Raw genomic sequence first — 72089 nt, 5'->3', positions numbered from 1 at the left:
GTCATCACATAACATGTCGCGTCAGACACTACACTAGTAAATAATTTTTTTATTCCCTTTAAAAAATCATCGGGTGGAGACAGTGGGATATTCTGAAATAAATACAGTATCTTAGGAAGTGTCTTCATTTTTATAATGCTGATTCTACCAATCAAGGATAAAGGGAGGGATGTCCATCTATTAACTGACTCTTCTATTTCCAATCACGGAAAGTGTGAAAAACAAAAGAAAGACCAGGGCAAACACAACGACTTTGGTATCCATAAGTGCACCATTGTAACAAAAAATGAACACACAAAAAGAAGTTTAGAGTAGTCACTAAAAACTACTAAGTAAATTGAAAGAAGCTCAAACTGAGCAGGAGCTGCTGCAACTGCTGCCACTCGGGGGCAGCACAAGCGCAATCTAGAAATTTAAATATGACTCCAGTATTCATGAGATTGTTGAAGACCACTTTCTCAGTATCTAAAGGCCAAAATGCCCAGCTTTTACCTTTGAGAGCCTTTATTTATTAAAAATACAAAGGTGGCTAGAGAATGACTGAGACGTGTTTGGCCAAATATGGGTGTATGGAGGTACAGTCATGATCCCTTTGTCCCACTCAACAGGAAGTAACTTAAGTATTACTCAAAAGTTTCTCTGGTTGAACCAAGAAAAATCCAGGCCCTTAGACCTATACACCCTTCGACCATCTGTAGGTGCTGGTGCTGGACTGGCTTGTTAAGTGAATCCTTGGGGCTACACCGTGAAAATTAACCGGATGTTTTATTGTGTTTCTATGCACGACTTCCTGCCCCGCACGATCTGCTCTGTGCTGAATTGCTGCGTTGTGCTCCGGTGTCCGGCAAAAATAGAAGTCCTGCGTATCTGTTCCGGAGGGCTCCGGAGTGCCGGAGCTGAGACGGAGCCGGAACGCAGCACAACCGCAGCCGGTGGAAACACACACATTGACTAGAATGGAATCCTGTCGGCTCGGCTGCCGTGCCAGAGCGCAGACGCAGCCAACACGCATCTGGTGGAAATTGGCCGTTATAAATTGGCAGGTCAGAGGTTTTCATACGTCATTTCACCCCGTTAACATCATGGACGAGATATTAATCATGGCAGTGCACCGAGATGTCTTCCGGCGGAGCTACACCGCACCGCACAGCAAACGCAGCCGGTGGGTATTGATGGACGGCGGAGCACGCAGCGGATAACCAGCGCTGCCGTTCCGCAATGGACACGCATCCAGTGGAAATCCGGCGTTAGTCTTATACACCCTTTGACCATCTGTAGGTGTTGGTGCTGGATTGTCTTGTTAAGCGAATCCTTGGGGCTACATCCACCAAAGTTTATACACATTATCTAGGCCCACCAAGGACCATGTCCTGTGAATTGCAGTTACAGATTTTTTTTTTTTAATATATACAATGAAAGGATCATCTCCAATGACCTTTGACACTGACTGAGGCCTTCCCAGACCAGTTGCTCTTTTGACCTCATTTGGTCATCAAAGCAGGTGGAGGCCTGAAACTTGAACTAGGAGAAATAACTTAGAAATAAATTAGGGCCTCCAACTTCTAGAAACTGGTTTAGAAATGTTTAGTCAGTGATTCTGCACTATTGGTCAGATCTAACATTACAGTATAGACCCTTTATTTATTAAAAGTACAAAGGTGGCTCGAGAATAACTTTGACCTGTTTGGCCAAATATGGACCTCATTGGCAGATGGAAAGACTGAGAGGGTTCCAAACCACCACAGGCCTGGCCCACATGGAGAGCAGAATCAATGACAAAACATGTCCAAACCAGGTTCTAGACGTTGGAGGCTGCAAGTTATTTCTAAAGCTACTTCCAATATGGTAGTAGTAATCAACATGATTCCTCGATAGCATGATTTTACACATCTCAGGGATCTCCTAGTTCAAGCTTCAGGCCTCCATCTGCTTTGGTGACCACATGAGGTCAAAAGAGCAACTGGTCTGGAAAGGCCTCAGTCAAGGTCAAAGGGCATTGGATACCTTCCTCTCAGTATATACACTCACAAAAACAATTTCAATTTCTGCAATTCCTTTAACCTAAAATATACACTGGTTGTATTTGTTGTGGTTACTTTGGGGGCCCCAGAAGGAGCTTAGAGTTACATTTTTGTGTATGTCCTACAGCAGAGTGTCCTCTACAAGTCAGTAAAGAAACAAGGGCAAAATTTAACTTTTGGCCCCAAATTGTATGAAATGAGCTGAGACTTTCAGGCATTACATTCAGTTCAGCACATTCAAAGAATAATATCATTGAAGTTGCATTCCTAAAGCTACTTTTGGTTTTAGAGGAGCAAGCAACCTACTGCTACCAGAATATGATTTTACAAATCTCAAGAGTCTTCTAGTTCAGAAGACCTGAACAGACCTCCGTCTTTTTTGTGGGCCACAAAATTAGCTTTTTTTTTTGGCCCCTAGGGGCCTCCATGGCCACTTTTTTTCCTTTGTATAATGCAAAAAGATCCATTTTCTACAACACTGACCCTTGAAAATAAAAAAAACCCATCTATATAAGCTCTAAATGGCTACAAATGTAAACAGCAGACCATGAGAGATGTGTCAATCCTGATTCCTGAAGTCCCATACCTTCTGGATACTTTCCAGGACTAATATTTTCCAGGGGCATTTTGGGACTGTCAGGGGCCACTGGGACCCCTTGCAGACCACTCAGATGGCAAAAAAAAAAAAAAAATGTTAATTTTTTGGCCACTCAGGGTTGTTCAGTGGCTATTTGGGTACCTACCTTGCAGACCACTGAGAAGGCCATGAAATGCATCTGTATTTTGGCCCACCCAGAGTTTATCAGGGGTTTTTGGGGAGCATTGTAGACCACGAAATTGGTTACATGAAGCATTTTTATTCTGGGGGACATGCAGGTCACTGCGGGTCCCTAGAGTCACTCTGGCGGCCCATAGAAAGCATTGCAGACAACTCCAATGCATTTTAAATGAGTGGATCCTGTGGGCCCAAGATTCATATTGTTAGGGTCTAATAAAGATAAACTGGACGATACTGAGATATTGGCCTCCAGAGTCTTGATAAAGTGCCCCCTGGTGCCCAAAAATGCAACTACCATGAATAACTGCATACCTGGATACTGGCACTGCGATATTGGCTTACTGGCAAAATGGCCCCAATACACATGAATGGATGGCAGGCCCAACATAGCAAATGTTGTGAAAAACATTCAACTTGTAGGTAAAGCCAGGCAAAAAAGGCCAACTTCTCATGATAAAATCCTAACCCTAACCCTAACCCCCCAAAAAACTTGCTACTGGCCATTTTAAGCCAAAATTGACCAATAGGGGGCAGAAAGATTATATAGTAAACTCAAAGCAGTGATCATCAACTTGTGTACACAACTACCGACTTAACACATCTCGTTAAATCGAGGAATATTTCCTCCTTTTACAAACCCTTTTCTAACTAAAGAAGAAATGTAAAAGGAGATCAACAGTTGGGCGTAAGAGGTGATGCTACATCATGTAGTAACAGTACATGTCTGTGCTACACTATGTGAACACTCCCATAACTGTGACTGGTCAGACTGGTCATGCTGGAGCCCATGAAGACCTCTGCTCCTCACATCATAGGATGATCCAAAATCAGACTCATAAAATAATTCAGATTTAGTTTTAGTGCACTGAAAGTAAAATGTTATGAGATGGCGTATTTCAATTGCACCTTATTATTTAATGATGCACCTACGTAGGGAGTCTGCTGTGTCCAGCATCCGTCGTGGAGTGAAGACGAAGAATGACTGAACTGTTCCTTTAACATGCCTTGTACATTAAAATACATTGTTTTTATAATAAAGACACACAGCAATGTATAATGTATCCTCTTGAATTAATCATGTATGCCTTGTATTAGCATAACTAAAGATGACAATAGAAATATTTGTTTTTCAGTGCCTACGAGAAATGTGTAGTGGCTGCAGTTCATTTCTAGCTCACAGGTCATAACTGTATAAGATGAAGAAATGTTCCAACCTCTAGATAAGAGTTGAGGCAGGTTCGGGCTTCACTAAGAAAAGACCATTTTAAATATTTAATAGATAAAAATAAAAAAAGATTAATGTTTTTCATTCACCTTCTGGTTGTATCACGGTGGTTAAAGTGAGAAACCCTTTGACTTTAGTTCAGAAACATGTTGGTGGGTCAGAACCAAAATGCATTAACAAAATGTACTTTTATGTAATTAAAATCAAGAATGTCAATAAACTACTGTCATGCAGTCTATAGACTGATTTATTTTGCCTCAGTGTGTGTGTTTGTGAACATGTATGAAGTATGTTGTGGGGACACTTGTTTACACAGTCACTTGTGGGGACTTGCGTACTTGTGTACTTCCCTTTTCTGTCATTTTACACTTTTACTCCTTTGCATTTCAGATGGAAATACTTTACTTTTTAGTTCATGACAGTTACCTGAAAGCTGTGGTTAGTCTTAGTTTTCAGATTAGGATTTTTTAATGAAAAATATATCATGCACAGTATTAAGTAAAACAACCCAATGTTATATAAAGTAGTGAAGTATTCAGCAGCATTAAAATACTACGTACACTTGATGCATCAGTAGTAATAACTGGATAATTAAACACTGTTATGGGGATCATTCTGCCACATATGAAATATTTTACTTTTGACACATTTAAAACATTTTGCTGATGATATGTCTGCATTTTTTAAGGTAAAATTATGAATGCAGGATTTATTGTTTTTTCTTCTTTCACCACTGTTTATTGGCCACATGTGGGTGCTGTAGTTCAAAGATTTGAATTAACTACGGTCCTGAAAAATTGGATCACAGTTTTCAGTTCTCTCAAAAAACAACCACCTCTTGCAAAGCAGAAATACAGTTGGCATTTAGGAAACAATTGCAGCTGACTCAGCGTGTTTCATAATAACTCCTGACATTTTGGCAGTTCCAAAGAAACTGACAGTTTGGCTTTTTTAAAAGAAGATGGCATTTCTACATTAAAAATTAAAATGATTATATAAATATATACGTATATGTATACAAAACATCTTCTGCCTGTTGCTGTTGAAACAGCACTATGTGAATTTAAGTATATAGATAAAGGCTTACAATCCTGCGAGAGTTGTGTCTGTTGAGATGCTGATTGGGTTTGCAGCACATATTCATATAACATCCTGTTATGAAGACTGACTTACCCTAGGTGCACAACCTAATGCATTGACGGATTGGCTGACCGGAAGTCATTCATTCCAATGGAGGTGAAAATGACTGATAGTAACGGACTTTTGCGCAGCAATAAGCATAAGCTTTTTTTCCACTATTAAAAGTGATTGTTGACCATAGGTTGATTTCTATGCGGTTGATAATTAATCTATATTTTCAAATTTTGTGCTCATGTCCAAGGCAAGGCAAGGCAAGGCAAGTTTATTTGTAGAGCACAATTCGTACACAAAGTAATTCAAAGTGCTTTACAGAACAAGAAAATGCATTAAAATCACAATACAAAATAAAAACATAAATAATCATTATAAAATGAACTTTAAAAGAGGTCACAGATAGTGGAGTGTGTGTGTGTGAGTGCAGATAAGATCCTTTCAGTCATATGCACAGTGAAATAGAGCTGTTTTGAGCCTAGATTTGAACATTGTCAGAGTAGAGGCCTGTCTCACATCTTCAGAAAGACTGTTCCAGATTTTAGCTGCATAAAACTGGAATCCTGATTCCCCATGTTTAGTCCTGACTCTGGGCACCAGCAGGAGGCCGGTCCCTGAGGTCCTCAGAGTCCGAGATGGTTCATATGGCACAAACATGTCAGAGATGTACTTTGGTGCTAGGCCGTGGAGAGACTTGTACACAAGCAGAGCTGCTTTAAAGTCTATTCAGTCCATAGCCCATTTCACGCCTATATATCAGCTCTTTCAATAGTACACTACTCAACTCATCTCAGTTCAGTTGGTACAGTGACTTTGCTAACAGCTAGCCGCCCGCATCTGGCCAGGTCTGTCAACGAGGAAACCTCGTGGCGTTGTTCTGGGGGTGGGGAATGCGTTGGGGAAACACTCTGTTAAAACAGGAAAAATAGGTTGTGCACCCGGCGTAAAAACTACAATTCAAAGGGCTGCCACCACTCTTTATGTGCAGTTTTGTTTTGTCAATGTAAAAGTCTTGTAAACATTGATGGGAGGGGTGAACAGGGTTTGCTGTTTACAGTTAACATAAGGAATGGTGAAAATGCAGGAGAACTGAATATTAAAGCTGTGCTAAATTGTTGTCTCTCTCTCTTTTAGTGCCCCCACCTTCACATCTCTCTCCTTGGTCCCTTTCCTTGGTACCATCTATGCCAGTATAGCAGACCCCTGATGGTCTGAGAATGTATTTTCTTTCAGGGGTCAATATAGACAGATATACAGATCCAAGTTCATTTTCTGATCTGGAGCCCCTCTCTACACTGCCATCTGAAACTGCTAAAAGACACCACCACAAAAAGGATTCATATGAAATATAATAGTAATGTGATTTACCTCTGGTAAGGTCAAGGTTTGGTTTGTTTTTGGTATAAGAAAAGGTTTTGGTCTATGTTTAAAAACCATATGGTTAAACATGCAAAACAGATGCTGGCATTGACATATCATGAAATTTTAGGTTTATATGTTGAACTTATACACTTGCTTGTTTCCACATCCAGCAGTTAGAGAGCAACATGATCATTCATTTGGAGTGGTGTTTGTGTCCACCTGATGGATGTAAAGTCCAATAGTTGTAGTTCAGTAATTGGTCTTTACCAACTCTTGAGGGAAACATCTGTCTCTTTAGCTGACCAGTGTTCCACTATGTTCATCAGCTGGTCTTTGTCTGTCTGCTGTTTGGCACTGCATAGTGGGTTTTTACAGACTTTATCCTGAAAACATCTGCCTGCTGACAATAATGCTATGACAGAAGCGAGGGTCAAACTGAGCAGTGTTCTGAAAGCTCCTTGTGAAATAAATATCTGTTGATATGCTGACTGCGCCACACATGTACATGCAACATCCTGTTATGAACAGAGACTAAGAACCGCAATTCAAAGGGCTATGCACTTTTTTTTTTAAAATCAGTTTCAAAGAACTGGTGACACTTCTTGTAAATGCTGATGGGCAAGGTGAACAGGATTTCCTGTTTACAGTTAAGGGACATTAAAACTGCAGTAAGACTAGACATTCAAGTTGTGCTACATGATAAAGATAAAATTGGGCAATATAGGTGTGAATCACATTTTTGGTTTGAATTAAAACACAAGAAGTAAAAATGTAATGAGGAAAAAAAAGGCAAAATAAAGAGGGTCAAACACAGTTTAGCCAAATGCTGAAACAGTCTGCTGAGGTTGTTTTTTGACAAAGTTCAGGTTTAACTGTAGGTTCTGACTGCATCGGTGCCACTGACCTTAGAGCACAGCAAAATGAGGAGAAAACAGCAGCTGACTGCTGAAGAAGCAGACTAACTGTTTGCAGATTGAACATAAAAAATAAATCTATATTTGTCTTCAGAGTTTCTCTTTGTGTCTGAAAATATTTTATTTTTTTCTATTTTGCACTGAAGTTCAATCTTGTTTTCCCCATTCATTCATTCCTTTTTTGTATAATGTGTGAAATTTAATTTTAAAAACTTACATTTAAAACATTTTGATCATTTTGACATGAAGCAATTCCTACATCTATCCTTAGGTGTGTTTACTGATGCAGAGCATTGATGCAGCTTTTTTCTAAATTCCTGTTTAGATTTAATCTATGAGTCTTTCCACTGTAGCAGAACCTAAAACACTGTGCTCAATACACTTTGATGTCAGCAGGGTTTTATATGTGGTTTTTTGCACAAGGTCTTCACTTAAGGAACTGTTGCAGACAGACTTAGCGTTACTTCCTCAGCTCAACAGTAGAACTGCTCTTCACTTCTTAACTCAGCTATGGCCAGCAATTATGTCCAAAATGGTAAGTGAATAAACTGAAATCAAAATGTTGTTTATAGCTTGTATCTAAATATATATTTCTAGATGTATGGCATGTGACAGGCCAAAGTAATGCATTTCAATGGTAGCAAAGGGATGACTGCAAGATAAAAATGTTCATTCTGTTAGCAACAAAGGGCTTCAATTTCACTAACTAGTTTAATTGATTGCACATTATTGAAAAGTGATCACTCTATCTTCCATTCAAATAATGCAGCACAAAGTGCTATACAATAAGGGCAGTATAAGCACTGAGTGCTTCACATGAAAATAGACAGAATGAACATAAAGCAGAACTGAAGAACAGAATTGTAAAACTATAAATCATAAAATCAAGTTAGATTTTAAAAGAGCTGCAATAGCGTGAAGCATAAACAGGAAGTAAAAGCGTAAATGTAGTCTTGAGAAAAAAGCTTAGTGTGGCAGCTGGAGTTCTCTCAAACCCCGCAAATTACACATCAGAATTAAGCTTACAACCTTTAGGTTTTTGCTGTATGTGTTAATTTTCTCCCGTTAAGGAAAACAAATATTCTAAAAACTATTATTAAAAAATACCTTTTACCCTGTGTTTCAGTCAATATTCATCTGTTTAAGATGTAACATGATGTATGTATCAACCATAGGTTTCATGGAATTTTGACTTAGCGCCAACTCTCACCCTACCAAGTGTTTAAAAGTTATTTAAACAAACAGCAACAAGATGGTGGGGTTCAGACAGACAGAGAGAGAGAGAATTAATTGATTTAATTTGATGCATTGAAGGCAAAATAAATGCTGGTGAATATTCGGTTAGCAAATACAGCATTTTCCCAATTTGACGTGATTACCAGTATAAACCACACCTACTTTTGATACAACCAAATACAGATAAAGAAACAAATAATGATGTCTCTCAATTTGTCCAAATATTTGGAAAATTGTATTTTGATGCTTTAGCTACATTGTTCTTGAAATTTTCATGCCAATGAAGCTCTGTAAATTAGATGCTTTTTGGAAGAATGTTCTTCCTTTATATAAGTAACATTTGCTGTACTTCAGCCATGCTGTTTGCCATCGTTTGTTATTTGTTGTACCAGGTGATCATGGTCTTTGTGAGGTTACACTTACACAGACTCACACGACATCAAATTAGGTATGTACGTCTTGTTTTTCAAGGCCCATAACGTGGTCATGTGTCTAACTTGGCTAGTACTCAGTGCCTTTGTTTGTTGAATTGGTTAGGTTTAGGCATGAGGAGTGAGATTGGTCAGGGTTAGGCTAAGGGGACCCTAACCCTCACACCTGTCCATCCCCCCTGGTAAAAATCAGAAATCGCCAACTGACTGTAGGTAAGGTAAAAACTAAATATATATTAGATTTTTCAGACTACCTTGAGCCCATCCTCGGAAAAGGTTGCCCATATTGTAGTTGTACATTTTTATGAATACCTATGGCGTTGATATGTCTTACTGTTGTTTTTTTCAGCCATCCCATCAAAACCAATCACTTACAATAATGAGGAGCTCCGGATTGTGATGGTGGGGAAGACTGGAGCTGGGAAGAGCGCCACAGGAAACACCATCCTGGGAAAACAGTACTTTAAATCAGAGTTCTCCCCTATATCTTTGACTAAACACTGCGCCAAAGCCCTTGGTGAGGTGGATGGACAAATGATTGCTGTTATTGACACTCCAGGTCTGTTTGACACCAGGACTGATGAAGAGAAAACAAAAAAGGATATCATCCAGAGCATTTCTTTTGCTTCTCCTGGACCCCATGTCTTCCTGGTCGTCATCAAACTGGACAGATACACTGAGGAAGAAAAGAACACAGTGCAGAAGATTCAGAAAATCTTCGGCAAGGAAGCAGACAAATACAGCATGGTTCTCTTTACCCACGGTGACCTGCTCAAAGGGAAACCTATTGAGGAGTTCTTGAAGGACAGCGAAGACCTGCAGGAACTCGTGGCCAGATGTAACGGCCAGTACCACGTCTTCAATAACGACCTGGAGGATCATTCTCAGGTCAGCGAGCTGCTCGACAAGATCGGACATATAACAGAGAAGAACGGAGGAAGCCATTACACCACTGAAATGTTTCAGATGGTAGAGAAGGCGATAGAAGAAGAGAAACAACGAATCCTTAAAGAGAAAGAAGAGCAAATGCGCAAAGAGAGGGAGGAACTGAGGAAGAAACTAGAGGAAGAGTATGAGCAAAAAATGAGGGCTGAGACGGCTAACAGGAAGAATGAATTGTGGGCATATCGTGAAAGAGAACTGGAGAAGAAAATAAAAAAACTGGAAGACACGCAGAAAAGGTGGGCTAGATCACAAGCTGAGGAGAGTGATCAATTACTCGGAATATTATTTCAGATTTTTGTAACGTTCCTTTCTTGTTGTTTAAGTCTTCTGAGGTAGTGGACCTCTCCTTTAGGAACTTGCAATGGGCCCCATTTCATATGGGAGAGTGTATCATTGAAATGCAGTGTTGTACATGAGTACACTAAAAGAGCATGTTCATTCAATGTGCTCATATTTCTGGTGACCTGAACTTATCTGATTCTAACTAACGAACGAGCTCTGTGTTTTACAGCACCCAATGATTTTTGGGGTTTCGATATTGCACTGTGTCAAAGACTGTTTCCAGTCTATAGGGCCTATGTGTTTACCCCTACCTAAATCTGAACCAAACCACATCCCTTATCCTAACCACAGAGGGAGGTGCTACACATTCTGCACGGAGGGAAACACCAATTAATGGGGAAACAGACTTTGACACAACACCTGCATGGCTAGTGCAATTGGCAATTCAGACACCACAGTTACTGGTACTGTTGAAGCCAGTTCATTGAATACTTGAAGGCTTTCTATCAAAAATAAAATCAGTCCAGATTCTAACTGAAGGAATCGCAGATTTTTATAGCTAATGTGTTGAGTCTGAAAAACAAGTCTGAATGTCGGTCACATTGGCAATGAATTTGAAACGACACATGTGAAGTGGTCCTTTTTGTGAGGGGACTATGAACATGGCTCAAAACTCAAAATTGTAAACTATGAATGTGAACAAATTTATTTTAATCTGTGTGAACTGAACTTTGAGCTAGCTCTTGTAAAGTGTGAACTTGCACAACTTCACGTGTCTTGGCTTCCTATAATTTTTATTATATGTGAGTGACTTGGATTTGCTTGTGCTGAAAACTGATTCTTCTATAGCAATGATTTAATCATGTTGGCTTTGGATGAGAATTAAAACACTTTCAAAGTTATAATCCTTACGTTTTAATGCTACTGCAAACAGTCTTTAAGCACCTACTTTGTCAGAAATACAATTTTCTTTTAACTGACTTTGTATGCAATTTACTCCCTCTTCTTTCTTGTCACACAGTAACAGCTCAACGGCTGGTTCTTCATACTCCATTGTTATGAATGTTATCTGCAATCTTTAAAACGGAACTGCTGTCCAAAAAAATGCCCAAAATGCACACTGCCTTGTTTTCTATACAAATATTTGATGAATGCTGTCAGTGCTAGACACAGTGACAAACACATTGCTTTCCAGTGGCTGCTTCACAATAAAAGTCACTTTGAATGCTTTTAATATGAAGCAGCAGTAGTAGGAAATGCTCAGTTTACAGAAGTAGTAACTTAATGCAGTTTTTAAATGGGAACTTGATAAAATTCTGCATCTTTTCCAATAATTCTTCTGTGCCTGTGAAGGGAATTTGAATGACTACGTATGGCTCCACCACTAAAAATGAAAAGTCATTAAAAATGGAATTGTGTGGTCAAAAGAAAAACAGAAAATGTGTTTAATTTAGCATTGGTAATTTATAATAACTTTAATGCCAGCATTAGTTCCTGTTTCTTTAGGGTCTGTGGTACCAGGGATTCAAATTGTACATGAAATATGTCTTTGACTTTGTGGACATTGTGTCATCCTCAAAGACTTGTGTGTGGTTTTATGTCCTCTGCTTTATAATGTCAAATAAACAAAGCAAAAAATGTACGGGTGTTAATAATTGTACAAGATGATAAATGTTTAGTACTGTTACGAATTTTTAAGGGTATGCTGCTGGTGATCTTGAAATAAAGCTGATATTAAACGAGCAATGCTTTCTGAGAATCACTCAAATGTCTATAGTGTCTATAATGACTATCAATCAATGTGGGACTTGAATGTGTCCTGCAGTTAAATTTGACTTGAGTGTCACACAGGATCAGGTTTTTTTTTATTTTTTAGCTTCCTCCTTTGATATGATCCTATGAATCACATTAAACTCATTGTTCCGAAGTCTGTTCCGAAATCATCATGATGCCCTGTGGTTAAGGTCTGGTTAGGTTTAGGCACAAAAACCACTTGGTTAGGGTCAGGAAAAGATCATGGTGTGGGTTAAAATGAAAAAGAAAGTGACAAACACTTAAGCCGTGAGCCTGCTCTGCCTCAAGCCGGTCGTGGCGCACCATATGCCCGCCGCGAGCTGTTCAGCACCGCGGACAGTCGGACTAATGGGATGTCGAACCAATGGGCTGTTGGACCAATGACATGGACCCGGGCAGACGCACAAATGCTGAAGGGATTACATATCTCATCTGGCTTGGGAACACCTTAGGATCCCCCAGGAGGAGCTGGAAAGCATTCCCAGGAAGAGGGATGTCTAGAGTACCTTGCTCAGCCTGTTGCCTTGGCCCCATAAGTGGATGAAAATAGATGGATGGATGGATGGATGGATGGATGGATGGATGAACACTAAGTGCCATTCAGTACACAGCTTCTGAATACATAGATGGTATGTTTAGTAGGTACTAATCAATTATTTACTTGGGCTTTCAGTTAAAAAAAGAACCTGCAGTAGATGAACTATACACACCTGGGTTTCACTTTGCTCTGATGTCAGCACCGTGATATGGGTGTGGTTTTGTGAATGAAGGCTTTGTATGGAGAGGTGTGGTTGCAAACACTAAAATCTTCACTACAGCAGCACATCTACTCTGCCCTCTACAACTCAAACATGGCCAGTGATGCCAAAGAAGCCAAACATGGTAAGTACATGAATTCTCCAACATTTCAGCCGAGTCTTCTCTCTACGTTTCTCATTTTTTCCCATCTATGTTCACAGCTGAATAGTTATGATCACCTTTGTGTTAGAAGTGGAGGAGACGGTGTGTTTTCAGGGAACAACTGGGAGGAATGTGAATGGAATCTAGTTTGATCAACAGCCAGGACAGATGACGTCATAGTTTCACAAATCAGTTATAGGGCCTCTTGTCATCCACACATCCTCTCCACGTGTTTTTGTTAATTCCAGGAAATGTAGCTACACTGACATCAGTTTTTACTAATTTCTCTGTAGCCTTTCAATGATTTTGTTTACTAATGACATTTTTTTTAATGACTTGTCTCACTCAACCTTCATTTCTAAAATATGGACAAGCACAGCTCTTCCAACCTTTTTTTGTTTGAGTGTGAATCCCCATGACCTTATCATCAGACAAGAACTATATTGTTTCACACTGGAATTACATGCCACGCTAATAATTTATGTATGATCATTGCCAGTGTTTTCACAGTTCTCACTTTCTACAGTCGAAAATGTTTTAGTTGATTTAGTCAACTAAAATACTTGGCTAAAAGTAGAGTCCACATCCTTACTTTCCAGCTTGCTGCATAAAGGACACATTATTTCCTGCACTGGCACTGACTGTTGGCACTGGACATAAATCAGGAGGCGTGATGGATGTAATTCCCGGGTCTAGTGGGCTGATAGACCTCAATAACTAATGTGTCATAACATATACACCGATCAGCCATCAATTTGTTAGAGTGCAACGTTCTGCTGGGAGATCTTTGGTCATGGCATTCATGTGGATGCCACTCCTGTCACAGCAATGGTACTCCCTGATGGCAGTGGCCCCCTAGCAAAAAAATGCGCCATGCCACACCACAAAAACAGCTCAGGAATGGCCCAAGGAATGTGACAGAAAGCTAAAGGCATCGACCAACCTATTCAGTGTAAGATTTTAGACTCTGGAGGGTCACATAACTCTGGTAATATAGAGATGGATAACACTGACTTTCATTCTCACACACAGTTGGACTAAAATTCTGGTTTTAGTTCGGCTAACACAATAAATCAATTTCCTCTAATGTCATGTAAAGATACTGACTATTGTTTGCAGGACCTCGTGGCGCAACGGTAGCGCGTCTGACTCCAGATCAGAAGGTTGCGTGTTCAAATCACGTCGGGGTCATATATTTGAACAGCAGTAGCTCAAGTCCATGGAGCATGAATTAGTCTACTGACACGGGCCCCTTGGCACCAAACCCCCAGCTTCTCGTCCAAGGTGGCCCCCTCGGCCTAACATCCTTCCATTTAATGCATGTATAGGTCTTGTTTGTGCACATGTGCGTGTGTATTTTGGGACAATTTTGAACAATATGCACCAACAACTACAAAATAAACTGCTCAATTTACAGAGTAAATATTGAAGTAGCACAGCAGCACTTATCAATGCGACATTGATAGATATACGTGATATACATACACGCTGATAGACATTCCTGAGTGGCAGCTGTGTCACAGAAACCAGCTCATGAAGTGAACCACCCCCTAAAGTAAATTGCATTTTAGATGCTGGTGCATATCCTGGTTTAGGCTCATGGTCAGGACATTTTTCAATGTTAAAGGGGGCCTTCCTGGCCCAATTGTGAATCTTTCTGACAAATATTGACGTAACTGTAGCCCTTTAAACAGTCAATGACACACATTTTTTTCACAATTTTCGCCTAAATTAAATCTTTTCTTTAAGAACTGTGACATCTAGATACATCAGGGACACACAACTCTGAAACTGGAATACTCACAGGACTCTAAGGATTCAGGAAATGCATGTTATACCCATACTATTTCATTGTGAGATGTTATTGTGAGCCATGAATTAGAAGAATGACATTTAATCACTAGCTTGTAATTGGTATGTGTCAGGGCAAAAAATTGATATAAATAAAAATGAAAAAAATTAAATGTAATTTGTAACAATATACTTTTGAGCTTAGTCATTTTGTATTTTCAAAATAAAATATGTTTTCTATGTTTCATAAAACTATCTGGTTATATATGAATTCCTGGCTCATGATTGTGTTGGATATATACAAGTTTTGGCGCATTAGTTATTGTTGGTATTCATACAAACAGTGCATAAGAACAACTTGGCGAAATTGTTGTTATCATAAGCTTCTGCCTCCTTCAAGTGCCATTGTACATGTGATGCAGAGTATTGTGGTTTGGCCCATTCATACAAACTTCAAATGTTCTTCCCTTTATCGTGAATGTCCCAAATGCACTACAGCACCAAAGGGCATGTAAAACACAGCAGAGAATTAATAATATTCATTCTGCCCCTCAGGATCAACCCTACACAATGATGAGGAGCTCCGGATTGTGATGGTGGGGAAGACTGGAGCTGGGAAGAGCGCCACAGGAAACACCATCCTGGGAAAACAGATCTTTAAATCAGAGTTCTCTCCTAAATCTTTGACTGAACAGTGTGCTAAGGCCTTTGCTGAGGTGGATGGACAAATGATTGCTGTTATTGACACTCCGGGTCTGTTTGACACCAGGATTGATGAAGAACAGAACAGTAAAGATTTTGCCCAGTGCATTTCTTTTGCTTCTCCTGGACCCCATGTCTTCCTGGTCGTCAGCAAACTGGGCAGATACACCGAGGAAGAAAAGAACACAGTGCAGAAGATTCAGGAAATCTTCGGCAAGGAAGCAGACAAATACAGCATGGTTCTCTTTACCCACGGTGACCTGCTCAAAGGGAATCCTATTGAGGAGTTCTTGAAGGACAGCGAAGACCTGCAGGAACTCGTGGCCAGATGTAACGGCCAGTACCACGTCTTCAATAACGACCTGGAGGATCTTTCTCAGGTCAGCGAGCTGCTCAACAAGATCAGGAATATAACAGAGAAGAACGGAGGAAGCCATTACACCACTGAAATGTTCCAGACGGCAGAGAAGGTGAACAAAGACAAGAAAAGACAAATCCAGTGGGAGAAAAAAGAGCAAATGCACAAAGAACAGGAGAGACTTGAGAAGATAATACGGGGAACAATGACAGCACCTCCAGTCTCTCTCCTGTGGTGTCCCAACCTTCAGATCTCTTTTCCCAGATGCCTAGCCCCCCAAATCTCTCTCCTGGGTCCCTTTCCCTTTAGGTACCACTTATGCCATTATAACAGACCCCTGATGGTCGGAAGATGTATTGTATTTTCTTTCGGAGGTCAATATAGACACATATACAGATCTAAGTTCATGAAATATCACATACTTACAAATGTAATGAACTATAAAACATCACAGTACATTTCCTTCATCAGGTCATCCAAATAAAACAACGCAATATGTTGTTTGTTATCGTCTTCTCAACGTTTAGCATCTGGAGCCCCTATGGTGCGATCCAAAACTTTTATAAATCACCGTCATATGACATATGATTTAATAGTATTTTGATCTGCCTCCGATAAGGTTAAGGTTTTTTGGTTTGGGTTTGGAAAAGACCCCACACTTTCCCCACACTGTTAACTGATATGATGTTATTATAAAAATATCAATAGCTTCATAGCATGATGTCATACATTGGAGGGCTGTTCAGATGGAGGGCAGGCAACTGAAGGCAAAGACTACCAACACTGCACAAATGCCTATGTTTGCAGCTGTGTCCATCAATCAGACTGGGACAAAGGAAAGGCCACTTTAAGTCCCAAAAATAGTAGGAAGTACAGGGGACGAGGAAAAAAGACTCACTGAGAATGTGGATCAAAAACTTCCATCGTAAGTCAGGAGGAGCGGAGTCGATTAATGTCAAAAGCTATGTTAAAGCGTTGTCTTAAACATGCTTTGAGTTGGATGCAGTTACAATGTGCTTATTGTTTTTAGCCACAGCTCATATTTTTAACATTTCACCAGACCTCTGGGAACAGTTGACATTGCAGGTAGAAAATACTTGCTTAAGTTAGCTTACGTTGGCTACTAATATTAGCCAGACAGTGGTTTATTCATGCACAGACCTGAAATATAAAAGATAGTTAAACCAACCCATTCTCATTCCGAAGTCATCAACTACTGCCATTTTATTAGTGCCTTTCACATCCACATATTATGTGCTAGGTTTAGGCAACAAAAGCATGATTTGTTGTTGACGTTCTTGGGCATGCCAGTTAATGCCCTGCAACACATGCACGTGGTTGGGTGTAGAAAAAACATCATGGTTTGGCTCTACATTCACACAGGAAGCAAACACAGGCCCCTTGGGTGAAAGTCCAGGGTTTATTGGTTCCATCCACCGCCCCTTCCTCCCACCTTGGATGGACTTTTCCAGCTCCCTGTTACAATTTGCGGTGTTGTACTGACATAGTGTTTTTATTTTGAAAGAGAATGAATTTCCTGTGAAAACGGAAGTGTATTCTGAAAACAGACAATCATGTACCAGGCTGAAGTTGACATGGCATCCCAGAATATAAGCAACCAAGGCACCCAGGTTACCTTGCACGTCTATGTGACAAGGTCGGAGTGAGAATGTGTTGGATGAGGTCATTTGTAACGATGATCGGGCAAATCAGTCAAGTTGTGGGGAAAATCACTTTTATTCGTTTTGTATGGATCACATCCAACATGAGTTTCAATTTTCTGACGACACCTGTAGCCTGTCAGTTCGGGTCCATGTCACTGGTCCGACAACCCATTAGTCCAACGTCCCGTTGTTCCGATATGTGATTATACATCATCATCATCATGATTTCGGAACAACAGGACTTCGTAATAATGGGTTTAATATGGTCGGACCAATGGGCTGTCAGACCAATGGGCAGTTCCTGTCAATTCAACCAGCCCTTTTATGTAGTCACTTTCTTCTATATCCAGTTCAGGCAGTAAATGGATTTATGACTTGTTGCCCTCCATCTGGATTTTGTGCGTCATAACAGTCACGTGATCGCAAATAAGATACAATATCTTCTGTGAAGTTGGGAGGAGATTATGGTTTTGCGTGAAAGGAAACAACATGATTTTTGGACTGTTCGTGGCTACAAACCTTTGAAATCTACAAACTGTTTGATAAAAGCACAGGTTTTCAGTGTGATATTGTTTTAAATTGTTTTTTGGTTGTTTGTTAATGTTTTTTTTTGCTACATTCATTTATGCTAAAATCTGAATTTGGGAATTAGAGACACAATCTGTTCATTTGAGCAGAGTTCATTGAGGAGGCCCTCAACACAATGTTTTCTTGTTTCAGTATCAGACATTTATTTCTACAGTAAGAAGAGAAACTGTAAGGTAGTTAATTTAAAGGCCTTGCTGAAGGTCAGACTCAGAAGTGTTTTGAAAGCTTACGATCTTGGGAAAGTACAGGAGCATCTGTACACGTGTGAACTATGAGAGACTATGAACAACAATTAAAAGTGCTGGCCCCACTCTACATGTGCACTTTATTTTTGGCAACTTAAAAGAAGCGGTGCTTTTTCTTGTAAATGCTGACGGGAGGGGTGAACAGGTTTGTGTTTGCCGGTAATAGAAGGAACCGTGCAAATGCAGGAGGACTGGATATTCAAGCTGACATGACACATTTTCCCCACCCTTTTGCAGAACAGCTAACACGGATGTCATTCAAGCAGCCCAAACTCCATTGTTTTAGCTATGGTAACCAAACAGAAACCATCTGTTCCTAACTATTAGAAACTACCTACACCAGTATGAAATCACTGAAGCACCTGTTTGACACTCCTTCACACAAATCTTCAATTAGCAATCAGTCTGCAGGACTTACAGTTTTTCACGATTGCTTAAACACATTTCCTGATTGACTACCTCACTTTCTCAAAACCCTAAACACAAATCACAAAACTCACACACAAAATGCAAAATCCTACACTTCTCTTGCAAAAGCACACTTTGCCCTCAAAACAGTATTACCTCTTCACTAAATGGCATTTTCTTTTCAAATGACAAACACATACAGCATATGAGTAGACATGTTTAAGCACTCACTGAACACTGATGTGCAGAATGGAAAACACTATAGTATGAATGGAAAACACTATAGTATGAATGGAAAACACTATATGGATGCTTTATCAGTAGAATCATGCCTTTGCATGTTCAGTGCTACATTCACCTGTTGGATGTAAAATACTGTATTACCATATCATGTTTTTGAGTATATTCAAATCGAAGACAACACAATACTTGTACAACAAATAATATTTTATCTGTACTCAAAATGTTCAGTCTACTGTAAATCACAGCAAACTGTGGATGAAAACTGGCTGAAATGAAAGAGATAACAGATAACAAATAACAGAAAGAGATAACATACAGTTTTTCTCGATTGTTTACACACATTTTATGAAAGCATGCCTCATACTCTCAGAATTCTACACACAAATCAAAAAACACACACACAATGGGCAAAACCCCTCAATTCTCCTGCAAAATGAAACTTTACATTCAAAACAATGTTATTTCTTCTCAAAATGGTATTTTGTTTTCAAATGACACACACAAACCATCATATGAATAGACATTTATAAGAACCAGTTGAACACTGATGTGCTCAATGTAAAACACTATGATGAATGGAAAACACTTCTTCTCCATCCATCATAATGACTTAGGCCTTTTTTTTGTTCAGTGTTACACTTACTACAGACAGTACATACATAAGTGTGTTGTAAAATATTTTAGAATATTATTTTTATACTCAGAACATACAAACAACAACAAATATATTTTATTTTTCCCACAAAAACAATGTACACAGTGTATATCCCAACCAACACAAGGCTGCACATACAGTGGTCTACATACAAAACAACAGAAGAATTTACTGTACACAGTTACAGTAAAGAAACAAAAAACTATGCTGCCACATGGTCAACCAAAGTGGCTCGGATTTCATCAGAGATTACGGTCCTTGGCCTTCCTCGTCCTCGTCCTCCCCGTCCTCCCCGTCCTCCCCATCCTCCTCCTCTTACTCTCACTCCTCTGGCTCTTGCCCTGCCTCTGTTGCTCCATTGCTCCAAAACAGAAACGCTCACCTGTTGCCCTTTTATGCTAAAGCTCTGATTGCTAATTGTAAAATTGTGTGACAGGTGTTTGCCCATGTGATGAGTCAGTGTGCATAGTAGGGCAATTAACTTTAGAATTTTGAATGACAGTGTGTTCCTTGTGAAAATAAGAGATTTTCTTCATGAAAATTGTGCCAAATGCAGAGAATTGTGTGTAGTGTTTTGAAAAAAGTGTGATTTAGAACTGCAATTTGAGTGTAAAGCAGGAATTGTGCTGATAGTTTAGCAGAATTGGTTCAGGGGGTTGGTGCATGAGTTACATGTTGTGGTCATTGTGTCTCAAGTACCAGTATTTGTGTGTAAACAATTGAGAAAAACTGTATACTCTACAGTAATAGATTTTTATACTTTACTATAATAGATTTTATTTTTATTTTCTTAATTTTTTATACTCTCATAGATTTTATTTTCGTTTACATGTATTTTGTGTAATATTTACAGTATTTCACTTTTCAGCCATTTTTGACAAATGGCACTGGCATGAAAGCTACGTGCAGTAATAAGCTACAATGACAAGCAATGGTGCACTGATTTGCACTGAGTGCTGTATTTTGTATTTTGTTGTCCACTGTGTAATGGTTGATGGGAAGAGCTCATACACTTGTTTGCAAGTTGTGTTGTTTGAGGACAAAATTTACTTTTGTTGCATATTTTAAATGTTTTGGCACGGTTAGAGCCTTTTGCAAACAAAATGTGTCATTTTGACCATGAGTGCCACTGTTTCGGCCTGTGTGTTAACTGTTTTGAAAATGTGGAGTTTGAATTGACTGCTGCATCAAAGCAATCAAGAAAAACTGTAAACAATACTTAGCACAATGGTTTCTTGTTTTAGTATCAACAGTAAGAAGAGAAACAGAAACATAGTTTATTTAAAGGCCCTGCTGAAGGTCAAACTCAACTCAAGTTTTTTGCAAGCTCACTGTCTTGTAAAAGCACAGGAGCATCTTCACACAGGTTTATTTGACATTTGATACAATACACTACAATTCAAAGGGCTGGCCCCACTCTACATGTGCACTTTATTTTTGGCAACTTAAGAGTGGTGCCTTTTCATGTCAATGCTGACGGGAGGGGTGAGTGTTTGTGTGAGCCGCTAATCAGAGTTGGGTATAACGCGTTACAAGGTAATGCGTTAGAGTACTTTATGCAGTAACGAGTAACCTAACGCATTAGTTTGCTGTTTGAGTAAACAGCAAACTGTTTGAATGATGACCTGGCCGGGGACCAAACCCACAACCTCCCAGTCTCAAGGCTGACACTCTACCACTAGGCCACTGAGCTGGCCAGGCTGAACCCAGGGGTCGAGACTCCGAGCTCCGTGCTGTGTAATCCTCCCAGGGTTCGTATCTGGGACCATCGTGTTATGAGGCAACGGTGCTAGCGCCTGAGCCACGTTGCTGTCCTGCTGAGAAGGAAGAGGAAGAAGAACAGGATTTAGGGGGGAGGGTTGTGAGAACGTAGACAAACAGGGGAAAAGGGGTTAGACGCACCTGTATAAGTGATGGCAGGTGATTGAAATGATGAGGTACAGGTGGTTGAATTAGGAGGTGCAGGTGAAAAGTGTGGCCTTGTCACTGAACCTTAGTTATAATAACTTCATTTATGGGGAATCGAGGGTCTATGGATGGAGACTGTGATTTTAGATATCAGGCTATATGAGTAAATTGCCCAGATTTTACTAGAAAAAATCAAGCTGTCTGATTCATTTTATCATTGTGGATATGGCGGGCAGAAAGCTCTTGTCCTGTTCATGAAGGCGGGACAGGATTACAAATGACACTTTCACATTTAGACTCAGTGTATGAAACAGCCAGTGAATGTCAACACATTCACTGGCTTGTGGAGTGCATGCATCTTCTTTGGTGAATCCACTGTTTGTATAGGTAATCTGAATCCAGCACAGGAATGGCGTACTCCGTCGCAAACAATGGAAACTACTATATAAAGAGGTACAGTAATTAAAGAATTTTAAATACTAGCGTCAAGCGATTGAAAAATGTATCTAAATAACTACAAACTCTGTGATTAATTAATCTAAATTAATCACAAACATCAACTTTTAATTTTGGCAGATGTGTCGTCGTCAAGCTGCTGAATTTTGGACACAGTTGTCCCCGTTCTCCACCACTGAAACTGGTCTGCAGTCCATTGCAGTCTGTTTTGTTGGTCAGTCGGTCTCAGGTAGACTTAATCAGTTTACGTCTGAACGCTTGGTCACGTGTGGCTTGACAAGGCTGACTGCTAGCGCTAGCATCAGAGGCTGCGCTAGCTCGGAACTCCTGAAGTATTCCACCCTTATGGTCATTAACTTAATAAAAATGGGATTGTATGGCTAAAACTAAAACAGAAAGTTTATTTAATTTGTACAATTTAATGGCAACAAGTGCCTGTTTCTTTAGGTTCAGTGATATCAGGAATTGCAATAAGTTACCTTTGTACATTCACAAACCCCAGCTAACTTTAACAATATGACACAGGTCATATTATGACTTATTAGAAACTCGATTATCAATACATTTTTAGTGACGTCACAGATTGTAAAGTTGCTGAGGTGATCAAGAAATAAAGCTGAATAAAGGAGTGATGCTTTGCTGAAAACAGAGGTCAAGTCTTTTATTGTTTAGTGAAAAACTCAAAGGTCTCCTGCAGTTGAATGTGACCGTAGAGTCAGACAGAAACAGGCGGAAGTCTTAAAAGAAAACAGATATTTATTTTAACTATTTTTAACGTAGCAGTGACACATTAACTGTTACCATTGATGTCACCAAGCTGCACAGACATTGTACAATAGCCCCCTCTACTGACATTTATTGGTTTAGTTTAGATTTCTGTTGTGGAAATGTATGCAAAAAGAACAGATTTAATTAGATAATGCCTCATTTGCATATTTAACATCAAGTTTCAGAAAACTTTTAAGAGAAAAAAACAATTGTTCAAATTAGCTGTGGAAGTTTAATAGTGTTTTATTTTTTTGTCTAAAAATGTATGGAATTTTTCAACAAATCTCTCTTTAAAGGCCTTTTGTTGTGATGTCACAACCCACAACTATAATATAACAGGAGATAACATAAACATAAACAAGCTAAATGGGTCCCTTTAGCCCAGTTCGGACAACACAAAAGCCGTGGAGAAGTAAAGAGTAGATGCATTAGATGAGTTTACAACAACAGAATGTAACTTCTACATAAAGTTTTAACCCTTGAAATACAAATACAAAACTTTAAAAGAGAGAAACGAGTGCTTGTTTTGGGATCAATCCTATAAACACTGGGATCGACCTTCAAAGTAAAAATGTAGTTTCGTGAGAATCGATATTTTGGTATCGATCTGCCCGCCCCTATTAACCATTTAACGGGAAGTAAAACTGACTGAAGGGGGGCTTTAAGGAGACAGGTGCGAAAAGTGTGAGTCTAATTATATTCAGGTAGACAGTATGAGAACATTAATTTGTTTTTTGAACATCAAAGCATGTTAAAATGTTCTGGTAAGAACCCAAAACACAAGAATGAACATTAAAATCATCATAAAATGGTACCTTTAAGTAACCATACTCCGAACCACTAGGGGCGGTAGTGCGCCTAAAACGACTAAAAACAAAGGAGAAGAAGAAAAAGAAGTTCAAAGTTCACATTAAAGTTACCCTCGTGTGGTGCTGTTACGCTAAAAGAGTAAGAGTAAAATCGGAGCTCACGCATCAGACAGCCGCTTGTAACACCCTTTTTTCGGAGGAGAGGGTTCACTGAATAAGTAAGTAAACGTTGGACGGTTGTCGCCTGTTTAACTCTCTTTTGTCGTTGTTATTAGCGCCATGAATGTCCGAGCTTTGAGCTGTTATCGGAGATGTTTACACTAAAATGCTAGCAGCTAGCTGATGTTAGCATCGTTAGTTTCAGACTGACGCAGCACCACCGTTTAACAGTTTACGTTGAATTAATTTCACTTTAACTAAACTGTGCTTGGAGATGTTAGGTATCACTTTTAACCTGCTTTATTAGCAACTGACTTAACCCGATAGTTAGCTAGGTAGGCTAACTTCAGCTAACAGACTAACCAGACATGAGTTTATACTAATTTTGATAAATTCAATCAGTCACCAGATTCAGCTTACGAATAATATGTCCCTTGGATAATAATATAATATAATAATATTTCCATCCTTCTCGAAGCTTCAAATATTTCCCCATGAGCCTCCCTGAGTGACTGGCAGAAAATGCAAAGTTGAAAGTTGCATGATGCATGATATTGAATGTTTTGCCGATATCTGATATACCGATATGTAACAACTCATTTGACCAATAACTAGGGGTGGGCGATATGGCCCTAAAATAATATCACGATATATCAGGGAATTTTTGCAATAACAATATTCTTGACGATATGACAAATTAGTAAAAAAAAAACAAAAAAAAAAAACAGTTATTAATTTAAGTCCATAGAATCGCAACACAGTGATATAGTTTTACAGTTCGCTTCAAATATTAAGCAAAAATGAAATAAAAATGATCTCTCATATCTTAGTTTGTGAACAACAACAGTAACTCAGAGTGAGATTCAGATTCTGTATACAATATTAATAGTTCAACAAAATAAAATCTACCACAAATTGCACATTTAAACAGCTCCCAAACACAAAAATGTACCCTGGGATCTATATATATCTATATATATATATATATATATATATATATATATATATATAGATAGATATATATAGATATATAAATCAACAGGTGATTTCCTTCTTTTAGCAGAATCCTAATTGAGTTGGGTTTTTTCCACCTGGACCTTTATGCTCTGCCATTTCTCCTCTAATCATCACGCTGTAACCTGTGACAGGCTGTTATGATACCACAACTATCACACATCCACATATATGTAGCAAGCATCACGTAGGTTTACATTACCAAAGGTTTATGATAAAACTACACTGACTCTCGCCTGCGCACAGTGAGAGAGGAGAGAGAGAGGTGCTGTGCTGCTGACAGCGCAGCCGCTGAATGAGTTCCCTCTGAGTCTGAGAAGAGTCTAAGAAGTCCGGGGCTGTTCATACTACATTCAGGATGCCACAGTTTATTCCACGCTACTTAAGCTGCTCTGCTTTTTGGAACCACCACGGAGTCTGTAATAATTTCGCTTTCAGCCATGCTTGTTGTTGCTAACAACAACAAGCATGGCTGATGCCGCCAATGTCAACAAGTCTAAATATCATGATTATCACAATATGAATTTTTCACGACATTAAAAATTATACCAGTATTAACGTGAGCGAGATGATATGGCACACCCCTGGTGCATATTACTCTTGACTTGTCAACTGAGCCGTCTTAGAGTTTTTAAGGTGAACGAAGCCATTTTAAAGCTCAGTGGTGTCCTTGTTTTCCATCACTGTAGCAGCAAGAAGCAGGAAGCTGCTGCGGTGGCTTGACTACAAGTAAGGTTGGATCAAAGGGACAAAATAGTGGTTTAAAAGTGTTTTGTTTAGACCTTAGTCACATTGTGAATAATGCCTCATCGCTGACAGCGCTTTTGTTTGTTATACCTGTTCAGAACTTTGGTCAACTGTGGTTGTTTTTAAATGTGCTCTACAAATAAAGTTTGACTTGACTAGTTAGATTGTAAAGGCCTCTGAGTCAAATTTGTAATTATACAAAATTTATTATTTTGACATTCCCGTCTTACCTTCAGGTTGTGATGGCCTCCTACACCTGCATCAGCTGCCGAGTGGCTTTTGCAGATGGCGAGGTGCAGCGAGCACACTACAAAACCGACTGGCACCGCTACAACCTGAAGCGCAAGGTGGCCGACATGCCACCAGTCACCGCTGAAAATTTCCAAGAACGAGTCCTTGCCCAGCGGGCAGCCGCCGAACAGCAGCTGAACGACACGACGGCCGGCGAGGGCTGTGCCATCTGCAACAAGAAGTTCTCCACCGTCAACGCCTACCAGAACCACCTGCAGTCCCACAAACACCAGCAGGCCGAGAAGCAGGCTCTGCTCGCTGCACAGAGGAAAGTGGAAAAGATGAACGAGAAGAACCTGGAGAAAGGTCTTGGCGATGAGAAGGTGGATCACGACGCCAGGAACGAGGCCCTGCAGCAGGCCCTGAAAGAGCAGCAGAGGCCGAGCCCGGCCAAGCAAGGGACATCACAAGAAGCGAAAAGGCAGACGGTGGAGAAAATGGAGAAACCTCCCAGGATGATGTGGTTGGAGGAACAAGCTAAGAGGCGAGAGAAAGAAGACGGAGCCACAGCTGTGGAAGGTAAGGAGGAGAAATAAAACCCATCATAGACATCATTGAATTTACTTTTCAAAGCAGAGTCTGCCTGTTTTTTAAATCACAGTGTCTACAGTTTTTAGATGCAGCATGTAAGTCAAAGAACTAGTAGGGCCGGATGATATGAATGACATCGCATTAAAGAATATTTCACTGCTGGAAAGATGGTCTTTTTATAAAAGCAGGCACAAGTACTACTTGAAATTGGTGCAATATGACCAGAGAAGACAGAGAGAAAGGACTCCGGCATTTGCTTTTTATCAAGAGGTAGAAAACCTACAACTACCAGAATGCACTGTGCTGCACAACACCAATAAATGCTCCCACTGGTGGGTGGAAAAAATGAGTTTCGAAATGTTTACACATGAAACAATATGGCAGCTAGCTGGTAACAAAAAACCCCTCGAATTACAGGTAAACAGTAAGCTAAAATATGTGTTAGATAATATTCATTAGAGAAATAGGCAACACGTTAAGAGTTTTGTTTATATTTGATCAGTGCTACTTAGTTTTACTGGTTGATCTCAGTTTTTCCAGCCTTCGATTTTACAATACAGGAATCAGTGTGGCGCCCACTTACTGTTCACACATTCTCGTATTCTCTCCAAACAGTGCACTAAAAGGCAAATCAACCAACTACCAACAACGCAGCACACTGTGCATCTCGTTGCCACAGTTCAAGTAGTTTGGTTTGGAATTGTTAATTTGTGTATAGATAATTTTGTAAAAATCTGATAGTAAAAGATGATATATGATTTGAATTATTGCCCAGCTGTAATCTTAGTTTTTTTTCCTGCAATTCTCTCTGTGTTATATGTTATTTCTCTGAGTAATAGCAACGACCTTTCAGTGTAACAAGACTATCAGTTACTGCGTTTTTTTAAAGTATTCACACTAAGAGACTAATTGCAGTAAATGAACTCCCATCAGTTGTAGATGTTGAAGATCTTTATTAGTTTTTTGTGTTAAAAAAAAAATGACACCATGTTCCAATAACAATCTTCCAGAAGAGTGGGAGGACATTGACGAGGATGAAGATGATGACGATGAGATGGAGGATGAAGAGGAAGAGGAGACAATGGATCAAGAGGAAGGGGACTCGGTGGGTGCGTCTGACCCCCAGCCCGCCGCTCTGCCCGGCTCCATCCCTGTCACCAACTGCCTGTTCTGCTCCCATCACTCCAAGTCGCTCATGAAGAACGTTGCCCACATGACCAAAGCCCACAGTTTCTTCATCCCCGATGTGGAGTTCCTCGTCGACCTGAAGGGCCTCATCCGCTACCTCGGTGAGTTTGTGGCCTAAATGTGAGGAAACTCCATGCAAAGTCTGGATGAGTGCTGTTACGTCACTTAAATCCGACCAGTTCTACCTTTGGTACCCGACCCTAGTCCTGATATTAAAAAGATTTTTTGTTGATCCTGAGTGTGTATAAAGATACTTGTCATTACTCCTGTTAGATGAATGAATACTGTTTTATTTTCCACCCAAAGCTTACATAGTTGTTTTCTTGTGTTACAGGAGAGAAGGTTGGTGCTGGAAATGTGTGTTTATGGTGTAATGAGAAGGGCCGTTCGTTCTACTCGACAGAAGCAGTACAGAGTCACATGACAGACAAAAGCCACTGTAAACTCTTCACAGACGGCGACACTGCCCTGGAGTTTGCAGACTTCTACGACTTCAGGTAATAAAGTGACGTGTAGCTGATTACTCTGTTTATGCCTATAATATGTGATCTATTAAACCTCATTTAGTTATAATATGTCCTTCTGATCCATGCTTTATTTTGTCAACAGGAGCAGCTACCCAGACAGAAAGGAGGGAGAGGATGCTGAAATGGAAGAAGAAGAGCTGCCGGATGACAAGAACCTGGAGTACGATGACGAAACGCTGGAGCTGACTCTTCCTTCAGGTGACTGGAAATGAGTTTTTATAATTGGCAAACGATATGGATCGATGTTTTTACTTTGCATCAATGATATTAGATCATTGATCATTAAATCGATATATCAATCCAGATCGATGAATCGTTACACCCCGAACACACAGTACAGTAGCCTAATTCACTAATACGTTAATTTAAAAAGTGTTTGAAACAGCTATATTATATATATATTTTTTATTTTTATATTCATATGATAAATATACTCTGAGATAGACTACGGTTATAATAATCATCTGCTTGAAGTCATCCATTTGATTCGGATGGATGTAATCGCTACAAAAGGTTTCCACTGACTCTTTAGATTATATCGCTGGGCTGGGTTGGGACATGAGCACCACATCTGAGCAGGTGCTGAAATGAAAGGAGGTCACTGCTGACTCGTTCACGTGGTCTAAATATAGTGTGGCTTCATTGTTAACGGTCAGTTTGTTCATACTGTAACAAATGCACGTCCTCGCTGTGTGTCTCTTCAGGTGCTAAGATCGGCCACCGCTCGCTCATGAGATACTACAAACAGCGGTTCGGAGCTCAGAGGGCGGTGGTACTGAGCCACAATAAGAACGCTGTTGGCAGAGTCCTCCGGCAGTACAAAGCTCTGGGCTGGGGAGGAGATGGAGGTAAGATTCAACCAGGACCACAAAGTAATGATAGCAGTTTCTCTGGTGTCACCTGGTTAATATTTAACAGTTTAAAGAGAGAAACAGGTGAGAGTAACTTTGTGCAAGTAGTTTGGTATTTTACTCACTCGTTTAGAAGTTTCCACTTTACATGCATGTTACAAATACAAGCGGAAATATTATATATAAACCAAGATGTAGTTTCATGCTCAAATTGACCCTTTCAAAACAAAAGAAAAACATAACAGCGCAAACATTCATTCTTTAAGGCTTCTGTCTTCCAAGTCATCACATTGTGAGCTTGTGGTAACGTATTGTGCTTCATTACATGTGGTGCAAAACCACACAAAAACATGTGATGGTGCCAAAACAGTAAATAATGAATCTGTCAAAATGCCTTTGCACTCGGCTCATAGAAGTGTGCATATCTCAAAAATTAAATCATGCACATAGTTTAATTAACTTTAAAGAGTATTAAGAAATGTTTTGTTTGTGTGTCTTCATTTAAAAACCTTTTTGGATTCATGTTTTGTGTTTTTATTTTGTAAAATCTGGTGGGAAAAAAAAACCATTTGTGTAATTTTTTTAATGACACAATACCAATTATTATGGATTATTAAGGAGGGCTGCCCCCTAATAGTTGACCAAATGTAAGTCAACCAGAAAGGTCATTAGTCGGCAAGATTTCATTGGTTACTTAGTTTCAAAATAAACAAACAAAAGTGAAACTTTATTAGAAGCTGCTCCTTGTCAAAATAAATCAAATCCTATATAACTGGACCATGTGGGAATTTAATTTGAAAGGACAGACACAGGAAGTGACCACTCTCAGCAGTCAGACAGGAGTCAGGTTAATTTCCAGGGCTGGTATCTGCGGTTACTCCACAGGCTAGTTAATAACATGTCGGGCAGGAAATCCAAAGTGTGTGATCATTTTGAGAAGGTGAAGGACAAACCCAAGGTGATATGTAAACTCATCTTCATTGGTCGACTACAAACATGACGTATCATCTGAAACATGGAAGTAGCTACATGCCCATTAGCCACTTAGCACAATCATTACTGCTTTGCTGACAGCATCATTAACAGGCGGCTCGCTCAGTGTGTGACGTGCACTTGTAGATAAAATATAGGCCTATATTAATGAAGCTTCATTAGTACGGTTTTGTATTTCTCTGTAATGTAGCACCGTGTTAACAATGTTACTGATACTATTCTTTCTCACACCTTCAACTCAAACCATTGTGTTGCCCCGCCCAAAATATATAGTTTAACAGTTAAATTAATATCGTAAACATGCGGCGACTAGTCGACTAATGGCCCAAAATAACTACTGTTGGTCGACTAGGAAAATTCTTAATTGGGGGCAGCCCTATTGACTGACATTACCTTTTAGTTTAGGTTGGATAGATTTTAGGGATATGATGCATTTGAATATACAACACAAAAAGCAAAAATGCCCACAGGCCTGTCTTTAATTCTGTGGAGATGATCAAACTCGCTTCTCCATCCTCACTTAAATTCAGATGTTTTCTCTTTGTGTTCTTTCGGAGGTGTCAGTGGAGTACAGGGTACCACAGGAAAAGTATTACTTCACTGTGTTCTTTCATTAGACAATGAAACAGAAGAATGAATATTGTGTTTCCCCACAAACAAATACGAGGCAGCTGTTGTGTAGAATGTACTTACCTGGGTTTCTTTGGCACAAAAAGGCTTAGAAAACTGCCACAACATTGTGTTTAGCTGCTGTTAATCTCTACAAAAGACACAACTGCAGAAATCTCTATATGTGGAACTTACGTGAAGCTGAGTCTTCCCAGTTCATCTAATTCCGACCCTGCAGTATTGCCTTACGGTATCCTAGTTTTGATTTATTGTGTTTACTTAAAAGAGTTTGGGGAATCTCTTATCACTTCTTGGGAAGCCTGAGTCTCGTAGTCATTGCCAGCTTTTTGCCCAGGGAGCTCAATTTTTCAGTTATGTTATTTTCTTTGCTGTGTTTTGAGGATGTGAGTGTGATCGTTTATTCAGTCCTGTACTGTGGAGATGGCATGTTTTTGGCAGTTTGAGTTTATTGATAATGCTATTTCCTTTTGTTTATCCATTCCACCGGCTTCCTCCTTCACCCTTGTATTTATTTCCTGTGTGGCCTTATACATAGAGTAAGGCCAGGGTCACCGGGTACCTACCCGTGCTTCACATCTGATGAGTTCACACAGTTCTCACAGGTTTTATATATGTCACATTTCTGCAGTGGCTTGCAGTTGAAAGTAGAGCTCTGTTCAGGCACAATGTAACGTTACAGTCATAAAACCAGCGATTATAATGTTTGTTTTTCTTACCTAGTCGTCCTAACTTTATTTATACAGCAGTTTAAGCACAACATGGTTTATACAAAGTGCATAAATTGGAGTACAGAGAGAAAATGGAAAGGAGAGGACAAAAGAAGAAAATGAAATTTAAAAAAAACAAAAAATAAATATAAGTTGTATATTTATGATTTTTGCACATTCTGCATGTCACAATGCCAGAAATTAAGTAGATGATCTTAAAATACCAGTGAAACACCACAATTCTTGATACCCAGTTTGATACCAACATAATAAACACTAAAACAAACAATAAATCTTATGTACTTAAACATTTACTCCTTAATTAAAACATTTGAATTAAATTTAAGTTGCATTATTCCCTGATGATCCCCCTTGAAGGCAGCGTACTAGTGTATGTGGGTTCATGTGCTTTTGTAAGCAAGGAAACGCATCAGTATATATCTGACAGCATATTGACACATTCCTTCTCCATTGTTATTGGAGTCAAGCACCAAGCCCAATTTGGACCAAAGAAGGGCGACAAAACGAGTTGAAACAGACAGCTGCTTGCAATGCACCATTCTGCAACAACTGATTCACACCAATGCAACAGGAGAGATGGTGTATCATCTCTTTGCAACAACCCTCTGTACCTCCGTTCTGATTTGCAGCTTTTCAGACTTATTTTGTGGCTGAATATAATTTGTAGCTTCTTAAAATATAGAGGATAGTGATAGAGAGATTGGAACAGAGGGCTTGGCGGGGACGGAGCAAGCAAACGCGACGTCTGTGGTCATTTGTCTTGACCAGTGGACTTCACTACAAGCCGATTGGCTGTAGAAACAGGTGACGAGTTTTATGTTCCAAAAAACAGCTGACAGTGATTTGACCAGCTGAGTTGCAGGTGACACCATCAGCCGGCTTGAGTCAAGCTCAGACCGGCCAGTTCACACCGCTGCAACTTTTCTCTGCAGCGTTCTAAAACGGTTTCGTCTCGTCGCAAATCTTTGGTCTGAACTGGGCTTAAGGTGTGACGGTTGGTGTGTTATCTGTCTGCCTCTCCTCATGGACAGCTGGGTAAAGGGTGATGGTAACAAACGCAGCATTCAACTGGCAAACAGAAAAAAATGCCAAATGTTAAAAAAAAAAAACAGACAGTGGTTGAGGCAGAGCTGTTGCTGCAGCTGCACTTGTTGCCGTCTGACACATGTTGTTGCTCTTCTCCGCCGGTACGTGTTCTTGTTCTCACGTTGGCTTTTAACGGCTGACTAGAACACTTGTAGGCGTGTATACTGCCCCGTCAGGTCCGGAAGAATTGCCTCCCTGGTACCTACTGTACTGGAGAAAATAGAGCACTTTCATGTTTTCAGAATTTTGGCATTGACTCGGCACCAAAGCATCGGCTGTAGTAACATCCCTAATGACCATAAAGATAACAAACTCCTACACAGAGAGCGTAAACAGCGTATGGCAGAGAAGCAATGCATAAAATTGTGAAGGCTCTTCTATAAAGTTGATGCTCTTTTGTTTCTGTCTCTAATCACAACATCTTGCTTTTTTTACCTTCCCTTTAATAAATGTGTGTTATCCTTCCTGCTGCTGTGTCCATTTCACCGTGAGTGGTGTAGAAAGGGCTCCATCTTCTATTTGCTTTTCATTATTCCCATAATAAGTGTAAGAAAACTGCCCCTAAACATTATAATGACACACTGTATGGACATGCCCCTCCCCTCTGTCTCTCTCTTAGGCAACGGCTCCTTATATCAGAAACAGAAAGACATGCAGTATGTACAGATGATGAAGTCAAGATGGATGCTGAAGATGGGCATGAGCCACAACGCCACCAAGCAGAAGCACTTCAGAGCCCAAGTGATGTTCTAAGCCGGGACTGGAGGCATGCCGACAGACATGGTGCGATATGTGACGCGGACTGGTGGACTTTAACATTTAAAATCTTTGCTATTTTCCCACCAACAGGACTTGGACTATTGAAGCAGGTACAGCTGCAAATGAGTGGCGGCTCCTTGCACAGTGGCAGAAAGAAAAATCAAACATGTTGATATACAGTAGTGCTGTATTTTCCTTGAAGGAAATGCAGCCATGTTGATTTGTGGTTTGTAAACTGCTGCAAAAACCTTGATGGAGAGAACATTTGCACCACCTTCTTGGAATTCTCACATGATGAGCAGTTTGATTACATTTTCCAAATTTTAGCCATCCTTGTGATGCAGCATCTCTGTGTGGAAACTGCAGGTCACCTGTGACTCTGCTTGAAAACCGCTTTGGGATATGAATCCAGGTGGAGGCTGTGTCCTCCCAACAACCACTAGGTGGAGATTAAAGGCATGATCACATTTCTAAATTAATTTAAAACTGTATGGATTGGGTAAAAGCTGCAGTTGATCACTATCAAGGAGGTGATTTTACCATTTTGGACTCTTCAGTCACATAACATTTTTAACTTATTAGTTAACATCTGTATAATTCAGTGTGCCTGTAACACATCCAACCGAATAAATGTTTCATATTTATTGGCTACGTGACAGTCTTCCTTAACTAATGACTGATTCAGAATCTGTGTCCCTTACATATTTTGCTCGGTTGTTAAAACATTGGCAGGAATCAATACAGAACACTCGTTAACATGACTAAAGGGCCGCCCACACCGAGAATGATTAACGGTAACGATGTGAGGATCCACAATGATGAACAATAATGTTTTATTAACAGTGAAACAAGCCCTCGTTGCGTGCCCTAGCTGTGTTGGCAGGACAGGAAAATGGATGCTGTTAGTGTGTCTGTCGTTCATCAAATCGCTCTGAGTGATCCAAACGATGTCCTTTGCCACTGATGTAAAGTTGTGTGGCCGTCCACTTTAATTAGAATGAACTTTTCTATTAAAAAAAGTGCTTTTTAATACGCTAAACAAACATTTAAACAACACTGTTGTCTTTACTGTCATTTTTCACAGGTTTAAATTGAAGATCTAAGACTTTTGTATGCACTCAGTAGATTTCTCTCAAATTTTGTTAAAGCCCATGTTTGTAAGCACTTCTCCTTTTCCAGGGTAATCCATCCACCTGACAGATGTGGCATAATAAGATGCTGATTTAAGAGCATCATTACTGAACAGGTGTGCCTTGGGATGGTCACAATAAAAGGCCAATCTAAGGGTGCTTTCAGACCTAGAGTTGTTGCTTTGGTCTGAATCAGAGTACACTTGCAAGATAAATATGACACTTTCTAATGTCACAATGGAGGGACAACTATGCAGGTTGATTTTAGCGCTGGTCATCATGGACTATATTGCTGTCATTGTTCATTTTAGTCAAACCATACAGTTTGAAAACGAGGCGCGGCTCCAGCTAGAAAACAATGTTTTAATGCATTGGATGTGCTGAATGTGCATATTAAGGCAGTACAGGAGGAGGTGCACATTAATAATCCTCCAGGACTGTAACACGCTCATGCAGGGTCCCCACGCATCCTGGAAAACTGGAAAGTAATTGACCAATTTTCAAGTCATGGAAAACGTATGGAAAATGAGAAAAAAGTAAAATGTCCTGGAAAAGCTTGAGTTGTCCTGGAAAATTATTTCTCCTCCCTCTGCTTCTCTCTACCTTGTGAGTGAATGCAAACTGGTTAAAAAATTTGTGCATCCATGTCTGTTCTCAGCTGTCAAAATTGACCTGCAGCGCTTCTCTGCTTCTAGCCGGCACAGCACCCCACGTGACGGTACCAGCCAATCAAATTTGCATGTTCCCTCAGCATTCCCTAGGCTATTCTTGCAGTAATTTTGATTTTTACTGTGTTTGAGAATGCAGGTGTCAGATGTATAAAGTAAACTACAGTAAACAGAGATGAAACAAAGGAAGCTGTTTTTGGTGATTTATTGAAAATATAAAAAATATTTTGTAGAGAAAGTACAGGAGAGAAAGTAGGAGAAAAGGGAAAACTGAGGTGAGAGTTGCCCAAACCAATATTGTAACTTCAGTTACTTATGCGACACTGTAATCTGTGGGTGTGATTTTGCTATTCTATGATAAATTTGTCATAATTTCTAAGAATATAAGATTATTTCATGTTATAGCCATAGACTGCACATCTTTTAAATCAGACCTCTGGGGGCAGGAGAGAAAAAAAGAATCTGGGTAAATGTACAAAATGTAAGGTACTGCTGAAAATGTCCTGGAAAAGTCCTGTGTCATGTTTAACCCAAACAATGTGTCACATGACTGCAGTTTGTTCGGATCCAGGTCGGAACACGTTCTCACCACAAATGAACCGCACCAGAGTTAATTTGTAACTGGACCGACACCACCTCTTCAAGGTGGTCTCAGTCCGTTTGTTTTAGAGCGCACCTGAGTGTGATTGCTGTGTTCCCACCTGCCCAAATGAACAGCACTTATTGTAAATTTACCGTTTACATACAGTCTCTTTCAAAATGAATGCACTACGTCGGTACAACACTGCAAACTGACTTTTTTTATTCCTCATGCAACAAAAACACAGGTTTAGGCAACAAGAGGAAGTGGTTAGGTTTAGGAAAAAACAACAGGGTTTGGCTTTAGAAACTTACGGGACGCAAACACTGCTCCCTCGGCTGAAAGTCTGTGTTTAATGGACCCATCCACCCCATTGGGACTTTCGCCACCTTAACTCTTGTTCTTGTCCCACTGCGTTTCCCCTGACGCTGCCTGGCAACGTTGAACTATAATGGCAACCAGCCACATATAATGTTGAAGTTAAAGGACGCCTTTTTTTTGTTGGTTTCTGATGCCACAAGTCACTGCCCAAGCGCCGGTTTTCCATGGTTATGGAAAACCAGGAAAAGGCATGGAATTTCACACTCACATCTTTCCAGGCCTGGAAAAGTCATGTAATTTATAGAAATCCTCAAAAGTTTTGAAAAGGAGCAGACTCTCATCGTGTGTAATGAAATCATTACAGTAGTCTTTGGTAGATAGAGAACAAGTATGTCTATTCATGAACTGAAGTGCCAACATCTAGAATAACAAACCTTTAATGATTGGTTATGATGGTTATGATGTCTGTTAGTCTAGAGCAATGGTCTCTAGCTTGGTAGGCATCTCGCTTAGGTATCTCTCATCCACCGTCCCCTCCAGCTTCATATACTTCGTCACGTATGAAACCTACAAATGTAACGAATCTGTGGCTTGCATAAACATACGGTGCCAACCTTTTCCTCAGGAGACTGTGTATTGCCACTTGAACTAAAGTGAATTATTTGAGCTCATCTTCATCCCTGTAGGTCTTTTCAGGTACGTCAGATTCATCAATGACTCAGAGCCCCGTGCAAGATGATGTCATCGAAAGCTGATCGGACTGGAGCAGGATGCTGACCCACCGCACCGCCCCTTTAATGAGCTGAGTTACTCCATTTGTTTGTGGTCCTCCACTTTATCTTTGGCAGGCTCTCCCACTTCCTTTTGCAGGCTGTGAGAGTGTTTGCGGCATGATGGTTTCAGAGGTTTATGGCACTCTGCCCGTACAGTACACACTGTTTGACAGAGTCGACAGGAAAAACAGAAAGGGAGGAGAGGAGGGCCTGCAGACAGGCCGACGGCGAGAAGGAGACTAATTGATCAGGACGACTTGGGGAGAGAAACAGGGCAGATGGCTGAGAGGCATTAGCACTGTGGAAGTCATGGGAGGAGGTGATTCTTTTAACTAGAACAAGGGCTGGACCGATGCGTGTTTCTGAAGGCCGATACTGAGCATTTGGACACAAGCTTTTTCAGTTCATTTTCTCTCATTCATTATTTATTGTCTTTAAATCTGCCAGCTCATGTTCTTTGTGATATTTTGTAAATAGATTGATAGGCTAATCAGAGATGGAATAAATGTAAAGACTAAATTTCACAGAGAGCAGCAGGTTTCTTTAATGCAGATTTACTGTAGTGAAGCAGCCAAGGAGTTTTTTTTTTTAGTCTGAGCTGCTTTAAACTGGCCTGACTGGAAAGATTTGAGTTATTAGATCCCAACTGGACTTTGTCCTGATTGGCTCCCGTCTCTGTTTCCTGGAATTGTGTCAAAATATTTTTAGCAATGCTGTATGCACGGTTGTAGAATGGCGATGTCGATCTGTCAGTCATTAACTTTGGTCCAGACTTAAACATCTTGACTACTGATTGGGTCGCCATGAAATTTAGTACACACATTCATGTTCCCCAGAGTATGAATCCGGCTGAGTCCGGTGATCCCCTGAATTATCCTCTGACACCGTCATTAACTCAAATATTTTATTTGTACAGTACTTTGGATGTCTGTGAAACTGGTGACGCTTCTGTCAGCCTTTGTGTTTCGTGCGATATAGAAAATCTTAGCATGCGTGTCAACATTTTGAGCATGTTAGCATGCTTACGTTAGCATTTAGCTCAAAGTGCCAATGTGCAGCCTCACAGAGCTGTCAGCATGACTGTAGACTCTTAAGGCTCACACATACTTTATGTATTGAATGTACAAAGACAACTTTAGTCAGGGGGAATGCACACACAATTCTATTCATAGTACCATTGAAGGTCCATGTCAGCCCTCAGCAGTACACGGGAGAGCTGGGAGGTGAGCTTACTGTCCTCCTCCTGCAGACATTGGGTGAAACTGAAACTAAGAGGTTGCAGGTGGGTCAAATATCTAACTTAAATCATAACTTCATTGTGATACAGCAGCTGCAGCTAGCTTGACCGCAGTGTTTTGGACTTGGCCGGAGTGTGGAACAAGAGATTGGAGCATGCACAGTTAATGCCCTTGCTATGCGTAACCCACGTGGTCACAGAAAATGGGCTGCGTGCGAATGTCTGCATAGGGTCCGTGTGGACCCTCATGGACATGGTTAGATAACGACATTTATGTTGCAAAAGCTAAACGGACCCTCGCAGACATGCTAACGTGGAGACTGTGAATTGGCTTTTAGTCTTGTTGAAAATTCCAGGAATTGAACATTTTTGGTTAAAAATTGTAACTTAATTGTTTTAGTAATTGTTAATCTTTTAGTTATAAGACAGTTATGAGAACAACTTTATGGTTGCCAGGTTGTGAAACTGCCTCCATGGTTGCTGTTCATCTTCCTCCGTCATGATGCATTGACCTTTCAGCTCTTTAATTAATCAGAAACAACACGCCAAAGGACTGTTTGTCCTCCAGTGCTGCAGTGCATCTGGGCCAGAAGCCATTTATTAACATTTTATTAACATTTAAGACTTGATGGGTTTTTATATAAGAAAAAAAAATCAGTTGTCATTACTGATTGTTCTGCTAGTTATTGGCACAAAATCATGGGAAAATAGGGTCAAACTTGAAAAATGCTTCTGTTACCCTTCACAACACATTCTCACCCCGACCTTGTCACATACTGTATCCTATAACATTGCCAATTGAAAACAGTGAAGGGCATTTTTACAGCCTCATAAATGGCTTATAACTGATGTATAGAGCATTACTGAAGAATTTATTAGCCATTAATGAAGTGTGTACTTACAACTCATAAACTCTTGATAAAGGGTGACTTGCCAAAATTGTTCTTCTCAGACAAATCTTACTTTGTCTTATTAACCATCGTTGATTTGATATCATGTGTCCTGTATTAGTAGAGTAAAACCTGAATTCCTATAACACAGGTCCTTTAAATATGTATTAGATGGATGGGCGCCACACCATCAGACAGAAGGTAAAATCCAAAAGTAAATTCAGAGACAGCCCATCTCACTCACCCCTCCTAAACAAAACGAAGCAGTGCACCCGGCCCTCCATGCTCTCAGCACGAGCCCGGTCTCCCTCTGAGCCCTGGGGACCTGGTATTGATCGGTGCCTCGTAGGTAGTGATTGGACATGAGTGGATAATTTCCTTTGCTGCATTAGAGTCCATTACTGGCCCGCTCCCCGGAAAGCGATAGACATCCTCAAAAGAAAAAAAGAGAGAAGATTCTTCTTGGAAAAGCAGTCTCCTCCGACAAATAATTCACCGGCCGAGGCTCCTCCAACTTTATTATCGGGTCCATTTGGAGGTTGAGAATAAGATACGAGGTCATGGCAGTAATTTAGACTTTTTGTCCTTTTCTGAAGCCAAAGAGTGAACAGTTACGTACATTTCAGACTACCTTAACCTGCATTTCTGTTCCATTCAGGGGGGAGTTGTTGATCTTGCAGCATCACTGTCCTTTCAACAAATTCCCAGATGAGACTTTAACTTGTACAGTCAGACTCTTCTTTAATCAGACACAGATCTGGACTCTTTGAGGCTTGAATGTCCTTTTCGGGATTCCTCAGGAGGGTTTGTTATGCCGGGCAAACCATTACTCATACACACAGTTTAGGGATTTAAACTGGCAACCCTCCCGTCATAAGATTAGATGAAGGCAGTGTGGCTAGCAAGGCCCTATGTTTTGAATCTTTGGTCCATAAGAAAGAAAAATGGAGGGAAACTGTCAAAACAGAAAAGTGAGAAAACTGAATTTGCTCAATACGTGCACAAATAGGTGCATGAAAAACACAAAGAGGCTTGGATTGGCAGCCACTCTGGATTGTAATGAGTTAAATAATAATGAGCTTGAATTACTGTTCCATTTAGGAAGCCCTCTTCTGCTGTTTTGTGCTTTCCTGGATGTTTGGTCCATCTAAACCACCAGATCTTAAAATGTGGGTGGAATTAGGTGAGAAGAGCACCATTCAAGGGGGTACAAATGTTCCAAAGACATCTATTACAACATTTAAAATCGGCTCAGGTGAAAGTCAGATTCGATATATCTGGATTATGTTTCCTTAGCTTTTCATACCTGTAAGTAATAGCTACAGGGGTGTAAAGTGCTCCAGCATACACCTATGTACATCCACTAGTTAAACATGCTTGTTATTGCAACTGTTTTGGAGCAATAATCATTTCTTAACTCACCCAACTGGGGAAATCAGTAATATCAAACTGTTAATTAAACATCTGCATTGCATCTGCATGTCATTGAGTTGTACAGTATAACTGTCTTTTGACATAAGTAATTGATTAAAATGATTAATTGAATAATATGAGGACAAAGAGAGAGTGAAAATAACTGGTTACAGCTTCTTAAGTTTGAAGTTTTGCTTGTGTTCATTTTTATGCCATCAAAAAATAAATACCTTTTTACCTTTGGTTGGGCAAAATATTTTTTTTTGCTTTTGTCATTTTCTGCCTTTTTAATTAGGCAGGTTATCTGAGAATTAATGATTAGATTGATAATGAAATTGTTTGTTTGGAGGCAGAAGACTCTCCCAGCCCTGCAGAGGAACACCTGCATAACCACATTTAGAGAACCACTGATTTAAACCACCAGTGACAGCAGGCCTTAATTGATAAAATTAGATGCTTTGACTAATGTTGTTTGTGATCCTCTTCAGAGCTGTTGTTGCTGATTTGGGGGAGTGTTTCACTCAAAAGCACTTCACATGGCCTGTAGCTCCACTGGACCATCTGCATTGCCAATTTCCCATCTCCAGAATGTTCATAAGTATGGGTCAAAGTCTGTTTTTATACATCACAACTTTTGCATTGTAAGTGGCAAATGCCTCGGTTTGTGCAAATGCAGTTTTTATAAATGACACCTAGGTGATTAGAATTGGTAAAAACACTGAATAAATCAGTTTCACATTTAAAAAAATCTGCTTTTCCAAAGCTGCTTTTCCCAGAGGGGCTTCTACTTCTACTACTAAACGAAAAAGCAAATGGCCCTTTCTAGAGCCAGTGTTTGGTTTGCCCATTCTGGGCTCCTGTAAAACAACATGGTGGACTCCATGGAAGAGGACTTGCTCGATATGTAGATATAAACGGCTCATTTGGTAATGAAAACACAATTCTTATTTTCAGGTGACTATACACTAAAGAAAACATACTTATTATCTTCCATTTCTGCCGGTTTATCTCCTACATCCTATACACTGGGCCTTTAAAGGGTGCTCTTTCAAACCAGTAATAGTGCTGCTGTTCTATAAGGGCGCATTCATACCAGGATACTCCAGGGGACTCGGTTCAATTGGGCGGGGAAAATTTCACACCTTCATTTGGTTCGGTTCACTTTCTCACTTTCAAGCAGACCAAACCGCCTGGACAACATCATGCAATTATCATACATTACAACAGCTGCTCATTTGAGGGCAGTATTACCCAAAACGACCACTGACCAGGAAGAAAAAAAGCACGAGGAAGAAGAAAACCCGGCTCATCGATTGGCCAGGACCGAAAACGGAGATCCATCCCCTTCAGCCGGCTTGGTCACCACAAAAACACCCAACACCAAAATGCATTGCGCTACACGTCACTTCCTCTCTTTGGTTTGCTGGATAGTCCTTTTGCATTTTCCACTGTAAGAGAACCACACCAGGGTTCACTTGCAAGTGAAACGAGACCCCCAGTTTTCGAGCGGACCAGGGTTCACTCGTTTGGTCCGCATCAGAGTTCGAATGAGCGTTCACACCACTCCAAACAAACCGAACTATCCGAGGAAGTGGACCAGGGTTTGTTTAAAGTGGACCAAATAGCACCAGTGTGAATGCGTCCTAAGTGCCAGCCTTAGTGGGCAGAGGGAGGAGAAGGAGAGACAATGTAGCTTCAGAAACTCTCAGAGATCCATGTGACCACATCAGGGACCCTTAAAACCCCACAAAAGAAGCTTCACAGTAACATCAGGAAACCACAGAACCTCTAAAGAATCTTTCTTACCCCACCAAAGACCACAGGAACCCCATCAGGAGTCTCTTAGGTAGCCAGAGCCCCTAAAAGAAACACTGTGACCCTGTCAGGACCCCTGTGATCCCTCATCTACACCAAGAACTCCATAAACCCTGTGACCTAACCCAAATTAAAGAGACAGAAGCCACCAATATGAGCTGATACAGATTTTGTATTTCATTAATTGCATTAAAGTTAAATTTGCTAAGCATGATGTGTTATATACTCGCAGACCCCCTTAGTGGACCCCTAATTCTCCATCAGCCACCTTCAGAGAACCACAGGCTTCAGAGAGTTAATAGCTCCATCATTTATAGGCTGAGGCGCCTCTTTAAAATTCAGAGCGCTTGAAGCCCCCACCCTCGATAATGATGGCATTTGTAACCCAGCAGGTGACCCCTTTAACACAGGGAGGGTGTTGCGGGTCTCCACATCTCACCACATAAAGTATTCTCTGAGGCAGGCGGGCGGACTGGCCGGGCTGCTGCTGCTGTGAATATGATGCAGCTCATCTCTTTCTTCCAGCCGGCTGTGCAGAAGTAGTGCGTGCATGGGTCTGGAAAGTTATCTCCTCCATCATATTAATGGGATAATAATGTGATTGATTGGTCATCTCCCCGGGGAAATGGTCTTTTCTGCTTCCTGAGAGCGCAAGACTCATCAGAGAACTTGGAGCTGAGGATCCTTGCTCAAGAGCCCCTCAGCAGGGTGAAGGCTCGGACACATCAGGGGGGGTTTCAACCCGGGTTTGTCCCGTTTGGAGGACGGTCCTCCTTACCCCGCCGCTGCTGTGCAGTTGTCAGCATCCTCGGTGGGGACTAAAGAGGCGGAGGAGGAGGAGGAAGGGAAGAGGAAGAGAGGGGGGAATCCGGCGCTTCAGGACGGCTGAGTCCCGTTGCGATGCATGGAGGCTGCTTGGAAATGCTCCCCGGGTCTCCGGAGCGCATGAGGCGGTTCCAGCCGACCGACGGGCCGCAGAACCGGGGGGATCCGGCCGCTGATCCGCAGCTCTGCCAGGCTGCCACACCATAGGTTCGGCTACAGGAGCACGGCTCGGTTCGGTATCCACGGAGCGGAGGCACATCCGCCGACAGCGCCGTGATCTGGGAGCCTAAAGGCTGCATCACATCCCTGCGTCGCAGTGGTGGTGGATACTGTGTGAGCTGTCGGGTGGCATCTATGCAATTTTATTTCGACTTTTCATTTTATTATGAGCACAGAGGAGGGAGAGGCGGTTCCAGCTGGTGGGGAGGCGAGGGGAGGCACTGCCATCACCCACCGCCACACCTGGCATGAAGGCGAACCGCACGGCTCCCAAGGACGTCGGCACCCCGACGATGAGGACGAGGCAGAGCAGGGAGAGGAGGAGGAGGAGGACGGAGAGGGCTGCCAGGAGGGCCGGAGCTGCAGGGATGCATGTGAGGGGAACGACGGGGGGAATTTTTCCAGTGAGGATGGGGCGGTGGGGGGCAGACCGTGCAAGGAGCAGGCGATGCATTCAAACTGCAGCAGCGAGACCTGCATCCCCACTCCCAGCTGTCGGATCTGCTTCCAAGGCGCAGAGCAGGTAAATGTACCACTGATGTGAAGGTGAGAGCGTTAACAGGTCTGATCCAGGATGTTCTTATCTAATCTGCTCTCTGTAGCCTTATCAGATTTAAAGTCCTGCTTTTGTGAATGGTGGAAGATGATTTAAATTGAATGAAGGTGAGGGCACAGTCCTCACAGTGCTGGACCTTGATTGGCTGACAGCAGCAACTCATCTGCTTTCACAATGGCTGACATGCTGGATGCTGGCTTGATTGGACGGATTTCAGTAGTTCTCTTATGAAGTGAGCCAACCACAACCAAAAATAAATGTGGAGACCAACTTAAACAAAGTCAAACTTGAGAGTGTAAAATCATCTGTGATAGTGCACAAAAGTTAAATCTGAAAAACACCTTCTTTTTTATTTAGCCTAGTCATGTGGATTCCCATTGGCCAAGGTAGCAACAACTCTTTTCAGGCTCCCAACTAGGCAGTAATTATAATATATATTGTGGAGGACGCAACCCCCACCCCTAAGATATATGTTATACTAGCCTAGTTATTGGTAGATAAGCCTATTAAAATGCTACTTGAATTTTGTAGGCCAGAAATAATATCCAACCACATCATGATACGGAAATATGTAGAAGTATAGGCTGTAGAGGGAATGACAATGCATTTAATTATTGTAGTCTATCAGGCCGTGCAGTGTAGGCTAAATAATTGCCGAAAAACAACAAAAGAAGGTCTTTTAATGTCAGTTATACCCACATTATTGAGTTATAGTCCTGTACTTAGTTACAAACGTATCTGTCTTTGAATGTGTGCAGCCTGTTTTGTAGAGATGTATGAATACATTTTTCTTTAGTCACAAAAAAGGCTCTACATGGGATTTATATCCTGTTATCTTCAGGGACAGATGAGTAGGCACTGTTCATTAACTTATATGACATATATAACCTCTTGAGACCTGAGCTTTGGTTTGGTATGCACTTTTAGTTTCTCCTGGCTATTTGGGATCAGTAGGACCTGATAGGCATAAAAAACTGAACCCTGTCAACGAATAAAGTCCCATTGTCCCTAAACGAGACAACAGTGAAGTCCCAGTGTCTTCGAACAAGTACTTCCTAATTAACAACATCTCATCTTGTTATTGTTGCTAAAATTGGTCAATTTGTTGCCAATTTGTTGTTATTAAACTACAAACATCATTAACCATAAATAAACAAGTTTCAACCATAAAATGTGATCAGGTCTTGTCCACTTTTGTGTCGGGATCGGCTGCAGACTGATGGCTGCCATCTTGTTTTTACATGGATTAGTGTATTGTGCTCTTACTGCCACTAGATGGCACAAAAAGTGTCCACAAATGAGGACAACAGGTCAAAGTCAAGTAGTATAAAGTATAAGGTGCAGTAAACGGAAAATGTGATGACATCATACGAGGACACAGGGTCTCAGGAGTATTTGGAGGTTGAATGTTTCCACGGCAAAGAGTAAAACAGTCTTGAGGTCTGCCATTTGGCTGCTTGCGGTCTCTGCCCTCGCAGACTTTACGTGATGACAGTAAATGTGTCACACAACGTACAACTGAAGTCTATGAGGGTTCAGTCCACAAAAGTCCAGAGGGTGGACATTTGGATTCAGCCATAATGAGGTGCTGATCACTGGCAGTAGACTTTATTGTAGACAACAAGTGTCGCACACCCTGGCTCCATATGCATGTCTTTTATTTTGATGACGTTTTGGCCTTTGGGCCTTCTTCAAGATCAACAAACATATGAGACACATATGAACATATGTTTGTTGATCTAAAGAAATCTAAAGAAGTGTTATTTAGGTAGGGCATATTTTCCAGATAACTGTTGAAAAGAAGCAAAGGTGTTATTAAAATATCGGTCTTGAATTGATTTTATTCCTAGGGTGGATCAAAGATGGAGGAAAGGCATGAATTGCAGCTATTGGGGCTGATGTAGAGTTTCAGATGTATTAGCTGTTAAGTTTCCAGAAATTTATCGTGGGGTGAATTCCCTCACCCACCCCCCCTTGAGGGTTGGGTGATTCCCCCCAATGTTAAATAGGTGATTACGGCCCTGGGTCCACACAAATAAACTTTACATCATAATGTAAAACAACTGTGTAATTAAAAATCCAAGACGAAAGGGCACAAAAACAAATAAATAAAAAGAAACTACTAAATCAAAAAGCAAGAAATCAACAACAATAGCAACAAGTTACCCACATTATATCTGAATATTCATTTGAAACAGCTCAAAAATAATAGTCGTATCACTAATAACATGTAGCAACAACATGTCCTTGAACTGCCACAGTGACTTCAGCACCATGGACAGCACAGAGCTACATCAGCAGTTCCAGAAGTGAATGCAGGGGACCTTCAAGGGTCCTCGAGGGGCCCCCAGAAGGCCCTCAGCATCATCACTGTACTATTTATCAGCTGAGTTACCAGTGGGGAAAAGTAACCAAATATGTAAGCTACATTTATTCAGGTTTTTCTGCAGATTTTACAAACAAAACACGGGATTATTTTCTAACAATATGAAACATTGTGTTTCATGCAGCAACATTCTCTTAAATATCTGTTGTATTATTTATTTATTTATTATAAAGACAGGTCAACTCCAGATCCAACAAACGTTTGGATACCATCCAGATCTGTTCTTAAACAGCTGTGCTAAAGATGAATCCCACTCGAGCATAAGTCACCTATTAGCACAGGTAACGCCCCCTAAGCACTATATAAGGGCAGGTGTTGTACCTTGTGCCAATTCTCAGGCATATGACCAAGAATTGGAAAGCTGTCACCAAAAAAAAAGACTGTAACAAGAAGAACTTCTGCAGTAGTGAAATCAACATACTGTTAAATAATCTTAAACAAAGTAAACATGATTTTCGTGAGTGTCGTACTGGTGTTACAGAAAGTTAAAGCCCAGCAATGACAAAGCACTTGGTGATGCTGTAAATGTCATGTCAGCAGCAGTGTTGGAGAAAGTATTCAGATACCACACCGTTGCAAGTAAAAGTTCTGCATTGAAAATGTTATTTAAATAATAGTATGTAAGTACAGTCAGGGAGATGTGTTAAGTATTGAAAATAAAAGTACTCAGCACAGAAAATTTCAGTCAGTTTAACAGATTAAAGCAATTAAAAGAAAAAGCAGCAAAACCTCAAACACAAATACGAGAAGCTGCAACCTTTCATTTTAATAATTTTATATTTTCATGTAGTTTGTGTACAAAAATCTTAACTTGCAAAGTAACTAGTAACTGGAGTTATCAACTAAATGTAGTGTAGTGTTAAGAAAAATATTTCCCTCTGAAGTATAGTAGAGTAGAAGTAGAAAGTTAAGTGAGATTGAAATACTCAAGTAAAGTAAAAGTACCTCAAATTTGCACTTTTGTAAAGTACTTGAGTAAATGTACTCAGTTACATTCCAGCACTGGTCAACAGAGGGACGCACAGTAACTGAAATTAGAGTAATTGGGATGAATGGACAAAGTATAGTCATATTTCTTTAGACTACAAATGTATTAATCCAGTCATTATAATTACTCTGAAATCTAAATTTGATTATAGGATATTTATACATTTTTGATATTCCTCAAATTTGAAACTTGTGCTTCCTTTCATTCAACAACAATTTACAGACAGCAAAGACGAGATGATTTTTTTCCGATCTTGGTAAAAGTGCTTTCAACCACTCATGCAAAAATAAGAAAACATTGGTGAGTCACAGAAATCAATGGGCACCAACTCAATAAGAGCAAATCGTGGATAAATATAAGAGAAAATGTGTTCATATATTGTTTCCTGCATGGAGCCCACTGATAAAAACGACCCAGCTACAGTTAAACTGAGTCCTCCCTCGACATGCTGCCACATTAACATACTGCTGCTAACACAGTAAAGCTAAACATGCTGCATCATCACTGCTACAGTGCTTTATAAAGCGAAACTAGACCCAGTTACAGGAAGTGTGACCAGCTGCCACTTCCTCCATGACTGTACCTCCTCACAGTTATGACCAATAGCAGTTAATGTTTTTGAGTAGTTATTATATGAGGTCAGGAGTTGTGTTTTGACACTGAATTATTCCTCATTTTGCTCGATGACAGCTTTGAACATGACAAAGATATCTGCAGAATCAGAATAAGAAATGCTTTATTGATCCCAGGGAGGAAATTATGATTTGTTACGATGTGAAGAATAGAGAATTATAAGAAGTAAGAATATGGGTATGTACTAAAAGTAGGTAAATATAAAGCAATAAAATAATATAGAAATAAAATGTGCATTATGCTACAGTTATTTTATTTTATTTTTTTTTAAAGTTTATCATCATTTTCAGATAAGTGAGCCATTACTTTAAGAACGTTTCTTGTTATTTAGAGACATGCAGTCATATTTTTGAGAAAGTTTGACATTATTTGGAGATACTAAGTCATTATTTTGAGATAAGTCAGTTATTATTTTTCGAATGTATTTTATTTTGAGAGACTTTCTCATTTTTTTAAATTTTTATTCAAAAATTAAAATAGAAATAAAATGTGCATTATGCCACCATAGGGATAAAAACTTAAATTATTAAAATAAAATGTATATCATCACTGTGCTGAGGCTGTAAGTGTGAAAATTTAAATACAATATATTTATCAGTAGAATAAAACAACAACAGAATTAGAGTAAACAAGAGAAATACGTGCAGTTATGTGCACTGTATGTTGGATTAATATAAATATTTAAGAGGTGAAAAATATTGCGGCAGTTGAATTATTGCACCTGATAGATAATTATGAATTATAAATGCAATGGGTTAAAAAAGTCCAAATGCCAGTTTACTGACTCAGAACTGCTGAATCACTGAGGGAGGAGTTGTGCAGGTTGATTGCAACCGGCAGGAATGATTTCCTGTGGCGCTCTGTGATGCGTCTAGGAGGAATGAGTCCATCACTGAATGTGCTTCAGCACGTCATGGAGTGGGTGGGAGACATTGTCCAAGATGACACGTATCTTAAACAGCATCCTCCTCTGTGACACTACCACCAGAGAGTCCAGCTCTGCCCCATCACGTCACTGGCCTTGCGTATCAGTTTGTTGAGTCTGTCCCCAGGTGCACAAACCTCACTTTTGGAGCCACTGACCGCCCAATAACAACTTGTACTGCAGCGAATAAAGGAAACAAAAGTTGTCCTTGAAAGAAAATGGTAACTTCATTTTGAAAGTAAAATACAATCACAGTTGCATAACAGCCCCCAGCTAAAATCACACTTCAGCACCAAGGACAGCTCACCACATGGGGTTCGGAGTCAGACGTCAGCGTGAGTGATGAAGTATTTCTCTCGCAGGCTTCTCACCAGCCTCATTAACCACGCTGGCATTTTAAATGTTCACAGTAGCTTACATTACAGACAAATGTCTGGTTCACAAACACAGTTTGACTCTACTTTATATCTAACAAAAAGTGAGACATCAGAATACGACTAAGTTCACTGGTCAGACAAAGCCAGCGTATTCTCACTCCCAACTCATCACATATCGCTGCTTGTTCAGTGGACTTTTGACGTCAGCATGTGACACGCTGGGTATCCTGGGTGTGTCTGTTGTTGATTTTCTGGGACGCTGTGTCAATTTACGTCAGTTACATGAATTGTGTCTTCTCAAAATACACCTCAGTTTCTACAGGAAATGTACAGTTATTATTTCCGCTGGAAAACAACCTAGTTTAGTGGATGGGTCCAACAAACTCTGGACTTTCACCCGCGAGTGTGGTGATTGCTTCTGTATGAATTTTAAGCCGAAACATTATGTTTTTTTCCTATGCCTAACCATGTGCTTTTGTTGCAAAAGGCGTTTCAAACTGACACCATCCGGCAGTGTCATAAAATCATGCATTGAATAACATTTTATAGTTACAGTCTACTCATAAAACTCTCCACAGTATGAACAGTAGTTACATAAGTCTCAGAATGAGCCACAACTCAGCCCTGAGCAGAGTGACTGTCCTCTATTGACCAATCAACAGACTGCAGTGTTCACAGCTCCACCTTTTAGTACCAGATCTGTGTGCTAGGTACCCCAACAGAGGGGGGACCAAAAATGGGGATGGTACGGAACGGTTCTATTGGTATCAGCCACAGCTTTTCACAGTGGAAACAGGAAAAAAGCGCTCCAAACTGAACTGTACTGCTCGCTGGAAAGGTCGAACAAAGCCAACATATTCTCACTCCTAACTCGTCATGAATTGCTGCTTGTTCAGTGGACTTTTGACGTCCAAGGTGTGTCTGTTGTTGATGTCCTGGGACATTGTGTCAATTTATGCCAATTACATGCACAACACACTTCCGTTCAGAAAACGTACAGTTTCTGCTCTTTAGATTCATGCTGTCTTTTTCAAAATAAACTTAAAACGTTGGTAAAAAAACCCCTCACATTTATATTTATTTCCTTTTGCATCAAAAGCACGTGGTTAGGTTTAGAAAAAAAAACCCATCATGGTTTGGCTCAAAATTCATACAGAAGTAATCAACTGGTTCCCGGGTGAAAGTCCAGAGTTTGTTGGACCCATTCCTGTAGGGACTTTCCAGCTCCTTAAATTAGACTGATTTCCAGCAGTGTTTCAAACTGATGCCATCTGGCAGCGTTATAAACTGATTTTGCCCTGCGGCATATCTTACCGCCGCAAAAGGATGGCTTTTGTTATCGGTGTCTGATGCGGAATCACTGACCAAGCGGCTGTATTTGACGTCTTTGCTGGGGTAACAAAGCTGCTTCCATTTGTCATGTTTCTGTGACAGCTACCCAGAGATTTTACTAAAATATTACCCCTAAATAAACTCAGTCACAACACTTGAGCAAACTGCAGATTTTGCACTTTTAAGTTAGTTATAAATGAGTGTCGTGATTATTACCATGAAAACACAGCTGTTAGTTCAAAGGTAGCTTCGAGGTAGATTGGCTCTCCTTTTTCTTTCTTCAAAGTTGCCAGAGTTTGTTTTGGTCTAATCTTCCTTAACAGCAGACTCAGAGTAAATCTAAGAAGGACTTATCTGTGTAGAGCAGTCTTACAGATCTCTGTGGAGTCAGACACTTTCAGAGTTACACAAATACATAGTAAAGAGGTCCAGACTGTAAAGTAATTCTGACCTGACAGTGTGTTAATCCAGGAATAATCATGTTAAAGTGATAAGAATTTAAAAAAGTAAAATCAACATTATTGACAGTGCTGAAAAGTTGCTTATAAGGACTCGTTGAAAACACTGTCTCACAGCTGATATGACGTCTCTGATTGGCTGCACAGATCAGACCAGCAGCAGTATCAACCCTTTATTATCAACATTAATTTGTTTTGTAAGAGACATGTGGGTGTTTAATAATCTGTAACGCATCCAATTAACGCTTTTTTGGAAAACTGTATTCATTCATTTTACTGCTTAGTCATGTTCCTGTAAATTCTCTGATAAACTGAAGGCAGCATTGTAAAGCAGGTTTGTTATAAGAGCTCCTGGCTGTTGTAAAACATGTTAATCTCAGCTCGGAAAAAACCCAATTTGATTCCGACCCAAATCCAGATTTAAAAATGTGAATACAGTCCAGCCTGGAAATGGACCTGAGATTACACTGCAGGGTCTCTACTTTTCATACATTAGGTTCAGATGGCTGAAACTTTGTATTTGTAGCTGGCACTTTCAATATAAAAGATGATTAAAATTAATGTTTTGCACTGAATTCCAAATGTGTTGCAACACAAAGGCTATTCAGAGTTCTTTGAATAAAAAGAAGACGTGCATTAAAACACAAAAGACTGAAAAAATAAGAGCAATTAAAAGACAATAAATGACAGCACGTATAAGAACATCATTCCCATCAGGGTGTAATCAACATTTAGATCACGAAATACCAAAAAGTCTCAGCTGAAACTAAAATAATGGTGATGAAACACATTGTAGTATCATAAGTATAGATTTTTTTACTCCTGTGTGGATTAGATTTAAAACTGTTTATAGTTATAACAAGAAAATGTATCAAAAAAGTAAAGTGACTTATTGTCTCAAAATAATGAGAAACATCTTAAAAATGAGTCAGAAACTTTAAATAATGAAAAACATGACCAAAATTAAGACTTATTTATCTGAAAATAATAAGTTAGTATTTCAAGATAATGATACATTTCTCATTATAGAAACATAGTGTCTCAGAATAATGAGAAACTTTCTCAAAAGTAGTTAGTATCTTACAATAAGAAGAAGCAATGCTAAGTCATTATCTTAAGTAAGTTTGACATTATTTTGAGCTACTAAGTGTCTTAAAATAATGAGAAACTTTATTAAAATGATTTCTAGTTTCTTATTTTGAAATAAGTCAAATCAATCAATCAATCAATCAAATTTTATTTATATAGCACCTGTCAAAACAAATCAGTGTCATTCAAAGTGCTTTACATTTTCTATTGAAAAATACAGAGAATAAAAAAGTAAAATCAGAAAAAGGACTGGGAAACTAATGCACACTGTGTCATACAATAATAATTGAAAACAATAATAGAAGATAAAAACAAGATCAAAACTACTGTGCTGTTACCAAAAATAAAAAAAAAATTAAAATAACATGCAGGATAAAGGGGCGGCACGGTGGTGTGGTGGTTAGCACTCTCGCCTCATAGCAAGAGGGTTGCTGGTTCGATCCCGGGCGTGGGAGCCCTTCTGTGCGGAGTTTGCATGTTCTCCCCGTGTCAGCGAGGGTTCTCTCCGGGCACTACGGCTTCCTCCCACAGTCCAAAAACATGCAGATTGGGGACTCTAAATTGTCCGTAGGTGTGAATGTGAGTGTGAATGGTTGTTTGTCTCTATGTGTCAGCCCTGCGATAGTCTGGTGACCTGTCCAGGGTGTACCCTGCCTCTCGCCCGATGTCAGCTGGGATAGGCTCCAGCCCCCCCGTGACCCTCAAGAGGATGAAGCGGTTAGAAAATGAATGAATGAATGCAGGATAAAATATAAAATAATAGTCAGGAGAATAGCAATAATAAAAAGAGAAAAATACAGATAAGACCACTGAATAAAAATAAAAATAAAATGCAGGATAAAATATAGAATAAAATAAGATATAGAAACAATCAAGGAAATAGCAATAAGACAAATACAGATAAAAAGTAATAACCAGAATAATTATAAAACAACAGAACTAACGTAGGACACTACGTAAAAGTTAGACTAAAAAAAATGGGTTTTTAGCCTACGTTTAAAAGTGTCAGTGTTTCTGACTCTTCTCAGATCCTCCGGCATATTGTTCCACAGTTTTGGAGCATAGTGGCTGAAAGCAGCATCACCAAATGTTTTTGTTCTCCTCTGTGGGACAGTTAAAAGAGAGGAGCCAGAGGATCTGAGGGGCCTTCCTGGTTCATAAAATAAAAGTATCTCTGAGATATATTCTGGTGCAAGCCTGTGCAGTGCCTTAAAAACTAATAAAAGAACTTTAAAATCAATACCAAACCTAACAGGCAGCCAGTGCAGGAATTTTAAAATAGGCATAATGTGTGCTCTCCTTCTGGTCTGAGTGAGAACTCGTGCTGCAGAGTTTTGAATCAGGTGCAGCTGATTAATTGTATTCTTGGGTAGACCAGAAAGGAGAGCACTACAGTAGTCTAGCCTGCTAGTTATAAAAGCTTGCATTAGTCTCTCCGTGTTGGTCAGAGAGAGAAACGAGAGAAGTCGGCTCTTATTTTTTAAAATTTTCATATTTTGAGATACCGAGTCATTATTAATGAGAAAGTTTATCTTTTATATTTTTTATATTTTGAGATGTCAAGTCATTATTTTGAGAATGCTGCTCATTATTTTTGACAGAAGTTAGTTATCATTTTTAAAAGAAGTTTCTCATTTTGAGAAGTTTCTCATCATTTTGCTTTAAGAAAGTTTCTCATTATTTAGAGACAGGAAGTCATTATTTCGCGATACTGTTTTGTTATTTTGAGAACGCCGCTCACTATTTTAAGATAAGTAAGTTATTATTTTGAGTTCCTCATTATTTAGAAACACTAAGTTATTATTTTGAGATACTGAGTCATTATTTATGCTAAAGTTTCTTATTGTTTTGAGATACAGCCATTATTTTGATGTTTATTTAGAATGCTGCTCATTATTTTTGAGATAAGTGAGTTGTTATTTCAAAAAAGTTTCTCATTATTTTGAGATATCAAGTTATTGTTTTGAGATACAGAGTCATTACTTTGCATAAGTCAGTTATTATTTTGAGAAATTTTCCCATTACTTTCAGAAAGTTTCTCATTTTTTTTAAGTTTCTCATTATTTAGAGACATGAGGTCAATATTTTGGTAATGAAAAATATTATTTTGACATACTAGATCATTAGTAGTTTCTTTTCACTTTAAGAGATTCTCATTATTTTGAGATATAGAGTCATTGTTTTGATTGATGTTTTGGTAAGACATTACTAATTTTTGAGCAAGTGTCTTATTATTTAGAGACATGAAGTCATTATTTTGAGAATGCTGCTCATTATTTTTGTCAGTTATTATTTTTAAAAAGTTTTCTATTTTGAGAGTTTCTCATTATTTTGTGATACCAACTCATTATTTTGATAAAGTTTCTTATCATTTTAAGAAAGTTCCTCATTATTATGAGACATTAATTAATTATTTTGAAAAAGTTTCTCATTATATTGAGTTACAGTATTTATTTATTTATTTATTTATTTTTATCATCACACAACGGGCAGAAATGGGCTTCCATACAGTTCAGGTCTTCCCATCAATAACTGAGGTAGTATCGGTCAGCTTTACGATCAATACACAATGAAACAAACTGCATTACATCCATCATATCAGAAGTGGATGACAAAGACCGAAACATAATCTATGTATAATAAATATCATCCTCAGTGGATGCATCAGTCTGACTGTCTGCATGTCTTCATGGAGTGAATGGACAGATGTAGACCTTCAGGGACAAATGGACACTCTGTCCATCCGTCTCTGAAATCAGACACTCTGCAGGCCTATTTGGCTCATGACAGCAAGCCTCGATGAGGGACGATTCATCCCCGCCAGAGCTGAAGGGAAAGAGAGGAGTCAGGGCTGTAAATGCCTAAGTGAATATCCTGTCTTCTGAACGTGGGCTATAGCCTATTAGCAGAGCTAATCTAATAGCTCTGCCTCCGGGTCCAGACTGATATTTGATTTTGATACAAGGCCGCAGGCTGGGCAAGCTCACCAGTTATCAAGAAGATTGCAAAACAGAAATTTGACACTCTAAATATTCATGTCTGTGCAGATAGAGTGAGAATGAAATGTTATTTAACACCAGAAAAGGCCAAATCAGCGTCAGTGGATTGCTGTTTTGAATTTCGATCAAAGTTGAACTTAAGAGATCCTTCCCAACTTTGGAAACAGCAGTTGACAAAATCTAAACTCAGATTTGTGCTTCATAGTTTGTTAAAACAGCAGCCAGCATCTGCTGCCAACATGGACGAGGGGTCTTAAATAAACTAAAGGTTCACTTACTAGGCTTTTAACTAGATTAAAACCACATCTCATGGTCCTCATTAACTGACCCTTGATTAATTTTGTAAATTATTACAGTTCTTAAATAAAATTATCTGAATTTAAGGAGAGCTTACTATCTTTTTAAGGGGCTATTAACTGCATTTCATATTGTGTCTGCTGATGAGGACAATGTACTACAGTCAAAAGCTCCAGAACAAGTGAATAAATGGACCTTGAGTTGAGACTGTTTTGAAAATGATCCTAGCTTCTTATCTTAACCTGAGCTCCAATTATTGGCTTTTTTGGGAGTTAATTGACAAACTCTGCATTACTAACTCCATCTTTGGATGAAGACTGTGACATACGGTCAAAAGGGCCAGAACAAGTGAGTAAGTGGACCTTGAATTGAGTCTGTTTATGAAATTATCGTGCTATTTTAACAAAATAATCTTAACCCAGGGTCCAGCTAATTGACAAACTCCTCCTCATCTCCTGATGAAGGCTGTGAGATTTGCTCGAAAGCTCCAGAAGGGGACCTCGAGTTGAGACTGTTAGGGAAACTATTACACTGTTTCAACAATGTAATGTTAACTCAAGATCCACTTATTAGCTTTTTCGGGAGCTGAATCGGGGAATTGACAAACTCCTTTTCATTGCTAACTCCATCTGCTGGTGAAGGCTGTGAGATTTGCTTGAAAGCTCCAGAACAAGTGAGTAAGTTGACCTTGAGCTGAGACTGTTGGGGAAATTATTACACTATTTTAGCAAAATAATCTTGACTCAAGGTCCACTTATTAACTTTTAGAATAGCTTTTGGCCACATAAAAACTGTGCACCGATGAAGACCATGACATTATATTGAAAACAATGTAAAAAGCTCGTAAGTTAACCTTGAGTTAAGATGTTTCTGATCTAAAGCTGCTATTTTCAGGGACAAAAATGAAATTTCATGTACCATATTGTGTTTTTAACGGGGTGGTCGAGCAGTGAAGAACATATACCATGTATCTGCAATATTATAGATTTGATTCCCAACAGAGAATCTTCGGTGTATGTCATCGCCCCCTTTCTCCCTCCATGTTTCCTGCCTCTCTGTAGTCATAAAGAGAAACACGGATATAGTATACTCCCATAGACACCGCTCAGTTGACGCCTTGTTGACCTTCAAGTAGACTCCAGAATCCATTGGCCTTTAAAGTACTAAAATAGGTGGAATGCTTTCATCAGATGTCCCTTCAGTGACTTCTGAAACATATTAAAATCCTCCTTGATGATGGTTTTATCAATCACGGCTTCAGTGGATTGTTGACCTGCTTCAGTTAAGTCAAGCGAAAGCCTCTGAGGTCCTTTTAAACCCACAAGGTTAATATGACATGATGAAAAACGAGCTGCCTGACCACTGACCTTAATATACTATTAATATGCCACTCACAACCCTGCTGGCGGGTCAAAGCTACAGTAATGGCTGCTTAAGGAATGCCTCGAGGAAGGGGGAAAAAAAAACAGCCGAACAAATAGATACGGCTGTGATGATTAATGTCAAGCTGCATCCTGCTGTTAATATCCGCGAGTGTTGTAGCTTTGAGAAATGATCATTGATCTGAGCGATTCTGGTAAAGCCCTCTGGTGAACAAGTCGTGTATTTTCTTTGATGTATGACCTGCCGGGAGAAAAGGCCAAAGTGAGGCCTTAAAGAAAGGATTTTTAGATGATGGGAAAGTTGACACGTAGACCTTGAGAATGGATGGAAGATTAATATTGGGAAGACTGTTCTACTATCGACCCAAAAGCAGATAGTTTCTTTCTATTTCTGAGAAGATTCTGAGGTTTAATCTGTCACTGGTGCTACAGAGAGTGGTCAAGATAATAGAAACACCAGACAAGATAGGAATATTAATATTATAGGAGTCTTTGTGTAGCTGCCTCCATGTTACATTGTTACCTGCGTGCCAAAGGAAAGCTTCTTTACAGATGATTAAATGATGAAACAGGCTGAAATCTGAAGCCTCTTTGATTGTTGTTAAAGCCAGGACAGAGTTTGAACTCCTTCTGCTGTTAATAAGAACACTGTGTAAGACGGCAGGGTTCTTGTTAGAGTAACTAACTGACTTTAAAAGACCAGAATTTTTGCAGTTTACAAGTTTAACTTTGTACCGCCGTTACTTGTGCAAAGCATGCAGTCGTATGGAGATTTCTTTTCCGCCTGTAATTTCTCCTGTCATTTCATTTACTTAGGGTATCAAGACCTTCATGCTAGGTGGCATTTATTTTGGTAGAGTTACTGATTTTAAAATACCAGTGTTTTTGCAGTTTAACTTGATGCGCAATCAGGTTGAAACGCTGCTGGTGATGACCTGATATAAGGAGCAGGAAAGTCCGTATAGAGTGGGTAGGAGGGATGGTGGATTGGTCCAACAAACCCATGACTTTCACCTGGGAGCCAAGTGTCTGCTTCCCGAATGCCAAACCAAGATGATTTTTTGTAAACGTATAACCACGTGCTTTTGTTGCCTAAACCCAATCATATGTTTTTATTGATGTCATGATATTGATAGCTTGTCCTTGGACATCAACAGCAAGATGCAGAAGGATAACTATCATGGCATATGTAAATGTGAAAGGCCATTGACAAAGTGGTGATATATGCATGCTAGCATTCTAGTGGCAACGCTGGGAACTGCAAGTGACAGATGTGTTAATAACTGAGCTCGGATATATATGAGTTTTGCAGATTGCATGGGAGATCATGTTAATTTTGTCAATAAATGGTAGATACAGCACATTATCCCACTGGTCACCATTGTGACCGACCATAAAACACTTTTTCACCTACATATTTAGACACACACCTGCAATTGTGTGCTATGGGCATTGTGCAATTCAATCAAGCACTTTACTATTTGGTGCAATTTTGAGCAATGTGCAATATAACAAGTACTTAAACAAGCAGACACTTTAGCACTTGGCACTCTTGCACTCATCACTTCAACTAGCACTCAGGCACTTTATAAATTGATATCTAAAAATTCCTATGGTCTCCCAACTCTTGGTCTGTTATGTCTCTGTGTATGTTGTTTTGCTTGTCTTACTCTGTTTTACTTAGATTATTTTCTTATTGTTGGCATTGTTGCCTTCTCTGTGTTTAACATCAACCTGCCATGGGACTGAAGACGGAAATTAGCTGCCTGGCTATAATCTCATGTATTTACAAGTAATTGTTTATAAATACATATTGTCCCATTTTTTAAATAAATAAATACAATAAAAAAAAAATAAAAATAAATTAAAAAAACCTACTTTTCCGTGAAAATTTTAAGAAATAAGTATTGATTATTTCAAAGGGTTATCAGTGACAGGTGATTTGGATAGTTTTATGTTGGGGAAAATTTTGGAATCAAGCGGGTTAAGTATCCTCATGCTAGCTGGCATTTACCTCGCTAGCATGACTAACTGATTTCAAAAGACCAGTGTTTTTGCAAAGTTTAACCTTTCTACCATCAGTTAACCATACTTGTAACCATGGAGTAATATGGAGATTGTTTTCTCCTGTCTTTTCGTTTTCTATATCAGAATTAAGTACCTTCATGCTAGCTGGCATTTACCTCGCTAGCATGACTAACTGATTTCAAAAGACCAGTGTTTTTGCAAAGTTTAACCTCTGTTACATGGTTACAAACACAAAACATAAATCAGACTCCTTATGATGATTCAAGTCACTGAAATTAGTTTTTACTGACCTCTGATGGTGATCAGAGGTGAAGGAAACACAACAGCATCAACACCTTTGGGAGTGAAGGCACAAATCCACTGCTGTCCAAGGAATCATACAATTATTTCCTTATATGTAAACATGAATAAATCTTTGCCATATCGTAGTATTTCTTTTTGTTGTAGTTGCTGTTGTTATTTTGTCCCCACTACTTGTTGGCCCCATTTTAATTTCTGTTCATATACGACCTTTCCCTTCTCTCTGGCCTCCAGGGTGACCTGTTGAATCCATGTCGGTGCGACGGCTCGGTGCGTTACACCCACCAGCACTGCCTGCTGAAGTGGATCAGCGAGCGGGGCTGCTGGACCTGCGAGCTCTGCTGCTATCGCTTCCACGTCATCGCCATCAACATGAAGACACCTTGGCAGGTAACACACAGCAGAAGGGCGGCTTTGACTTGGAAACAGCAGCTGAACTCATTGGCGAGTTCCTCTCTGTTTAAAGAGGATCTATTATGCTTTTTGGGTTTTTCCCTTTTCTTTAGTGTTTCATGTAGCATTTTTGCTCACTGAACAAACTGAACTTTGAACGGACCGTGCAAGCTGACCAATCAGAGCAGACTGGGCTTCTGGTTTCAGTGTTTCAGGGTTTCAGACAGATGTGCTGCAGCAATGGGCAGTATAAGAAAAATGATGTGTTTTTTGACCATTAAAGCAGATAAATCTATTCCAGTAGACCAAAAGTTAGCATAATAGGACTTCTTTAAAGTTCCCTCAGTCAGAGAATCTGTTGAACTGGCTGGTGATGATGGCAGTGAGAAAACCGTACACTGACACAAGACTTCAAGATATTATCCCCGTGGAAGCACACACCTTTTCAGTAAAATATTGGCCTCAGTATAAATTTCTTAACATGATATTCATCATAATGAAAGTATTAAATGAGATGAGAAGAGGTGAAAGGTACAGTGGTTATATAAAACAGCAGTTACTAGAAAAATGAATAAAACAGAATTAAAGGGAAGACATATAATCATAACAAGCAGTTGTCAGGAGCTTCAACATGCTTGCCTTTTAGGGTTGTTAACAGTAGATTTCAAAGTCAAATGGGATTAATTGTTTATCAAAACCTGAATCGATTTCATATTTAATGCAAAATGGTTCATTCAGACAGGTCCTCCAAACTTGCAGGACATTTTCAGACCTGGCACTCCACTCAACGGGACAACATCATTGGTCAGTGGCTACCAAAACCATTACAAATGGCTGCTATAAAAATATTTATATGACTGATATGTCTAAACTAGGGATGCATGATATTTGATTTTTTGCCGATATCGGATATATAAAGCTCATTTGTCCGATAACTGGTATTGATATATCCATTTATCCCCCACCTAATCTTAGTGATCATCAAGTCTTTACTGTAGTGGAATTAACATCATATTATACATGCATACTCTTATCATGGTGGCTCACCAGCAGATGGAGACATGAAATACAATGCTTTTCAATGTATGTAATATTCATTCAGCATTCAGCATGTTGGCCGATTCTGATATATACTATGATATCCGTCCATAATGATGAGGTGCTGAAATTATCATGCATCCCTAGTCTGAGCTACCACCTCTAGGATTTGGGTTTAGCTGGATTTAGTCAACTAAAACGACTTGGTTAAGGTGCCGGAGAAATGGTGACGATGGTTAAAAGGAATCAGTGTTGACTGTTGGTAGGAAACCAAAACAGGAAGAGGATAGTGCTTTTGTTTTTCCCAGTAGCTATAAGAGTAGGAATGTATGTTCTTTGCAGTTACTGTAAGCTATTTGTTGAGTTGCCTCTTCGTGTAACACCACAGTCCACCTCCCAGAGGTCTCGTGTCCATGCATCTTCAGGTCAGAGGGCCCACGGCAGATCGGACTTGGATCTGACCAGCAGTACGATGCAACATGCCACACCATAAAAACTGCTCATGGCCTCTAAATTCGCCAGATCTCAATCTGATTGAGCATCTGTGGGATGTGATGGTACCCCATCTCACAATCCACATGACTCAGAGGTGCCAGACATCACAGGACACCTCCTGGGATCCTGTATCCATGCCTCGACAAGCCAGAGTGAAGTCCGATCATAGGAGGCCTCACTGTGGATCAGTACCTCTGTGGTACCAGCATTTCCCACAGACGCCCAATCAGATTGGGATCTAGGGAATTTGGGGGGCAGGTTGATGCCTCGAGCTCTTTGTCACGTTCCTAGGGTCCTGAGCAGTTTTAATAGAATTGCATGTTGCATTGTCACAAGATGATCAGTGTTTTTTTCTTCATTGGCCAGTGGCTTTAATGTTCTGGCTGACTGGTGTACATGTCAAGGGCTTTTATTGTGAAAGGTAAGGGTAGGGTTTGTCAACTTGCGTGTGTCTGTGTAGGAGCCTGAATGAATACTCCATGAAGTATCGGATGACATGGTTTCATCAATGTTATCATAGCTTTTTGGTACACAGCGGCTACAGTTGTTGCAATACATGTTTGAAACAGTGAGGCGCTAGAGTGCGCTATCCGTTTGAATGCAATATATGATTTCAGCGTTAGATGGGAGAAATTCCTACACACTGTGGCTTTAACAAAAATGTTGTTTGTCTGTAGTGGTGCTCTGGAGAAACCACTGAAATGCATGAAAAGACATGTTTGAGACTTTAAGTGTTTTAGGTCACTGCTTCTGCCCAAATAATGCCCATCTGTCTGATTCATCAACACTGAGGTCACATGTTGTTGGAACGCATGCTTTGTATGAAGATGGAGGTTTAAATGATAGACTGAGATCTTGTAGTTATAATGAAAAAGCAGGTCCTCTTCTTCCTGACCAACACTGTTCACATTCGTTGTTTAAATGCCTGAGAAGCAATGTGACATCAAACTGCAGCCGTTATTCTCTCTGGCTTTTTTACGACTTTTTACAGCTATAAACATTTGAGGTTACAGTTTTCCCCCTCGGAGCGTGCTCTCTAAATTATTATGGAGGCATTAACAAGAGATAGTTTTTACAATCACTGATGTATCGACCCACCGGTTGGATTTATGCTCAGAAATATTCGCAGCTTCTCTGGTGGAGGAAAACAGCCACACAGAGCTGAACTGGTAAAAGCAGTTTTCACTGGCAAGCTGACAACAAGTAAACCCACCTGCTTCTGTCAGAGCCCTTACTGCAAAATGCTTCGCTGAAAGTCACTTCCAAAACCCAAATATAGAAATGCACTTACTCTATTATTATGTAACTTGTTCTTCTTCCTCACCCCCTAAAAAAGTCACATTTTTAATTGCAGATTGTTATTTTTTATGAATGACTCTTTTAAAATATGATTTAAGTGTTTACACCGAGTAGAAACTGAGGTGTTACGTCAACTGTGCAGAGTTCAAACCTTCAGTCCATTTAACAGCATGACTCTACAGCTTCAACCACAATGATAAAGCAGAAATGCAGCTGAGATTGAGCTGAAAAATGAATGCTGTGCATTAGTGATAACATGCTTGAGCCAATCATAAGTGATCAATCATTCCATATAAAACCAAAAATGCCTTAGTCGTTCCATAATCTATGCACATGATAATAATAATGCTTTATTAAGGATATAGAGCAAGGTCCATAGCGTACCACATAAAAACAGACAATAGTCTACGTACAAAAATACAAAGTCTACTCATATAGTCTTATGGTGTTTTCACACTTTTCGGCCCTCTAAGCGGACTTAGAGCAGTAACTCAGCATTTTTTGCTCATATGTGAACACTCCAAGAGAGCGCAGAGCCCTCTAAAATGAACTGAACTTCGGTTTGCTTCAAGTCTATGGTGAGGTTCACTTAGCCTGTTCCTTGTGAACACAAAGGGCTCCAGGTTCACTTTGCTCTTTGCCATTGTATTCAGCCCTCTTTATCACATGCTGTTGCACTGGGATGCTTCAAAAAATAGACAAAACCAAGTCAGCCTGTAACGCTTGCAAGGACGCAGGCCGAGGAGTAGTGTGGTCTGTGGAAGGCTATATAGGCTATAGTGTGAACAGTGAGAAGACTGAGGCCCCATCAGAGCTGAAGTTGACCACAAAGAGAACTGAGTCCTCTTTAAATGAACTGACAATGTGAACACAAAAAGAACTGAGTCCCTTTTCTGTTTGTTTTAGGACTATATGTGAAAAAAGCCTTACAGTGAAGCCAGTTTAGATCAAATTTCGTGACGAGATGCGTTGAAACAGGCAAGTACTTGCAACGTTCTAAACACCTGCCAGTTCACACCAATGCAACTAGATGAGATGGTGTATCATCTCTATGCAACAACTCTCTGTACTTCCGTTCTGATTTGCAGCTTTTCAGACTTATTTTGTGGCTGAATATAATTTATAGCTTCTTAAAATATAAATGAGGATAATGATCAGGAGATACTGGCTACAGTTGCATTTGCAGTGATGAAACAGTGAAAAACAGAAACAAAAACATAAGATGAACTGTATTCATAATCCACCTGCCGCAGCAAGCGAACACGCCTTCGTGGGTGTTTTGTAGCGACTTGCGGCTGTTTTTCCAGACGGGGTAGTACCACAGAAAGAGACTGTGTTTTACTGACACATTGCTGCATTTCCAGTGGGGGTTGTGCCCCCAGAACTGGGTGTTTTAAGCCAAAATATGATCTTTATGTAACCATTACCGAGTGCCCTTTGTGCTTAAAGGGATAGTGCACCCAAAAATGAAAATTCACCCATTAACTACTCACCCATATGCCGACGGAGGCTCAGGTGAAGTTTTAGAGTCCTCACATCACCTGTGGAGATCCCAGGGGAGAGGGGGGAGCAGCACAACTCCACCTAATGCAGGCTTACGGTGCCCCAGATTCAAATGTCCAAAAACACATAGTTGAAACCACAAAATATCTCCATACTGCTCGTCCGTAGTGATCCAAGTGTCCTGAAGCCCTGACATAAAAAGTTGTTTGGAAAACGTCATTTGAACTCTGTTTTTAGCCTCATTGCAGCCTGTAGCTTTAACTGCTTCTCTGAGCACCGTGCTCACCTGTGCGCGCTTGCGCGAGACCGTGAGACATGGGCTCCCTCGGCATAGATAATGGCTGAATTTTGATTTTTGGCTGCACTATCCCTTTAAACCTTACTACATGTTAACAACAGTGTTTTTGTGAATTAAAGTTTAGATGTATCTGCAGCATAATAACATACAAAGTAATATATCCATGGTTTGCAGAAAGGTACAATGCCAACATTTATTCTGGCAGCTGGGTTGATATACAACTTGTTACGCTGCCCCCATGTGGCCAAAAAAATCAGTTATTACAGGTTTGAAATTTTGATACCCGTTTCTATAAGGACACCCTTTAACTAATAACTCTATTAATGGTTTATACATTTATTAAAGCCTTATACATAAGTCCTTAATAACACCAACAACAAAAAACAAGAATTGGAGTGAAATATCTCTGTGGTTTGTGTTTGTCCTCTGATGTTGGCTGGTAACTAGGGCTGTCAAGTGATTTAAAAAATGTAAATAATTACATGCTCTGTGATTAATACATTTAAATGAATTGCCTACATCAATTTTTGCTGGGAAAGTATTTTAAAATTTTCAACAAGAACAGAAAACCTGAGTAACAAACTGGTGGTGTGGCATTTAAAGAGGTGAGCATTTAACAGGCAGGGTGCATTATGGGGAATGTCGCATTCAGTATTTTAGAAGCTTTCGCCATGTAACTCAGGACATTTCTGCCTCAGCTGCTCTGATTTTTGACCACCCCTTGATGTTTTTAGAAGACAGTGCAACACAAAATTGTACTTTTAAAGGCTCCTGCTCAGCTAAATTGAAAAAGCCACAGTGCATCTAAAATAATTCAGTAAAGAGTTTGGAAGCTCGAGGTGAACACAGCGTGGACTGTGAACCTGCTGAATCACTGAGTCTGTGCTTTCTTCTGGTCTCTTCTGTCAGTTTGGAGCGTCAGAATTCCTTCAGTCCTCGTTTCCTCCAAAGCTGAACAGACACACACTCCTGTGGCTTAAAATATCTGCATCCTGGATCGTTTCTTTCACTGGAGAACATTCAGGCCTTTTCAGATCTGTTCACTCCAGATGGGACTTGAGTCACTGGCAGACTGAACAAACACAGCTGAGGCTCAGCAGAGCTTTGCTTTCTGTCCACTCAGTCTGCCTACAGTCTTTTCTTCTGAAACGAGCACCATGCAGCTCCACAATCATCCACTCAGCATTAACTATTTTCTCTTTCCAAGCTGTTTATTCTATGCTTTCTGCTTTCGACTCCCCCGCTCTCCCATTTCCTATTTTCTCTTTTTAGTGATTTGGCTCTGGCACACAGATTTGTTCTCTCCGTGACTTTTTGTCCTCCTCTTGTCCTCCTGATTTTGTGTTCCCACATTGTGATGTAACCCGTCCAGTTCTGGTTGATGTGGTTTTCCAGTCAGGCGAGGGTCCTGCCTGTCAGGTCGGCAGCTGCCTGTAGGACAGTAGAGAGGACAGGCTCTTTCAGTAGTAGTTTGTTTTTCTGACCCCTTAAACCTGCTAACTTTTGTTTTGGTGCCTTGGGGGAAGAGGAAACACGCTGTAAATGCAACACTGACATATCATCACAAACCTAACCAGCCCTTACCCAGAGCAGATCAGAAAATGTTTTTAGTGACAGTCACGTGGGTTTTCTCTCCGCTCTGTGTGCAGTGGCAGTCCATCACCATTACCCTGGTGGAGAAGGTGCAGATCATCGCTGTGTTCCTGGGCTCCCTCTTCCTGGTGGCCAGCATCTCCTGGCTGCTGTGGTCGGCTCTCAGCCCGCAAGCTGTCTGGCAGCGCCGTGACGTCCTCTTCCAGATCTGCTACGGCATGTACGGCTTCATGGACTTGGTCTGCGTAGGTGAGCCTGGAGTCATGAGTCATGTGAAGAATTTTAAGTTTCAAGAACTTAAAGTTGGAAAACCTGGACTTCCAGTAGGATCTAGTTCAGACCTAGAACTGTTCAAACCCTCTGTGAAACCTTGATTTTATTTGTGCATTGGAAAAGAAGATGATTGCACCCTTTTTTCCTCTATCTAGTTTACACAAGATAAAATCTATAGCACAGATGGAGCATAGCGTTAGTTCAGGCAGAGTGCTGAATTCACAGCTTGCATTTGGTTATTGGCATCAACTGTTTCATGAGTTCTTCCTCGTCATTCACAGGGTGCTTGACTACCAGCCGACTGTACATCCACTCATGTTTATACAGGTGTGAACAACACCCATTATAACCTGACACATAATTGCACTTTATGATACTGCTGTGGATGTAGTGAGTTACACTGTGGCCTACAACCTGAGTCCTCTTTTTTTTAGGTTCTAGCAAATTATGCAACATTAAAGGAGCAGTGTGTGAGATTTAGGGGGATCCAGTGGCATCTAGTGGTGAGGATGTCACATTGCAACCAGCTGAACTTCTGGCTAGAAGTCCGTCCAAAGATATAGGATGATACATATCTTAGGATAAGATCCTAACAAGAATGAGATGGGCCAGGTCACAGTGACCTTCACATTTGACCACCAAAATCACTCATAAAAACTGTCTGGGAATTGTTTAAAGCTGTTCTTGGGAATCATAGAAACCATAAACTGAGGTAGAAGACGATGAAGTGTGATGAAGAAAAATGATTAATTTCAGTACCCGATTCAGAATATTTCCTGGAGCTTGACACTGACCTTTAGATACCTAAAAATGTGACAGTATCAGAAGATCAGCACTCCCTTAATGTTTTTGTTCCAACAGGCTTGATTGTCCACGAGGGGGCAGCAGTGTACAATGTCTTCATGCGCTGGCGGGCCGTCAACCTCCACTGGGACGTTCAGAGCTACGACAAAGCAAAGGACATGGAGGAGACGAGCACTGGCCATTCCTCGTTGGCCCCCAGGACGCTTTGGTTGCCTCTGGCCACCTTTGGGCCCAACGGACCCTTACACGCCACCCAGCTGGGGCCGCAGCCATGGACCTGCCTCTGTTTGGCCCCCTTCTGCCCCGGCCTGGTGCCCCGAAACAATCTCAGCCAGGACAGTGACTCAGGAGAGGTCGTCATTCGTGTAACATCGGTGTAACACCAGGCGGTATTTATACAGGAACAAAGCATCTGATGGTTTGCACTCGGTGGGAACAATCTGGGCTTCTCTGGGCAGTTTATAATATTACACAATCTGTTGGCGTTTTTTTTTTGTTTTGTTTTTTTTTTAGATTCTCCTGTTGTTTTCTGAATGAGTTAGAATTCTTTGTGTGCTCTGGGGCCGGTCCTCAAAACAATCTCAACAGATAAATGAACTCACATATGGTGTTGTTGCCTTTATGTTTCATTTTGAACCACACTCACCTCTACCCTTGCTTCCTCCAGACCATTATGCAGCATTCATGTCATGTAGGACAGAAAGAAGTGATGAGAAAGATGATCAGATATACGATTTGCGACCATTCAGATCATCACATGATGGTTCAGGATTGCACAGTTGCTTTTATTAGACTTTTCTGCATTGTTTAGCTCTGGGTCAGGTATGTGGGAGTTCTCACACAAAATGAGTCTCCTGGTTGTAATTATGATTGTGATATTGATGTGAACAAGTTGCCACATGACATGAACACACCATAAAGTCTGATGTGAAACAAAACTGAAACAAAATATCTCAAAAATATCTTCAGGTATTCTGGTAAACCTCAGTTTTACAGTACCGTAGTTTCCTATAATTTTGTAGAAAGGATCTGATATGTGAATTTATTGAATGGTTCCTTGAGGAAAAATTGAATTTGGGAGAATAAAGGCTGTTTTCAATTGGTACACCTCCAATTTCCAAAAATACATAATGAATGAAAATGTACCTGGGATTATTTGGGGTCCAGTGAAGGTCCTTTTAATTGGTACCAAATTATCAGTGTACTACAGGTCTGTAAAATAGTGTTATTTAGTGTTTATTGGAGGATGCTTGCCACTTACTCTAATGTAGACTTTGTGTTCAGACTCAGTGAATTTAAGAGGTGGCACTATTGCACATTAATTCAATGCACATTTGATCCAGGCAGCACAAATTAAACTGAGCCGAGGAAGTCCAGTTGGGTTGAAAAGATTTCAGCTTAAGGTCAAACATCGTATCGTCGTCCAAACAAATCGATATAATATCATATCGTGATGAAGCTGGTGATTTACACCCCTAATGGACACGATGCCGGGCTAAATTAGCGAAACAATTCTCATCAGCTGTCCTGTTGCCAGTTTTAGCCTTACTTTGTTAACCCACAGTTGTATTTGGGTTGAGCTGTGTGAAGAGCCTCACAGTCACACAACAGCGTGTCTAACACCACATGAACATGATTACTTATGTTCTATGTAATGTTAAGCATGTTAAAATGCTAACTTTCAATGTGAATTTAAGTACAGTGTTATTCCAGGTTTAGAACTATACTGAAAGAGTTTGTATAGCTTCACATGGAAGCCATGGAAAAAAAAGATCCAGTAGGTCATTGTAATGAGAAACTTTATCAAAATAATGTCTTAGTATCTCAAAATACTGAGCACCTTTTTTTCAAAATACTGACTTAGTGTCTCAAAACAATGAGATTTTTTACTGAATCACTTTAAAAATGACTTATCTCGAAAAAATGACTTACTTATCTCAAAATAATACATTTGTATCTCAAAATAATGACTCAGTATCTTAAGTTTGTATCCCTAAATAATGACAAACTTTTTCTTTACTTTATTATGATGAAATAATGAGTTTATATCTCAAAATAATGTAAATATTTTTCAAAATGAGTTAGCATCTAAAAAAAAAGAGAGAAACTTTTTTCAAATTAATGATTTAACGTCAAAAAAATTTCAAGGTAATGGGTTAGCATCTCAAAAATAATGACTCACTATCTCCAAGTAATGACTTCGTGTCTTAAAGTAAGGACTTTGAATCCCAAAATGATAAGAAACTTTTTCAAAAAAGGGTAGCATTTCAAAATAATGACCTTTTCTTTTTCAAGATAATGACTTAGTGTCTGAAATTAACATTAATTTATCTCAAAATTGAGACGAAGTATCTCAAAATGTGTTCATATCTCAAAATAATAACTTAGTATCTCAGATAATGAATTCATATCCAAAAAAAAAAAGACTTATCTCAAAATAATGAGAAACTTTATTCAAAATAATGATTTAACGTTAAAATTTTTTCAAGGTAATAAGTTAGTATCTCAGGCGGCACGGTGGTGTGGTGGTTAGCACTCTCTCCTCACAGCAAGAGGGTTGCTGGTTTGATCCCGGGCGTGGGAGCCCTTCTGTGCGGAGTTTGCATGTTCTCCCCGTGTCAGCGTGGGTTCTCTCCGGGCACTCCGGCTTCCTCCCACAGTCCAAAGACATGCAGATTGGGGACCAGGTTAATTGATAACTCTAAATTGTCCATAGGTGTGAATGTGAGCGTGAATGGTTGTCTGTCTCTATGTGTCAGCCCTGCGATAGTCTGGCGACCTTTCCAGGGTGTACCCTGCCTCTCGCCCGATGTAGCTGGGATAGGCTCCAGCCCCCCCGCAACCCTCAAGAGGATGAAGCGGTTAGAAGATGAATGAATGAATGAAAGTTAGTATCTCAAAAATAACGACTCACTTTTCTCAAAATAATGACCTATTATGTCAGCCAGTGAGTTCATATCTTAGAAATAATCACATATCTCATGATAATGATAAACGTCTCCAAAATAAGTTAGTATTTCAAAATAGTATGATTTTTTTTTCAAGATAATGACTTAGTTTCTCAAAAATGACTCACTTTTCTCAAAAATAATGACTCAGTATCTTGAAATAAAGAGTGTGTATGAAATAACGATGAACTTTTTCAAAATAAGTTAGTATCTTAAAGTAATGGGATTTTTTTTTTTTTCAAGATGGGTTCGTATCTCAAAAATCAGGACTAACGTATCAAAAAGAAAATGACTTAGAATCTCAGTATAATGAGAAACTCTGACAATAACAGCTTACCATTAAACTTCAATTAGTAGCCCGGGCTATTATTTGCTTAACTCGCAGAAATCAACAGGCCTATATTTGGGACAGGCCTTTAATTCCTTTCAAACAAAACTGTTGCTCAGCTACGATGGGATATTTGTGAAAACAGTATGAATATCACTTGTTTAAAAATAAAATCATTATTTTCAGATACCAAGTCATTATTTCGAGAAAGTTTTTCATTATTTTTTTTCATCACATTGACATAAATAGGCTTTCATAGATTTGAATTTCAGACTGAATCTTTCCAAAATTGCTGGACTAAGAAGAAAGCTTTGTGTTTTTATCACTGTGTTTCCTTGGAATTAACCTGTTTTACATATTGTACAAATAATATCTACCTTTTAGAAGACCAGATCTTTCCCAGCAAGCATTTGGACAGACAGAGGACGCAGGACTCGGAGATTCAGACAGATTGCAAATGAGCACAAAACAAACTGATGTCAGAAAGAAATCGAGGTTTTAGTTTCACTCAACAGTGCAGGCGGCAAATATGTATGTTTCCGAATGTCATTTGAACTCGATCCTCAGATGATTTGTGCCAGTATAAATACAGCTGTTGAAAATTGTGGTTTTGATCTATCTGTATGCCATTCTGTTGAGCTTCCAGGAGCCCTGTGGTGTTTGGGTTGTGGGGTTTTTGGGGTTGTGACTGGATTTGGGGTTCTGTTCTTGACCTGAGGTGATATGGGTCATTTGATTTATTTTGTGCCTTAGGAGGCTGGGTGACGATGTCTCAATGCGCAGCACAGAAATGACTTGAATGTGACTTTTGCTGTTGGCTGTATTTCTATTTATTTTGAATGTAACATGGATGTAATGTATAAAGGATATTTATATAAACAGAGAGCAGTGTGGCTTATTTGTCAAATAATGCATTTGGCTGTAAAACTGCGCTGTCAGGAAATAAATGATGGCTGCTGTGGGACGATGGCGAGTGGCACCTTCCTCAGAGCTGAACTTCATGACCCAGAGATCTCTTTAGGGTGAAGCCTCCTCACATCAAGACCCAAGGGACGGAAGTGGAGGATGATCTAATGTTGGTGAGTCAGTCCACTACAACCAAAAAAAGATTGCCATGTTCTCTGACACCATGCTATGGAAATGCACGTGGCTCCTGAAGGTTTGATAGATACAATACATGGAAGAAGGCTAAGCGATCCAACTGACCATACCTAAAAAAATTACCATTAATTCCCAATAATATAATCTAAAACCTTTGTGTCACTATTAAAAAGACTCTCCTGCTTCACCTGCAGTAGGGCAATACCTATTTTCACCACAAAGTGTCAGCATTAGCTCTGTAATGTAAGTGACTGAAGCTGTAATCTTGACACAGCAGGAAGTAAACACAGTGATAACATGTACAACAGTCTAAGAGAGCAGCACAGGGAGCAGATACTCACACTCCTGTTTCTTTTTCTATTTGCAGTGTGTCCTGTAGAATAATGTCACTGGCACCTGGATGAAAGTTTCCATCACTGAGATAACACATGCACTGTTTTTTTCCCTGCTGTGATAATGTGAAGTGTGCTACAGTGTGCTACTGACTGAAACTGTATTGACTCATGGAGGTGATGACCTTAAGATGGTTTGCCGTCCAGGGGATGCACCATGTTGAAGAAACAATTTCTTCGGTGACCACAGTTTTCTACATTTCTGCTAGATCTTTTTTTGGGTGTAGCTATGTTGAAAGCCAATTTGCGAGTAAGCATATGTGTGCGCGAGATATGTTGTAAAAAGGTCTGGGTTAGGACAGAGGATGTGTAGTTGCATGCAAGACTCCGTCCATTGGTGATCACTTTCCTAAAAACATATCTGTCACTCAAAATGAACCAATAGAAATGATTGCTTCCTCACTAATTTTCATTTTGCTGGTTGTCAAGTTTTAATACTGTTAGCTTGTACTATCACTCAAAAGTAAAGTGCTAAAATAGGCTTATTGCTTTGCATAATGCACCCTGTTCACCTCCAGCCAGTGTATCCAGAGTCCAGGACAAGCTCAACAAAGGCTCATTCCTCTACTCATCCAGATCATCACCACTTCTCCATCTTCCTCACATCTCATCTTCACCACCTCTACCATCACCACCGTCTAGACCTCTTGGGGGTTCCCATTTAGGACGATGGATTCATCATGCTCCCTAAATCATACCATCTCAATGGGGGCTAATCGCCAAAGATTTTCCACATTTTTCATTCTTAGGTGCACATGTTAATAAATATACTTTTTAATGTAAAAATTGAATAACCCCTATTTGAAATAGTGAGGTATGTCGTGTAATGTCACAAAAAATGTCATATTATGTCAACAAAATATCATAAAAAACACCATAGTAAAG

General features: G+C 39.9%; 4 protein-coding genes and 1 non-coding gene across 5 annotated transcripts; all 5 read left to right on the top strand.

Moving 5' to 3' along the window:
• The first annotated feature begins 7872 nt into the window (after nucleotides 1-7872).
• LOC125902163 (GTPase IMAP family member 9-like) lies at nucleotides 7873-12071 on the top strand. Its single transcript, XM_049598324.1, has 2 exons — nucleotides 7873-7966; nucleotides 9448-12071. Exons 1-2 carry the CDS (start codon nucleotides 7942-7944, stop codon nucleotides 10377-10379), a joined length of 957 nt encoding a protein of 318 aa, XP_049454281.1. The 5' UTR covers nucleotides 7873-7941; the 3' UTR covers nucleotides 10380-12071.
• Nucleotides 12072-12928: 857 nt separating this feature from the next.
• On the top strand, nucleotides 12929-19712 carry LOC125902162 (GTPase IMAP family member 9-like; the record flags this gene model as incomplete). Its single annotated transcript, XM_049598322.1, has 3 exons — nucleotides 12929-13001; nucleotides 15366-16310; nucleotides 19678-19712. Coding segments are annotated over exons 1-3 (1011 nt in total), but the record flags the coding sequence as incomplete, so codon positions are not given.
• Nucleotides 14139-14210, top strand: trnaw-cca (transfer RNA tryptophan (anticodon CCA)). The gene has a single exon. It is a non-coding gene; the product is annotated as a tRNA-Trp (tRNA).
• A 3982-nt stretch (nucleotides 19713-23694) lies between the features above and the next one.
• znf622 (zinc finger protein 622) lies at nucleotides 23695-33769 on the top strand. The gene is made up of 7 exons (XM_049598315.1): nucleotides 23695-23832; nucleotides 25771-26344; nucleotides 27367-27645; nucleotides 27879-28041; nucleotides 28154-28269; nucleotides 28776-28919; nucleotides 32979-33769. Exons 2-7 carry the CDS (start codon nucleotides 25777-25779, stop codon nucleotides 33110-33112), a joined length of 1404 nt encoding a protein of 467 aa, XP_049454272.1. The 5' UTR covers nucleotides 23695-23832; nucleotides 25771-25776; the 3' UTR covers nucleotides 33113-33769.
• Nucleotides 33770-42297: 8528 nt separating this feature from the next.
• Nucleotides 42298-66912, top strand: marchf11 (membrane-associated ring finger (C3HC4) 11). Its single transcript, XM_049598321.1, has 4 exons — nucleotides 42298-43512; nucleotides 58974-59129; nucleotides 65415-65607; nucleotides 66493-66912. The coding sequence occupies exons 1-4, from the start codon at nucleotides 43156-43158 to the stop codon at nucleotides 66813-66815; spliced, it is 1029 nt and encodes a 342-aa protein (XP_049454278.1). The 5' UTR covers nucleotides 42298-43155; the 3' UTR covers nucleotides 66816-66912.
• Nucleotides 66913-72089: the final 5177 nt, after the last annotated feature.

This window comes from Epinephelus fuscoguttatus, linkage group LG15, assembly GCF_011397635.1.
Source record: "Epinephelus fuscoguttatus linkage group LG15, E.fuscoguttatus.final_Chr_v1".
In the NCBI taxonomy this organism is placed as follows: Eukaryota; Metazoa; Chordata; class Actinopteri; order Perciformes; family Serranidae; genus Epinephelus; species Epinephelus fuscoguttatus.
The sequence above is the reverse complement of the archived record's forward strand: the minus strand, read 5'-3'. Positions and strand labels throughout refer to the sequence as shown.

Coding starts and splice junctions, on each gene's coding strand:
- znf622 (XM_049598315.1), top strand. CDS start 25,777: ATGGCCTCCTACACCTGCATCAGCTGCCGAGTGGCTTTTGCAGATGGC. Junction 26,345..27,366: donor CGGAGCCACAGCTGTGGAAG/GTAAGGAGGAGA, acceptor ACAATCTTCCAG/AAGAGTGGGAGGACATTGAC. Junction 28,270..28,775: donor GGAGCTGACTCTTCCTTCAG/GTGACTGGAAAT, acceptor GTGTCTCTTCAG/GTGCTAAGATCGGCCACCGC.
- LOC125902163 (XM_049598324.1), top strand. CDS start 7,942: ATGGCCAGCAATTATGTCCAAAATG. Junction 7,967..9,447: donor CAGCAATTATGTCCAAAATG/GTAAGTGAATAA, acceptor TGTTTTTTTCAG/CCATCCCATCAAAACCAATC.
- marchf11 (XM_049598321.1), top strand. CDS start 43,156: ATGAGCACAGAGGAGGGAGAGGCGGTTCCAGCTGGTGGGGAGGCGAGG. Junction 43,513..58,973: donor GCTTCCAAGGCGCAGAGCAG/GTAAATGTACCA, acceptor TCTGGCCTCCAG/GGTGACCTGTTGAATCCATG. Junction 59,130..65,414: donor ACATGAAGACACCTTGGCAG/GTAACACACAGC, acceptor CTCTGTGTGCAG/TGGCAGTCCATCACCATTAC.